This window comes from Helianthus annuus, chromosome 8 (assembly GCF_002127325.2).
Source record: "Helianthus annuus cultivar XRQ/B chromosome 8, HanXRQr2.0-SUNRISE, whole genome shotgun sequence".
Taxonomy (NCBI): Eukaryota; Viridiplantae; Streptophyta; class Magnoliopsida; order Asterales; family Asteraceae; genus Helianthus; species Helianthus annuus.
The window spans coordinates 59,019,464-59,091,552 of record NC_035440.2 but is presented as its reverse complement, the minus strand read 5'-3'; the positions used below and the strand labels follow the sequence as shown (position 1 = coordinate 59,091,552).

Genomic DNA, 72,089 nt, shown 5'->3' with positions numbered 1-72,089 from the left:
GGGGGGGTTAGTTTTTTTTTAGGTTTTAGAGTGGTTTAGCTTTATGGTTTAATTTTTAGCATTTATGTCACACCCCGATTTTCACGTGTCTCACCGGTGGGCCCGGTGGGGGATTACAGTGACGTAGTTGGCAACAATATAGTCAAACCACGCAATATATGAATGCACAGCGGAAGCATAAAGATAATTATATTTCAACCATTGTTTGTAATATCAAATGTATTACGAATAGTCGAAAAGTATCCACAGGGGATCAAATAAAAATATAAGTATTTGTTCAACAGACGTAGGCATCTTAAGCTTGCGAGACTCTTTATGATGCTAAGGAGAAATATCCAGCCAATTACGCATAGTACCTGCATTTAGTCTTTTTGGGAAAATACGTCAGTTTACACTGGTAAATACATTCAACCGACACTTTTGAAAAATGTTTATTAAAATTGATTTGAATGCACAAGGCACAAACTCTTTTATAACTTGGGAGAATTATTTAAATTTATAATCTTGTGAACGGATTACGTGTTCCTTATGCGTTCAGTAGCCCGGATCAAGTCCGGGTTAAAGATCAATAGACACACCATATCGACTATTTATGCGCTGACGAGTGTACGCCTACACTCCGCGCTTAGGTCATGGCCATTTCGTAAAATGATGCCAGGGATATCCGGGACACGGTCATTAACCCCCCAAAGGCTTTTAAGTAACAAGACTGTTTAAACGAGCCGATCAAATTTATTCAATTACCTACTCAATCGGTGGAGAATTTGATGCCCGATCAAGCGGTATACTATATACCGTAACCCAAGCCCGTATAACGGAAAATAAGTTAAAAGTATTTACCTTTGCAAGTATAAATCCTTAATTGAAATAATTTGCAGATAGCTTTACTGGTCTCCTATTCTGGAACGAAGGTTTAATATAACCTATTAGAATCCTAACGGGTCTTTTAATTTAGCCGTAGCTTAGACCGGTCAGTTTCAAGGATAGATACGGTTTAATCGCGTGAAAGGCGAAAACCGAGAATGGAATGTGATTTTGGACCCAAAAAGTTTGAAGACTTGTTTTATATGGGTATAATAACCACACTCTGGATTTTGGGGTCAAAACAATATGGTTTGACCCGTTTCGGCTAGTTTATGTAAACTAGTTACATAAGCCGAACCGTGAGCGCAAAAGGCGCAACGGGTAACCGTAAGAGTCCTACACTGGTTTCCTAAGTCAATATGCTTTAAAGAGGTTGTGGTATCAGTAGGATACCTTCCATAATGCCCGTAACGAGTTTAAGTTCATATTATGCCCCGTAGGGGTATTTCGGTCTTTTTAAAGATTATAAAAGAGGTTTATGAGTTCTACAGGAAATCTGAGTTTCCCGAATAGTTTATAAAGTTCAAAATACTTTATTTATTATTTAAAATCAGTAGCAACTGGAATCGGGTCAAAAGACCTTGTAGAACTCAAGTTATGGCCGAAAAGGGTATATTCGGTATTTACCGAACCGTTGCCATAACCGCAGGTTATGAGCAGGTTAAAAATAATTAAAAATCTTTAAAAATCCCAAAATATTATCTTACATCAGTGTGTAAAAGGTTTGGTGTCGAAATCTGGGTTTAGATAGGCGTTATGCTAATTGCGCTATTAAATTACTAAAGTTTCCGTAATTTGCGCTATTTAGCATAACTCCTATTCTGGACCTCGGATTAACGTGAAATTTTAGAGATATGCTTAGAAATCAGTAACAAATGTTACGGTCCTTTCACATGTCCGAAATTCTCATTTTAAATTAAAAAGGGCGTTACGGTCAACTTTTAAGCATTTAACGGAAATGTGTAAAAGACTCGGACAAACAACGAACCGGTCACAGAGGGTTATACCATCATGTAACCTGGTCCTAAGAGAGTCCTAAGGCATATCTAAATCATACTTTAACGGGTCAGAACTGAAGTCAATGCAAAAGTCAAAGCTTTGCGACTTTCGGCTCCGAACCGGGACAAAACAGTAAATGGTCGGATCAAACAAGCTTAGACTAGTTAATATACTTATTATCATGTTTTATGAGTGTTTAAACAGATTACACATCATCTCCATTACTGATTATGCATTAAATCGCAAAATAGCATTTCTGTTGACTTTTTCTAAGCACGTTTGACTCGACATTCGGACTAGTTAGAATGGGAATCAGAGGGTGCCCTTTTGGGGGTTTAAAGCCCACATGATTACCAACATATAACTATCTTTGATTCGACAAACCACTGGACCATTTGTGATTTATCGCAAAGTCAATCGTTAATTACGACGGATTGACTTTTGAGCTAAACTATGCATAAACTAAGCCACAAAAGGGTAGACATACTTACAGAAGCTTGGTGCACGACTAGGGATGATAGAAGGATGCTTTAGAGCTCCAGAGATGAACTAGAATGCAGGTTTGAGGTGTGTTTCAATTGTGTGCAATGTAGTGCCTTTTATAGTGAATTATGGTGCACAAGATCATTACAACTCACTCTAGGATTGCTCTTGGATTATCAGCAGGTGTCCCTAGGTGCTAGGGGGCATGTAGAGGGCGCCCATGCTTCAATTAATGCTTCAATGATTGTTCACAAGCTCAAACATTGAACCTGTCCAAGTTTACTGCATCTGGGTGTTGTACGCGGCCCGCTTTAGGATTCAAGCAACTCGAACGCGGGCCACATGAATCCTAAAGTCAGTAAACAAATCTTCAACTGGCGCGCGGCCCACATTAGCTCACCCATCTCCTTAACGCGGCCCGCCTGAGGGTTGATTTCCAAGATTTTCAAATCTTTTGTAATGATTAACCTGACCTTTCGGTTTCGAAGGGGTAACTTTGCGATTTGGCCCTCGATTATTTACAATGAAGGGCCTCGTGACTTTTACCCGCATTGTTAAGTCCCCGGTTAGTTTAATTACTATCCGAAAAGCCTTAACTTTTATTGTTGACGCTTTTAACCCCTCGCATACGAATTTGATCATAACTTTCTCGTTTTAAAACGGAACTTCGCGAAATTTATATCGTATATTCTAGTGAGTGTATTTTACTGTTACAAAGCCTCGGGTTCGTCAAAGGGTCACTCAGAGGTATAAATTAAACATGTTGACACAATTAACCCCTGTAGTTTGTAATCTCTCACTTTCTCCCGCGTTTCGCTCCGTACGATCCATGATTTATTCGTCTGAAGGTACGAGCATCATTTAGGGTTACTATTCAGTATATTTACCCTTCGTTGACATTTATAACCCTCGAATTTACATACTTTCAAGGTTTGTCAACATTAGTCCTTTATTTAGTATTTAATACCACGTGTAAACTCATGACACGTGTCAACACATTATTGGACACAAAATTTCGAGGTGTTACATCCTCACCCCCTTAAAATAAATCTCGACCCGAGATTTACTGAAACAAATAGGGGTATTTTTCTTTCATCGTGGATTCAACCTCCCACGTGAATTCGGGACCTCTACGGGCATCCCATTGACCTTCACAATAGGTACATGCTTCCTTTGAAGCTTCTTTACCTGTCGATCTTCAATCGACAAAGGTTTTTCCACAAATTATAAGCTCTCATCTATATGCACATCTGTATGGGGTATCACCAATGATTCATTAGCGAAGCACTTCTTTAGATTGCAGATGTGGAACACATTGTGAATTCCATTGAGCTCCTCCGGTAAGTTTAACTTAAAGGCAACTGACCCGACACGTTCGATAACCTCGAAAGGTCCTATGTATCTCGGGCTTAGTTTACCTTTCTTACCGAAACGCATCACCCCCTTCCAGGGTGATACTTTAAGTAACACTTTTTCACCTACTTCGAAGTGAAAATATTTACGCTTTGGATCTGCGTAACTTTTCTGCCTATCTCGGGCAGCTTTGAGACGGTCTCGAATCTGGACAATCTTGTCCGTCGTTTCGAAGACTATCTCTGGTCCTGATAATTGGACATCTCCAACTTCCGCCCAACAAACAGGCGATCTACACTTTCTACCGTATAATGCCTCGAAGGGCGCAGCCTTAATGCTGGTGTGGTAGCTATTGTTGTAGGAGAATTCGATTAATGGTAGATTCTTATCCCAACTACCACCCAAATCGATAGCACATGCACGTAGCATGTCTTCCAACGTTTGAATAGTATGCTCACTCTGACCGTCTGTCTGAGGATGGTAAGCCGTACTAAAATTTAAACGTGTGCCCAAAGATTGCTGGAAACTTTTCCAGAAATGCGACGTGTATCTAGTATCTCTGTCAGAGATAATAGACACAGGTATGCCATGTAAGGCTACAATCTTATCAACGTATAACTAGGCTAACATGTCGGAGCTATAAGTCTCCTTGATGGGTAAGAAATGTGCTGACTTAGTCAGTCTATCAACTATAACCTATATTGTATTATTTCCTTTCCTCGTCTTGGGTAACTTGGTAATAAAATCCATACCATTCCCACTTCCATTCTGGAAGTTCAGGCTGTTGTAGCAAGCCTGACGGCTTTTGATGCTCAGCTTTGACTTGCGCACAAGTCAAGCATTTGGCTACATAAGCGGCTACAGACTTTTTCAAGCCTATCCACCAATAATTTCCCTTTAGATCCTGATACATCTTATCAGCTCCCGGGTGAACAGAATATTTGGAACTATGGGCTTCCTGGAGGATAACATCTCGTAATCCTCCATAAATTGGAACCCATATTCGTCCATTTAATCGTAAAATTCCGTCCTTGCTAAGTGTTAACTGCTCCTCAGTTACTCCTAGATTTTCTTTAGGATAGTTAGCTTCCAACACAGCTTCTCTCTGTGCAGCTAACAACCTTTCAATCAAATTATTCTTCACTTCAATGCTCTTGGCATTGATTTGGATGGGTTTCACCCTTTCCTTTCTACTTAAGGCATCAGCGACTACATTCGCCTTGCCGGGATGATATCTGATTTCACAATCATAATCATTTAAAGTCTCCATCCAACGGCGCTGCCTCATGTTTAATTCCTTCTGATTAAACAGATGTTGAAGGCTCTTATGATCCGAATAGATCACAAACTTGATACCATACAGATAATGCCTCCACAGTTTTAGTGCGAACACAACGGCACCCAGCTCCAAGTTATGGGTGGTGTAATTCTTCTCATGCACCTTTAACTGTCTTGAAGCATAGGCAATAACCTTGCCTTTCTGCATGAGCACACACGGTCGCAGTAAACTACGAACTCTTCGGTACCTTCAGGCAATGTCAGTACAGGAGCGTTGCTCAACTTTTGCTTCAGAATATCAAAGGACTCTTGCTGCTTAGGGCCCCAAACGAACTTTACTTTCTTCTTGGTCAAGGAAGTTAAGGGCGCAGCAATCCTTGAAAAATTTTCAATGAAACGCCTGTAATATCCTGCTAACCCCAGGAAACTACGAATCTCTGTAGGCGTCTTTGGCTCTTGCCAATTCATGACAGCTTCTACTTTAGCGGGATCCACTTGGATACCACGCTCGCTGACAACATGTCCGAGGAATTGGACTTCTCGAAGCCAGAATTCGCACTTAGAGAATTTGGCATAGAGTTTCTCATGATGCAGGAGTTTGAGAATACAGCGAAGGTGTTTCTCATGGTCAGCTCGGTTCTTCGAGTAGATAAGAATATCGTCGATGAAAACGATGACGAATTTGTCTAAGTACGGCTTGCAGACGCGATTCATGAGATCCATGAACGCAGCCGGTGCATTTGTGAGCCCAAAAGGCATCACTAGGAACTCATAATGGCCATAACGAGTCCTAAATGCTGTTTTATGTACGTCTTCATCTCTGACTTTCAGTTGATGGTAGCCTGACCTCAAGTCAATTTTCGAGAAATAACTTGCCCCTTGTAACTGATCGAACAAATCGTCGATCCTCGGCAAAGGATATCTATTCTTTATCATGACTTTATTAAGCTCACGATAATCGATGCACAGACGCATCGATCCATCCTTCTTCTTGACAAACAGGACTGGTGCTCCCCAGGGAGACAAACTAGGTTTGATGAAACCTTTAGCTAGCAGTTCATCCAGTTGGGTCCTCAACTCCTTCATTTCGGTTGGTGCTAACCTGTAAGGTGCTCTGGCAACAGGTGCCGCTCCAGGGATGATATCGATCCTGAATTCCACTTGCCTATCTGGTGGCAAACCAGGTAGATCTTCAGGGAAAACTTCTGGGTATTCCGAAATGACGGGAATGTCTTCTATCTTCGGTTTTGGCTCTTCAATAATCACTTGTGCCATGTAGATGACACAACCCTTCTTTAGACATTTTGAAGCCTTGAGCATAGTCACTTGCTCAGGCAATCCATACTGGGTATCTCCCCGAATGGTAAGCGAGTCACCAGACGGAGTCTTTATCACCACTTGCTTTCTGTTGCAGACGATTTGGGCCTGGTTGTGAGATAACCAGTCCATACCCAATACTATGTCAAAACCGGCCAATTTAAAGGGAAGTAGAGATAGAGGAAAAGAGTGGTTCTTAATGGATATCACACATCCATCTAACACAGTGGAGACGGTTTCTATGGTGCCATCTGCTAGCTCTATCTCATAATTCACGTTTAAGGTTTTGACAGGCATATTCAGCAATTTGCAAAATTTATGATCTACGAAAGACTTATCAGCGCCCGAATCGAAAAGTACTCTTGCAAAGATATCATTTACGAGAAAAGTACCTGTGATCACGTTATCGTCTAGCACTGCTTCTTTCGCATCCATCCTGAAGACTCTTGCATTGGTCTTCTTGGCCTCTTCAGGCTTCTTGGCGTTTTTAGGGCAGTTGGTTCTAATGTGCCCCTTCTCGTTGCAACTGTAGCAAGTTGCATCCTTTATCTTTTTGCAATCCAAGGTCTTGTGGTCCTTGGACTTGCATAACCCGCAAGCAAATGACTTCGACTGAGTCTGCGAATTCGATTCGAGTCTACACTTTCCAAAGTGATGTCTCTTGCAATTCTTGCACTTGGGCTTCTCACCAGATTGATGCCCTTCCTTCCTTGACTCAGACCCTTTCTTGTTGTCACCGTTTCCACGGTGCTTCTTGCTCGACCTTCGTGAACTATCATCTTCACGCTTTCTCTTCTCAGCCTCTTTGTTCCTCAGCGATCTTTGTCTGACCGCATCCAGAGTGAGGGACAAAGATATGTCGGTTACAGATCTGAAGGTCGCTGGCCGAGAGGCCTTTACGCATGCCTTTATCTCAGGGGCTAACCCACCGATAAAACGAGCTATTCTCTTAGGCTCCGGGGTTACCAGATACGGTACCAACCGGGACATCGTGTTGAAGCTCGTGAGGTAAGCTTGACAGTCAAGGTTCGTCATAACCAACGATAGGAAGTCGGGTTCGATCTTTTCAACCTCATGTTGAGGGCAGAAATTTTCTTTGATGAGAGAAATGAATTCCTCCCACGTCATGCTGTACAAAATAGCCTTCCCCGAGGCCTGAACCAGAGACCTCCACCAAGCCAGGGCTTCGCCCTTGAAGGATTGTGAAACAAACTTCACCACATCTTTCTCTGCACAACCACTGATGTCCACCACGGTGTCCATCTCGTCTAACCAAGTCATGCAATCTACTGCGCCCTTCTCCCCAGTGAAATCTCGGGGTTTACAAGATACAAAATACTTGTAGGTGCAGCCCCTGGCGCGAGATGCATCAGTATACACTTTTTCTGGACGGACACTGTTTTCATTGGATGAGTGATTATCATCGTCCTTTTTAGGCTTAGACGGTGGTTTGCTGTGAGATTTTGAGTGGGTTTTTGGCTTTGAGTGTGGTTTAGATATGGTTCTACTCCGGGATTCAGTCTACTCTTCGTATTGTCGATCCAAGGCTGCCTTAACAGCACCATCATCAAGAGCTTTCAATTCCGCGCCCGTCAAATGAACCTGGGCATTATCATTTTCATCTTCTTTCGAGTGGCTATTCACTTCATTGGGATCAGCCATTGTAACTTGAATCTGCTACAGAAGATAACGAAAAAGTTTTATTTAGGAGTTTATTATGGAATTGTCTTTTATGGCAATTCATTAACCATGGTAAACAGAGACCATATCTGGTTAATTTGTTACCCACTTTTATTTAGGATTTGAATATAACTTATCCTAATTACAAACAATATTGTTAGTGGCATAAAAGCCTAGTCACGAGGACGTTTTATAATATAAGCCGGGATTACAGAGAATCAAGGCATGAAGGTTCGAACCGTAGTCCTTTTACCTTTTCTGACAGGGAGTCATAGACTACAACTGCCTTTTGTCTTATATGACAATAAATATGGCCCGTAGGCACTACACCACCAATGATGTTTTAAAAGTTTGGCCCGTAGGCACTACATCACTAATGGATGTTTAACAAGTTTGGCCCGTAGGCACTACATCACTAATGGATGTTTAATAAGTGATCATCTTTATTGATGATTTAACCCATGATTTATAAATCATTAATTTGGGCTTTGGAATCCTTAAAAGGATTCTTATATAAGAATGACGCGTGCGATTTTAACGAATCACATCTGCCCAGAATGTTAACATGTTTACAGAGGTTAACTGGGAATCTGAATCTTTTAATCAGGTCTTACCATCTTGGCCGGGTCTTATAATGACACCTGGCTAGGTTTCACTCTTAAGATTCTTTATTTAGGCAGATTAAATTAAAAGGAGTGATTTTTGATTTATTTCATATATAATAACAAAAATGAAATTCATAACATAACATTCCATTACTTATAGTAATGATTACACGCTGCCCTAAACGGGACTTTTTAAATAAATAAATACCTACGCAGAGGTTTATAGAAAACAAGTCCACGCAGGGACCAAATACAAAGATAGATGTCCGCGCAGGGACTAAAAGATAAGTCCACGTAGGGACTGAAATACGATAAATGTCCACGCAGGGACTAAATCTAATACTAATAAAAAGATCCCTTTAATGCCACATGGCATCTAATTCTAATAAAACACTCTCAATAATGCCACATGACATTTTCTCAATCAATTCATTAATATTAATGATATTATTAATTAATTAATTAATATCTAATTCTATTTTATAATTAAAAATATTTAAATTATCTATAATTTTAAAACCTTTGATTTTATTACTTCTTAAAATGGATAAGCATAATCCACATAACATTTTCTCCATCAATTCATTAATATTAATGATATTATTAATTAATATCTAATTCTAATTTATGATTAAAATTATATAAACTATCTATAATTTTAAAACCTATGATTTTATTATTTCTTAAAATGCATAAGCATATGGTTTAGTTTACGTTATCTATTTTGTGTAAATCAAGCTTGACAAAAAATAATTGCTATTATCTAAGAAACATGGTGTTACGCTATTAAAATGCTATTTTTTATAGTGTTACGTTATTAAAAATGTTATTTTTGTAATTATATGCATCAATATTTTATATCAACACCACAAAAAACATGTAAAATAATAACACTCGGATTTGAGTTTATATATTAGAAATAATGTAGTGAAGTGATTATTTCAACTAAATATTTTGTGATGAATTTATCTATTAATTCAAACAAAAATTTATTAATTAATAATACTATTAATGAATTGAAAAAGAAAATATTATATCACATTAAGTGGAACTTTTTTTTTATTAGAATTAGATATACCATTACCCATCACAATCCATCTCCATCACCACCATTTTCAGACGTATAGTATCATAAAATAATATAGAAATTTAACTGTTATATAAATATATATTTTATGTATATCTAATTATTATTACTAAAGAAACAAATAAATATAAATTATTTGCTTTAACGCGTCATTTATAGTGAGTAATTTTATATTGTCTTTAACTTGGTATGGATAGTTCGTGTTAAGGTAATATGTGTTTATATCAAAACTTATTTTTAACACGTGCATTATCAAGAATAATTCAAATTTTGTAATTATTCTGTTCTTCGAATACAATCAATCTTATCATTCAACCCGTGAAAGACACGGGACTATAAACTAGTTGCTAATACAACAATACATAAGGAGACTAATGGTCTCGTTTCTTCCTCCCTTTTAGTAGGTTTGCTAGGCCTTAGAGGAATCCACGATTACTCTTACGTTCTTGTTCGAAGTCTTGTTCCACACGGTTTAAACGGTGTAGTATTTCTTCTTGCTCCGGTGGAGAAAAACGTGGCTGCTGCGACGGTTGCTGAACCGGAGGTCTAGGAGGTATTGGATACCCATGAGCTGAGTAATCTGGTCTCCAAGAGGTTCCATGGAGGGCATTGTAATTAGCCGCTACCACGTATGGATCGGCATCATAGTTATAGTTGTAGTGCGTGTGAGTCGGCTGCTCAAACGGGTTGTATGCGGTGGAACCGCCATATGCTGGTATCGGATTATCATATCCGAATGGTGGCGGAGGTGGTGCAACTGGTGCAGAATTCACCTCTGTAGGGTGACCAGAAGGTTCCCCTAATTGTGGTTCTTCTTCAGGCACTGACGGAAAGTGACTAGCACTCGAGTGGCGAGGGGTGCTGAAGTGGAATTCCCCTCCTCGGGTGGACATCCGTGCGCCTGATCTTCTTTGCCTTGGCGGATCTGGTATTACTGGTTGAGCTGGTGGCGGTGGCGGTGGCGTAACTGCCACGAACCGCGAATCCTCAGAAGGATCCTGTTGCTGCTGTTGTTGGTCATGAGGCGAGAAATGATGTGAAGGTGTGAAGTACCAATTACATTGGTCAAACCTTGCCTGATAACTATCGGGACCTTGATAGGGTGTTCCATGAAAGGATGACCCATCAGAAATCTCGATTGGATGGTTGGGAGTACCCCTTGCAGGCTCGACGGGATCTGTATCCTCGTCCATATCCACGACATTATCTTCAGAAAAGTGATCCTCTGGTCCTAAAGGGTTATACCCTATTGGCTCTTGGACATAATCCGTCGGGTTAAACTGTCCTACGAAGAAAGGTGAAGGATCGCCATAAGAACGGTGCGAAGCAGATCGCTGGAGAGGTATAAATGATGGTTGAGGGTTATTGGGGTCATTTTCTGAGTTTGGTCCAAAGGAATGACGGTATGAAGGGGTTGAACTATGTGAGGTAGAATGTCTCGCAGGTTCAAAGAGGTTTCTTCTTCGTCTCTGTGGTTCCTCACTTCTTGTACTGGAAGGAGCTCGCATGCTCGAAGGTCCAGCCTCGTGATCATTGTGAGTAATGATCGTCCCTTTGCCTCTTCCTCCTCTTCCTCGTCTGATTGCTGGTGGCATATTTCCTGCTTTCAAAACTTTAAATAACAATAAACAATAAAAAGACAAACTGGAATAACAATTCGAATTTGTCTTATGTTCTTGTCTAGACTCAAGTATGTGCAATTGTGTCACAGAGATTAAACCCATAAAGATAGTGTTTAATTCACTCAATGTTAGCTCTGATACCAACCTGTCACACCCCGATTTCCACGTGTCTCACCGGTGGGCCCGGTGGGGGATTACAGTGACGTAGTTGGCAACAATATAGTCAAACCACACAATATATGAATGCACAGCGGAAGCATAAAGATAATTATATTTCAACCATTGTTTGTAATATCAAATGTATTACGAATAGTCGAAAAGTATCCACATGGGATCAAATAAAAATATAAGTATTTGTTCAACAGACGTAGGCATCTTAAGCTTGCGAGACTCTTTATGATGCTAAGGAGAAATATCCAGCCAATTACGCATAGTACCTGCATTTAGTCTTTTTGGGAAAATACGTCAGTTTACACTGGTAAATACATTCAACTGACACGTTTGAAAAATGTTTATTAAAGTTGATTTGAATGCACAAGGCACAAACTCTTTTATAACTTGGGAGAATTATTTAAATTTATAATCTTGTGAACGGATTACATGTTCCTTATGCGTTCAGTAGCCCGGATCAAGTCTGGGTTAAAGATCAATAGACATACCATATCGACTATTTATGCGCTGACGAGTGTACGCCTACACTCCGCGCTTAGGTCATGGCCATTTCGTAAAATGATGCCAGGGATATCCGGGACACGGTCATTAACCCCCCAAAGGCTTTTAAGTAACAAGACTGTTTAAACGAGCCGATCAAATTTATTCAATTACCCACTCAATCGGTGGAGAATTTGATGCCCGATCAAGCGGTATACTATATACCGTAACCCAAGCCCGTATAACGGAAAATAAGTTAAAAGTATTTACCTTTGCAAGTATAAATCCTTAATCGAAATAATTTGCAGATAGCTTTTACTGGTCTCCTATTCTAGAACGAAGGTTTAATATAACCTATTAGAATCCTAACGGGTCTTTTAATTTAGCCGTAGCTTAGACCGGTCAGTTTCAAGGATAGATACGGTTTAATCGCGTGAAAGGCAAAAACCGAGAATGGAATGTGATTTTGGACTCAAAAAGTTTGAAGACTTGTTTTATATGGGTATAATAACCACACTCTGGATTTTGGGGTCAAAACAATATGGTTTGACCCGTTTCGGCTAGTTTATGTAAACTAGTTACATAAGCCGAACCGTGAGCGCAAAAGGCGCAACGGGTAACCGTAAGAGTCCTACACTGGTTTCCTAAGTCAATATGCTTTAAAGAGGTTGTGGTATCAGTAGGATACCTTCCATAATGCCCGTAACGAGTTTAAGTTCATATTATGCCCCGTAGGGGTATTTCGGTCTTTTTAAAGATTATAAAAAAGGTTTCTGAGTTCTACAGGAAATCTGAGTTTCCTGAACAGTTTATAAAGTTGAAAATACTTTATTTATTATTTAAAATCAGTAGCAACTGGAATCGGGTCAAAAGACCTTGTAGAACTCAAGTTATGGCCGAAAAGGGTATATTCGGTATTTACCGAACCGTTGCCATAACCGCAGGTTATGAGCAGGTTAAAAATAATTAAAAATCTTTAAAACGGAACTTCACGAAATTTATATCGTATATTCTAGTGAGTGTATTTTACTGTTACAAAGCCTCGGGTTCGTCAAAGGGTCACTCAGAGGTATAAATTAAACATGTTGACACAATTAACCCCTGTAGTTTGTAATCTCTCACTTTCTCCCGCCTTTCGCTCCGTACGATCCATGATTTATTCGTTTGAAGGTACGAGTATCATTTAGGGTTACTATTCAGTATATTTACCCCTCGTTGACATTTATAACCCTCGAATTTACATACTTTCAAGGTTTGTCAACTTTAGTCCTTTATTTAGTATTTAATACCACGTGTAAACTCATGACACGTGTCAACACATTATTGGACACAAAATTTCGAGGTGTTACATCCTCACCCCCTTAAAATAAATCTCGACCCGAGATTTACTGAAACAAATAAGGGTATTTTTCTTTCATCGTGGATTCAACCTCCCACGTGAATTCGGGACCTCTACGGGCATCCCATTTGACCTTGACAATAGGTACATGCTTCCTTCGAAGCTTCTTTACCTATCGATCTTCAATCGACAAAGGTTTTTCCACAAATTTTAAGCTCTCATCTATATGCACATCTGTTTCATCAGCGAAGCACTTCTTTAGATTGCAGATGTGGAACACATTGTGAATTCCATTGAGCTCCTCCGGTAAGTTTAACTTATAGGCAACTGACCCGACACGTTCGATAACCTCGAAAGGTCCTATGTATCTCGGGCTTGGTTTACCTTTCTTACCGAAACCACCTTTTATTGCGAGAACCGCGAGAACCAATGTGAACACATGACATTATTGTAAATATATTGAACTACAACACAAGACACGCGGTGGCATATATTGTAAATATATTGAACTGTAACATAAGACACGTCCCCTGTTTTAGGGTTTCTCCAGTTCAATTCATTCACTCCCAAACCACAATCTGCATCATCAGCAGCGACACATTGAGGGATCACGGCTGTTCACGGTGGTGGACAGGCGGCGCACAAGAGTATACGGTGGTTCTCACGGCAGTAAACAACGGTCGATCCCACAAATTTCACGGGTTCGTTCGTATCTCATCAGCCGTTCACGGATTTCACGGTGGAGTGGCAGTCGGCGTTCACGGGTTCCACGGCGGGGCATAAGTCGGCGGTGGTGACCATGACAACTGTGTGTCTAGGGTTCCGGCGAGGGTACCAGTGTCTCTCATAGTGTCTCTCATCGACCGATCTAGATACAGAATGGGACACTTGAATGTTATCTTGAACAACCGCAACGTCATTGACTTAAATCGACCGATCTAGATACAAAATGGGACACTTGAAGGTGATCTTGAAGTCAGAGACTTGAATCAGAGACTTGAATTGGTGTTCCAGCAAGAATTCAGGTAATCTCTTTTCGTCTGCATCTCTCCATTTTTATGCAGATCGGTTCATCATGTAGTTAGTGGGCGAGCGTGAAGGAGATGGGCAGTGACTGTAGGTTCACCACCGTCAATCCAACATCACGGTCACAACTACACCACCGGACCATCCCGGATGGGTCACTGCGGATTGGACATTTGTAAGTGTTTATTATTGTGTAAATCGGTGTTAATTTTAAGTTTTTTTTTTCTGTCTGTATGTTACTTTTGAATTATTACATTTACTATATTTGAAGTGCTTATGTAAAAGTGAATAAAAATGACGTCAAGAGGAGATGAGATTGCTCTGATTGACATAATTCAGTGTTTCTCATCTTTATAAGTTTTTTGTGACTGATATGCACATGTGCATTGCAGTTTATACGGTTTGAGACTAAAAGGTATTATACATCTATACTTGTAAATTATCTATACTTGTGAATTATACTACTGCATTAAAATCATAAGCAATAAATTATACTGCACTGAATGATATGTAAATGTGCATTATGTTGACAAATACATTATGTCGTTATATATTAAATGATAATGCACATGTGCATTATGTGACAATTACATTATGCACGTGTGCATTATGTAGACATTATTATGTTGACAACTACATTTTGCACATTTGTGCACATGTGCATTATTTTGACAATTAAATTATGTAGACATTTAACGACAATCCCTAACCATCACAAATTAATCATCACATATAAACTTTTAGCCAACCCAACGGTACATAACTATACATATGTTTAAACATCACTAATACCACCTATTTATCATTAATAAACATCCAACAACTAACTTATTGTTTTCTTACGTATATTACTTATCATGCACATGTGCATCCCATTACCACACCCTGTAATAATTACAATTTTTAAACAACTTTTATTTATTATTTACACAGGAACAGTACGCCTAATGGCGCCTAATGGCACCCCATATTGGATACCCAATGTTGACGATGATCCCGAAGAATCTGCATACAGACAAGAATCTGAGCAAACTCTTAGACGTTCAACCAGACCAGAAGTCCGTAAATCAACCAACCCGACTTATTATTCTTGATTGAACTATATACGACGATAAACGTTTTGCACTATATGTTTGTTTTCAAATGTTTGAGTCAGCAAGGATACAATCCTAAAGGGTCGAATTATTGATAGATAATTAATTAAGTTATTAATGCAAATTATGGTAGGCCCCTCTTTTGGAGGTGACGTTACCCTCGACTAAGTAGTCTGAGTCAGCAGGGATACAGGCCTAAATAGCCGAGTTATAGTATTAATAGTAGTTTAACTTCTGACAAAGAGTTTGGACCCCCGCCATCCAATACCTTTGGGTATTGAAGGAGGTCCTACTAAATTTGACCCAGGTCCCTTGCAGGACCTCTAAACGCTGAACAAGGGCAAGACCCTTACCAAACCGTTCCCTTAACCCCCGACCAGGTAGCCAACATACCACCATATAGACCGTGGAGATATGAATGGTGAAAATCTTTTATTTTATATGGACAGTAAAATAATGCCAAGACACCACTGACAAACGATAAGGAAGAATCACCTTCAACATAAGAAACTAGTTATTAAAGTCATTAATACAAAACCAAATAAAAAGTGCAAAAGATTAAAAATAAAAAGTATTATACTAAACACTTGTCTTCACCAAGTGATGTAAGAGACTTAGGCAAACATGGCCTTGATTGTCAAGAACTCTTACGATCAATCTTGGATCCCGAGACGACTCACACACTCTATGATGGACAATGGATGATGGTGGTGGATGATGGTGTTGTGATGGTGGTGGGTGGTGGTGGATGAAGTGTGAGAGAGGTGGTGTGCCAAGGGATGAGTTGCAATGGCTCCAAGCACTCCTATTTATAGGCTGAACAGAAGCCTGGGCACGGCCCCGTGTCCACTGGGCACTGCCCCGTGCCCGTCTGACACTCTCTCTCTTCATTAATTGTAATTCGCAATTACAATAAATGCGCCTGCAGTACTCTCGCCACGCCCCCGTGTTCACTGGGCACGGCCCCGTGGTGGGCAATAGAAGCTTCTACAGGTTTGTCTTTTCTGCTGCTTCTTGGGCACGACCCTGTGCTGGCTGAGCATGGGGCGTGTTCAGTTTCCTGTCTTCTTTGTTTTGCTTGGGAGGATGCTGTCGAGGGGTCGGGCAATCCACTTTTGTTCCTTTTCTTGTATTTATGTCAGATTTTGCTGTCGTTTTGCTTCTTTTGTTAATTTGAGCTCATTTAATCCTGAAAATACAAAAGGAAGACAAAAGCACACTTTTTCCAACATTAGTACTAAAAAACGGTTAGTTTTATGCCACAATTGATGTAATTTATATGTTGCATTTTACACACATCAGATACGAAGCCCTAAAAAACAAGCTTAATTAAATAAGTAATTAAACGTTATATTATTTATAACCCGTATAAATAATAAATCCCGTTTCTCGTGGATATATAATTATTCAAGATAATTATATATTTCGTTCTGTTAATTGTTCGTGGTGACCAGTTAACCAAGTTAAGTGGATTTAATGTTCGTTGCCCAAGGTGTAACTCTTACAGGTCATCGCTCGGTCAGCAGCGTTGACTTATCGAACCCGTACATATAAATCCAACAATCTCCCACTTGGACGGTCTTCGATAAAATCCTCAACGCAGACAGTCAGCGGCACTCGAGCTGCACATGGCTGCCCCCAACAAGGTATGACACTTTAAAGTCATTAACCAAAACACCTTGCCATTAGTAACAACTTACTATTACAAGACAATAGACTTATGGTAATTGTTGTCATTTATCCTTTCTGTAAAAGACATAAATTGAATTAATGAGACATGGATTAAGTTCATTCTCATATGGTGTTCAATTATTATTGTTCTCGATCAAGAGTCAAAGTGGTCCGAACAAACACACAGTAAGTTTGGGTAAGGCCTTACACTTCACCAGTTTGAATCAACGAGGGCGCCACAATGTCTAACTGTTACATATCATGTAAGAGTACAGAATCCCATATCGACTACATACAACTCCCACTGAACTCCAGAACTATTCCCAATTAAAGCCTTTATGACTGGCAGTTACGCGACAGCGGTTGACAGTAATCAAAGAATAATCCTTGGTAAACGGAAATTCTAATATGTATTTCAGGTCAAAGGATACTAAACGAGTATACCAATATCAAATCATCTTATGACTAAGATCCATGAAGATAATTTGATGCGAGTTACATCCAACGTCATTCATAATGAGGTCTGTGAGTTTGGAAGTCAACTCCTTGAGTCCAAAGTCAGAATAGTCTTAATTCAGAATTGTTCCCACGAGTCTGACCGACTACGGATAGTTTAGAATGCAAGATTCACGGATTAAACGTATTAAAATCGAACACAGTTATAAGATTCAAAATTGCATTTAACCAGTAAATCAAAAATAAATTCAAAAGTACAACTGTTAAAAGTTCGTACATCCAAATACTAAATCAAAACATATTGCTAGCTAATCTAAGCCCGATAGCACCCATGTGTTGATCATGCTTGTCCTGAGTCATGGGCTTAGTAAACGGGTCTGCTAGGTTTTGATCTGTATCCACTTTACTTATCACGATGTCTCCACGTTCCACAATTTCCCGTATATAGTGGAACTTTCTTAGAATGTGCTTGGCCCTGTGATGAGATCTAGGCTCTTTGGCTTGAGCAATAGCACCCGTGTTATCACAGAATATCTCGATGGGTTTCTTAATGCTTGGAACCACATCGAGGTCGGTTATGAATTTCTTCATCCAAGCAGCCTCCTTTGCAGCATCTGATGCGGCTATATATTCAGATTCGGTGGTTGAATCCGCCACCACACTCTGCTTGGAGCTCTTCCATGAGATAGCTCATTCATTTAGAGTGAATACAAAACCTGATTGAGTGCGAGAGTCATCTCGGTCAGTTTGAAAACTTGCATCAGTGTAACATCTTACAATGAGCTCTTCTTCTACTCCTCCAAATACTAAGAACATATCTTTAGTTCTTCTCAGATACTTCAGAATGTTCTTAACAGCAGTCCAATGGGCAATGCCAGGAGTTTGCTGATAACGACTAGTCATGCTTAAAGCATGCGAGACGTCAGGTCTAGTACATACATAGCATACATGATAGAACCAATCGCTGAAGCATATGGAGCTGCTTCCATTCGCTTAATTTCAATGTCCGTTGAAGGAGATTGCGATTTGTTCAACACAGTCCCTTTAGTCATAGGAACACCTCCTTTCCTGGAGTTTTCCATCTTAAAGCGTGTTATCATTTTGTCTATGTATGTACTTTGACTTAGCCCAAGAAGTCGCTTAGATCTATCCCTATAGATCTTGATTCCTAGAATATAAGCTGCTTCTCCAAGATCTTTCATTGCAAAACAAGTTCCCAAATAGTGTTTAACTTCGTTAAGCATAGGGACGTTGTTTCCAATAATCAGTATATCATCCACATACAGGACGAGGAATGATATAGTGCTCCCACTAGCCTTTCTGTAAACACAAGGCTCATCTTCATTTTTGACAAAACCAAACTCTTTGATCTTTTGGTCAAAACGAAGATTCCAGCTACGAGACGCCTGTTTGAGTCCATAAATGGACTTATGCTTGCACACCCTATTAGGATATTTTGGATCAACAAAACCGTCTGGCTGAACCATATCGACATCTTCAGAGAGATGCCCATTAAGAAAAGCGGTTTTGACATCCATTTGCCATATCTCGTAGTCATAGTACGCGGCTATGGCAAGCAATATCCTAATCGATTTGATCATAGCAACGGGCGAGAAGGTTTCATCATAGTCAATACCCTGAGTTTGAGTGAAACCCTTCGCAACTAGCCGTGATTTAAAGGTGTGTACATTTCCATGCATATCAGTTTTTCTCTTGAAAACCCATTTGCTACCTACTGCCCGAGATTCGGGGGGTAGCTCAACCAAGTCCCAGACTTGATTATCACGTATAGATTGCATCTCAACGTTCATGGCTTCCAGCCATTTCGCAGATTCAGGATCCGAGATAGCAGATTTGTAGTTAGTAGGTTCGTCATTAGACTCGTCTACTACCAAGACTTCAGCACCTTCGAGATGCGAAAGGTATCTGTCAGGTTCTTTATGAGTCCTGCTACTTCTGCGACGCCTGTGTTTATGTCTGATTCATCAGCAACAATTTCTTGTTGTTCAGATGTTCCGACTTAATCAGCGGTTGTTGTTGGTTCTCGAATTTCTTAAAGATCAACCACTTTATTTCCAGCTCCTCGATTAAGAAGTTCTTCCTCGAGAAAGTGCCCCTTCCTTTTGATGGAAATAATATTTGCATCAGGATGGTAGAAATAATATCCGCTTCTTTTATATTATCCGACGAAAACAACATTTTCGCCTCGAGGATCGAGCTTATCATCAGCATCACTTGTGATGTATGCATCACATCCCCATACTTTTAGGTATTCTAAATCGGGTTTACGCCCATTCCATATCTCATATGGGGTTTTGTTTACCTTTTTAGTCGGAGCCAGATTGACAATACGGGTGGCAGTCATAAGAGCATGACCCCAAAAGGAGTGAGGCAAGTTAGTTTTACAGATCATCGATCGAACCATATTAAGTAGGGTTCGATTTCTCCTCTCGCTCACGCCATTAAGTTGGGGTGTGCCAGGTGGAGTGGGTTCTGAAATTATTCCACACTCTTTGAGATGATTGAGGAACTCTAAGCTGAGGTATTCGCCACCTCGATCTGATCGAAGTATTTGTATCTTTCTAGTAAGTTGGTTTTCTACTTCATTTTGAAACTTACTTTTCAAAAGTTTCATGCTTATGCTTCATAAGATAGACATAAGCATATCGACTATAATCGTCGATGAAAGTAACGAAGTATCTTTCCTGGTTCTGAAAGGGCCACATACATCAGTGTGAATGAGTCCTAGAAGACCACTGGCCCTTTCACCAACACCAGTGAAGGGACGCTTTGTGAGTTTGCCAGCTAAGCAGGATTTGCAATCATTAAAGGAGTCTTGTCTAGTGGATTCAAGAATCCCCTCGGATTGGAGCCATTTTATGCGTGCCTTACTTATATGGCCAAGTCTACAATGCCATAGAAAGGTTTCATTAATACCAGCTTTGTTACGCTTAGAAAGATGATATATGTTATTACATGTTTGAACATCAATCTCATAAATACCATTTCGAGGTTTAGCCTCAAAATAAAAGACATCATTCAAGTAGGCAGAAATAGAAATACCATTAAAAACGTACTTGAAACCTTGTTCAAACAAAAGGGAAACCAAAATAATGTTTCTGGTTATACCAGGTGCAAAAAAACAATTGTTTAAATTAACTACAAGGCCAGAAGGACATGAAAAATGAAATGTGCCGGTTGCAAGAACGGGCACTCTTTTCCCATCACCAACGATGAGTTCCATGTCGCCTTGTTTCAGCTTCCTCCACTTTTCAGGCTCCTGCAAAACATTAGTGATGTGGTAACCACACCCTGTATTAAATACCCATGTGTTGCTGGAGACAGTAAAAAGTTCAATAACATAAATGAGAATACCTGAAGAAGTGCCAATGTTATTGGCCTTGTTCGCCTTCAGCTTGGCTAGATACTGTGGGCAGTTCCTTTTCCAGTGCCCCATTTGGTTGCATTCAAAGCACTGGCGCTCCTGGGGAGGGGGTGGTTTAGCAACCTGCTTGTTGGTGGTGGCAGATTTGGCAGCAACAACAGCCATTTTCTTGCCTTTGCTGTTATCAACCCTTTTCTTGTTGTAGGGCTTCTTAACACCACCAGATTTGACCATCAGGACTTGGTTGGTTTTATGTGGAATGTTCATCTCGGCTGTTTTGAGCATACCATGTAGCTCAGACACAGTCTTCACCCAAGCATTCATATTATAATTCATAATGAACTGGTCATACGAGCTAGGGAGAGAGTTCAAGATGAAGTCCGCTGCCATTTCATCTTGCAGGGGATAACCAAGTTTGTTCATCTGGTCAATGTACCCTTTCATCTTAAGCACATGAGTACTGACACACGATCCTTCTTGCATTTTACAGCTTATGAGCTGCTTCATGGTGTCATATCGCTCCTGTCGGGCTTGTTTCTGAAACATGCCTTTCAGTTGCTGGATCATGTCATAAGCATCTTTATCTTCCATGTTCTTCTGAAGTTCAGGAGACATGGTGGCTTGCATAAGGCAGGCTACCTCAACGGCCTCCTCGTTATGCTTTTCTAGTGCCTTACGAGCAGCAGTAGTGTTACTTTCAGGCTCGGTAGGGACTGGGCCATCTAAGATATATAGCTTTTTCGCCATCTTAAGAACTATTCTCAGATTGCGGTGCCATTCGGAAAGTTGGTGTTATTCAGTTTTTCTTTTTCAAGTATAGACTTGAGAACAAAGGAGTTGTTTTCATTAGAAATCTGTTACATAAGCAAAGAGATTGTAATTAGTATTTTCGATGTATATTTCCTTATTTAATTAATGACCCATTGCAGTAATTAGAACAAGGAATGAGAATCTGGTTATGTCAGTAGTAAAGGCAGCTGTGGCATGCACTCTAGTAAGTGACTAGGCAGACTGACAATGAGTGTCAATTGTGAGAATTGCACAACTCTCGAGTATGAGGCCGCTAAGACAACTCTTGCCTATGCATTGATACGTTTAGCCTCATCTATACCGACCTTTTACTTTGGAGACAGCTGGAGCATGTGGTGAGAGAAGAAAAAGTAATAGTCGTCCTAAAAGAGGTACTTATGGAAGGGCCGGATGTATCAACGAAACCCTTACACCTTGGAAGGATATGCTAGACATCAAGTGTGGTGCCATGGCTCCAAACACTGATGGTTCGCTTTTACGTTCCAAGTGTAGCTTATGATAGGATGGCATAGACAATTGATTTTAATTATGGGTTAATTTAATATTTACCAAATAGGGTCGTAAGAGCAAATTTTAGTACATATTTAGTCGTGACATCTTGATGAACCCTTTCATCTTTCAGGACACTTAATTTTAAATAACCTATTAAAACTAAGTTTGTCGCGACTTGTATAACCATATAAAAGTTAATAGTTTTAAAACTATTAAGTTATGAGTTTTAGAAAGTTAAAACTTGTTAAATTTCAAAAACTCTAATGGTTATTATTTATTTTAAAATAAACTATTTGTTTTATAACAAATATTTACAAGTTGTAAAAATCAATTTAGAACTTGTTATAATTGATTGTGAACATTTTAAAACACCTTTTAAAAGTTTGGTATTAGGTTGATATGTTATATAACAACTTATATGATAAAAGCAACTATAATAGCAAAAATAAATATGTAAATCTTTAGGTCATTTTGTTTGATCTTGCTAGAGCCAAATAGCAAGACCAAACTGGGTCACGGGGTAACAAACAACCACAAGGATGAACCTAGTGCATCTAGTTGTCTTTAGCACCTCCTTGATTCCTGTAATGTCTTCAGTTTTATCTTCGGGTCTTCAACATTATAATATGAAAATATAATAAAATTGAAACCCTAATCTATTACAACTTTGAGCCACAAAGTGGGTCAAAAACCATAAAACAAAAACAAAACAAGAACAAAAATACAAGTACAAGGTTGGCCAGATTTACATATTCAACACAATCATATTAAAGTGAGCAATCTTTTGGTCAAATAAAAATAAATAAAACTTTTGACCAAATAACTTTTTGCCCAAGAAATATTTAGATCTGAAACTTTAAACAAGTTAAAGTTTGAGATCTATAACCGGTTAAAAGGACCGGTTCCGATTTGCATGTTGTAAGCGTGGCTCTGATACCACTGTTGGGATTCAGTGGTGTCAATTTTAACTTTTTATCAAAACGGGTTTGACATATTTTATTAATTAAATATATAATTAATAAAAACACAGCGGAATAAATATATATAATCAACACCAAAAGTGAACCGAACAGGATCATGGTTACAAACATGCAAATACGATACATAAAATAATTAATCTACCGATGAGAAAAATTATACCCTTTTGGTTAATAATAACCGTGTGAGACACCGATATACAATGAACGAGTGCTAGACACGAACACGAACGAACGGATTAAACTTACGGTGATCGCAATACACAAAACATAAACGTGGTGACACTTTATTTCTTCTCTAAGTGGCGGCACCTTTTCTGCTTTAGTGATGATCTCACAAAACAAAAGGGATTCCTTTTGATTTTGGTTTGTGCTTACGGCAGAAGTGTCCACCAAAATTAGATGTTATTGAAAACAATATATATGATAGTATATATTGAGGTTAACTAGAATAACCCTAATTATCTCTTAGACCACTAAGGCCCAACACGTCTAATACAAGCCCAAATGCGATACGAAGCCCGAAAAACAAGTTTAATTAAATAAGTAATTAAACATTATATTATTTATAACCCGTATAAATAATAAATCCCGTTTCTCGTGGATATATAATTATTCAAGAGAATTATATATTTCGTTTCGTTAATTGTTCGTGGTGACCAGTTAACCAAGTTAAGTGGATTTAATGTTCGTTGCCCAAGGTTCTTACGGGTCATAGCTCGGTCAGCAGCGTTGACTTATCGAACCCGTACATATAAATCCAACATATACAACAAAACAACCCAAGAGTGCAGGTTGTTATTTTCTTTTATTTGATTTACAATTCAGTGATTAATTAGGTTAAGTATGTGTATATATAAAAAACATAGTCAAAGTGTATACGTTGTTACCTTATAATGTTCTAGATCATGAGATGATCGGAATAAGAAAAGGTTGCCAGCAGAAAATATCGCTTCTCTGCTGATGTCAACTGTGGCTCAGAGGTGGTCGGAAGGTAACTTAACTGCAGAGTGGAGATAGTAGGCATATGTGACGACGGTTTCGTTAGACTATCTCGGTTTTCTATTATGAGGTTGACGGTAATGGCGGGTTTCAGTGCTTCTAGTGGATGGAAGAAAGGCACCAGAAAGTAGAAAAGCTGGTGCGGGTGTGCTTCGGATGGTTCTGTAGTGTTTTGATATATTAACAGAGGTGGTGGTTAACATAGGTAGGCTGGATTTGACAATAGTGGTCATTGGAGGTGATCGATGATGAATATGTGAAATGGGTTCATGCTTCAGAATTTTATTTGCATGATCGTAGTTAAGTATAAAGTTGTCGAAGAGACATGAATATATATATATACCAAGTGCCTCTGCCAATGGCCTGAGTGGTAAGGGATAGACATGGGTTTTCAAGAGACCCGGTTCAATTCCTGCTTCCCCCGTTAGTTTTCAGCGATACCTGGTGATGATGAGAGACTAGGCGAGTAGGCGGCGATCGCTAGCTCGATCCTTACGGGCTTCTTGCCTAGGTGAGGGTTTTCCCTAGTTCGGGAGACGAGTGTATCTCGATGTGATGAATTTCGCCATTAACCTATTTGGAGGATTCGTTGGCCGTTAAAAAAAATATATATACGAAGTGCCTAGAGTAGAGGCCAAGTTTTTCTGTAAAGGCTCTAAGCCAACAGTAATGTTGACACGTTGTATGCTTATTAGAGAATTCTCTAATAGAATTTTTTTTTGCAAAAATAAGTGGTTTAGAGAAAAAAAGAGTGCCTTTAGGTGATCCAGGATTTTTGTTGCAAATCTAGGTAGGTCGCCATATGAAACAGCAATCTTCTACTCAATTTCTGTCAAAAACCTGCAAAAGCTGCAATCCCCTAGAAGATAGTTGTTTGAAACAGCAATGTTATAAAATATCGCTGTTTCATACTGCATTGTTAAATAAGGTTGTTGTTTGAAAGAGAAATCTTATATAAGGTCGATGTATCATACTGCATTGTTAAATAAGGTTGCTGTTTGAAAGAGAAAGCTTTGTTTTTTGTTTTTTTTTTTTTTTTGTTCATAACGGCTTGAAGTGGGTATTCGAACTTAGTTTGTATAAACAATAATACCCAAAAATTTCAATGAAGCTTTGAAGCCAGCCAACTTAATATTGTTTTGGAGTTAAAACACTACGGAACCATCCGAAGCACACCCGCACCAGCTTTTCTACTTTCTGGTGCCTTTCATCCATCCACTAGAAGCACTAAAACCCGCCATTACCGTCAACCTCATAACAGAAAACCGAGACAGTCTAACGAAACCGTTGTCACATATGCCTATTATCTCCACTCTGCAGTTAAGTTACCTTCCGACCACCTCTGAGCCACAGTTGACATCAGCAGAGAAGCGATATTTTCTGCTGGCAACCTTTTCTTATTCCGATCATCTCATGATCTAGAACATTATAATGTAACAACGTATACACTTTGACTACGTTTTTTTATAGATACACATACTTAACCTAAAAAAAAATGGTAGTTGCGTGGTACCATTAACCACTGGAGTATTCTAACTCCACAGGCTAGCACACCACATAGCTGCCTGGCGGTGAGTCCCCCAGCCGAGTGGACATCAGGTGCTGGTTACGCTAACGACCGGAGTCGAATTTGAGTTCCCACGGTGTTTGTGGGGTGTGGTGGCCACTGGGCTGACACCCAGTGGTTCATACTTAACCTAATTAATCACTGAATTATAAATCAAATAAAAGAAAATAACAACCTGCACTCTTGGGTTGTTTTGTTGTATATGACTCACGCTTTATTATTTTACTAGTCTATAGTCTCATGTGTTACACGGGTTAAATGATAAGATTGGTTGTATTAGAAGAACAAAAAGATCAATGTCAACGGAGGTCCAATGGCCATTGGAAACCCTTTTGGGCAATAGGTAAAGTAACATGCACACTGATATCATTTATTAACATCATGTCTCTTAAAAAGATCGTCATTAATTTAGCAAAAATATTTTAACATTGAATATACAAACTTTCAAATATGTTGCTAAAGTTTTTTTTTTTTTTTTTTTTTTTTTTTTATACAGGTTTATCCTTCATATATACAACTTATATATGGTTTTTTAATTGTTTTAAGGTTTGAAATATGTTCTTTCTCGTGTTGTCGACTCCGTCACAGCGAATAACCCATAAATACCATACACACACCACAAATCCCAACAATTACGAGGCGACAAAACGGACGCACCCGCCGCAACACGCAAGCATTCGCACTAGTATCATTAAATGGTAAATATTTGATGGATGTATTTACCCTTACTAAAGAATAAGGTTTCCCCTTGTATATATATATATATATATATATATATATATATATATATAGGATAATGCTAGATAAAAAACCCTAAAATTCTTAGAAAACTTTGGAAACCCAAATGGGAAGCCATTTTTACCCAACCTCCCGACATTTTTTTTTTTTGAAAAAAATTACACATGTAATATACATGTTTTAGAGTGTTTTGGGCCAAAAAAAACAAAAAAGCGCCAAAGGGATTTTTTTAAAAAAAATAAACAAATTTCAGCTCCTAACACGTGTTAAGCAAAAAAAACAGAATTTCGCTGAAAATTGCTGAAATTTGTTTTTTTTTTTAAAATATCCCTTCGGCGCTTTTTTGATTTTTTTGGCCCAAAAGTCTTAAAAACATGTATATTACATGTGTTATTTTTTTCAAAAAAAAAAAATGTCGGGAGCTTGGGTTTTCTCGGGTTTTTTATATATATAGGGTTTTCTATCTAGCCCTACCCTATATATATATATATATATATATATATATATATATATATATATATATATATATATATATATAGGGGACCGCTAGAATGAGAACCACCTCGAGTTGTAAGAACCGCGAGAACCACACCGTACGGGGCGAGGTGGACCAATTTTTTTTTTCAAAAACGTAGATGTATGTATTATAAACACATTCGTAAAAATTTTTTTTTTAAAAAATGTCGTGCATGTAGTTTTTTACACCACAAGTTTGTGGTTTACGAGTTCCGTAAATTTACGGAACTCGTAAACCACAAACTTGTGGTGTAAAAAACTACACGCACGGCATTTTTTTTAATTTTTTTTACGAATGTGTTTATAATACATGCATCTACGTTTTTGAAAAAAAAAATTGGTCCACCTCGCACAGGATCAAGTAGTTCTCGCAGTTCTTACAACTCGAGGTGGTTCTCATTCTAGCGGCCCCCTATATATATATATATATATATATATATATATATATAGGGTAAGGTTCATGCGAGAACCACCCTTATTGCGAGAACCGCGAGAACCAATGTGAACACAAAATAAAATCTAAAAAAATAAAAAAGCACTCAAAATTTTTTTTTAAATATTTTTTTTAACAAAAATCGCTATATTTAGTTACCAAAAAAAAAAAAAACCTTTTTTTTTCGAGTAACAGTTATCCATGCACATGTGCATATGTATCATTACTTCAACAAATTCCGTAATACGTTATCAGTAATAGACAATTGCACTTTAATTTACAATACCATCTGTAATACACTACTTTTTACATTACCAATATTCAAAATGCACATGTGCATCATTAGGTATAACCATAATATAACATTTTTTGTTACAAAAAGTTTGTGATTTTGAATGGAGAAGTAGGCCCATATACATGTTTTTTGGTTAGTTATATCTAGTGGTTGATGGTTTGGCTATAGTTGTTACCTTATGATTTAGTATGATGATTGGATGGTATAAATGATGTTGATATACATGTAATAAAGTGAAAATATTGCAATAGTATTGTATTATGGATGGTCAGAGGTAATGACATTGTATTATGGATGGTAGGAGGTAATGGTAGCGTATTATGGATGGTATGATATATGAAAGGGAAAATGTATTCAAAGTAGTGTACCAAAACATCTTATTTCATGTTGATACATATAGATGCACATGTGTATTTCTAATTTTGGTAATGTAGAAAGTAGTGTATTAGATATGGTAGTGTAAATGAAAATGTAATTGTCTAATATTTGTAATGAGTTACGAAATTTGTCAAAGAAATGATACATATGCACATGTGCATGGTTGTGTATGGATGGAATGATAGATGAAACAGAAAGTGTATTCAAAGTAGTGTACCAAAACACCTTTTTATCATGCTAATACATATAGATGCACATGTGCATTTCAAATATTGCTAACGTAAAAAGTAGTGTATTACACGTGGTAGTGTAAATAAAAGTGTAATTGACTAATATTTGTAATGAATTACGGAATTTGTCAAATAAATGATACATATGCACATTTGCATGGATAACTGTTACTTGAATTTTTTTTTTGAAATTTTTTTATTTTTTTTATGAATAAAATATAGCGATTTTTTCCCAAAAAAAAAAAAATAGTAAAAAAAAATTTGAGTGTTTTTTAGATTTTTTTAGGAATTACTGTTTGTGTTCATACTGGTTCTCACAATAAAGGGTGGTTCTTAACGGATCTTTGTCCTATATATATATATATACTAGGTTAATGCCCGCATAATACACGGGCTTCAACTAAAACCATATTATTTACTTTAAAATTTAAAACCAGATTATAGCCTTGGTGTTCGCCTTATATAGCCCTCTCTTTCAAATTTCTTTTCTTCAATTCAATATGTAGTTTATACAAGAAAGTTTATTTAATTCCACGAAAATATATATGTTTGTTATACACTACACTAATTAAAATTGATACGAGAATAAAATTTTCCTTTTTCTTATTAAAATATATTTTCTTATTTATTATTTAATATATATATATATATATATATATTAATTTCTAAATATTAAATAAGAGAACTTAATAATAACTAACTAATTATCATTTATAGTTGGGTGTTGCTAAATGCACCCCCATTTCTTTCAATTTTACTGGTTATACTCCCCCTTGAAGTTTTAAATAATTACCAATAAATCTTTTATTTTTTTAATTTTAAAAAAACTGCACCTACTTTAAGTTTTTTGATAATTTAAAAAACAATAATGTTAAAATTATATAGCACCAAAACTTAACCAAAATTTGTACGAATTGAATTCATAAAAATTATTTATAAAAATTATTTATGTATAGTACTACTTTTAAATTTTTGAATTTATCATTTTGTCTAACCAAATTTGTGTTATGTATGTGAAAAAAAAAACAACTTGAAAAAAATAACTAGAGAAACAGAGTTCTACCTCATATTAAATTTTGAACTTGATTGTAACTTTTTACATAGTAAAATGTTGATCATGCATTGTGATAGTTAAAATTTTAATTTGATTGTACAACTTTTTGTTGAACCATAACACACTTTATATATAAATATAAAGGGCACAACAAGAGGCTGAAAAATACAAGATATAAACAGACCAAAAACAGAAGAACGGAACAAAATTACAAGAGATCTAGGGATGAGCAAGGTACTCGTTCGGTACCGAAAGTATCGGTACCGAAAAACGAGAAAAGTGGGTACCGGTAGATTTCTCGCGTGCCAAAGACTCGAGACTATTGCCAAAGCCACTTCGTTGACAAGCTTCTTCCATTTTTATTGCCTGGCGTCGCCTCCAAACACTCCATAATCCCGGTCAGTTTTGACACATCGCTAGGCATTTGGACCTTTATCCACACGAAGATGTTCCACCATATACTTCTCGCAAAGAGACACGCCACAAATATATGGTCTGGATCTTCAGTGCGAATACCACACCCATCGCAAATAACATTCGGGATGTTGACCCCAAGCTTCCTGAGTTCCGTCTTTACAGCCACTTTCCCTTGAAGGGCTCTCCACATAAGATAGTTGCTTTTCAGATTTGCCGAGGAGTTCCATATAAAAAAACTCCATCCATTCTGCTCGGTTTCTGTGTGAATAACATCCAGCCTAACATCTTTCACTTTGAAAATTGCTTCTTTCTCATTCTGGTTGTACAACTTATTACAACAATGATAAACGCGGTAAACCTCATATTATAAATTCAAAATTTAATTTTATAACTTTTTGCAGCACCTTTTATATATACGAACAACATTAAATTCAACATTTAGTATCTCAATTATTGTTATTATATATATTTATATGAATTTTAATTGATGATAATTAGTAGCTTTTATTTAAATAAACTGATTAATGAAAAGTTTTTTAGAGGGGTGAAATTTAACAGCTTCTAAAATTATATTTTTAGAAAGGAGGTGCGATTAGTAAAAATGAGGGTGCATTTAGCCTACCCCTTTATAGTTTTGAATTTTATGGGCATTACACATACTCTACGCTTTTACGTTATGATCTTTCTATCGCTCTCAACTCCCTTTGTTATCCATAACTGTACTCTTCCAAACATTTCTATCTCGATTCCCTACTTTCATGGCTGTGTGAAACGTCCCTCTTTTTCAATTCAAACATACGATTGACGTTCAGTTCAGCATTTAAGAATTTGAAGGATAGTTTCTGCTGCTAAATTGATCCTAATAGTTAGGGTTTAATACATGTTCTAAGTGTATTATCGAAATAAATACCATGCCACATGATGATCCCATAATTGAAATGCATCTCTTTTATCCAGGTTGTTAAACGTGCCTCTTATTACTTGTCTGTACATTGATTATGAGAAGAACAAGAAACAATGATATGAATAGAAGATCTTGAACAAGATATATGCACAACAAAAATACTTTTGCTGGCAAACTACCAGACTGTCGAGGACCTTATTACTGCAGTTTGGAAAACACTAGACTTAACTTCCCTGGGTGCATTCAGAACCTTTTTTTATTGCTTCCACTGTCAATGAATGATAGAAAACAAATGTTAGGAGCTTGGTGAAAGAAATAAGATCAAAAAATTCAAATTGCAACTATTTGAAAGGAAATAACTTACGATCAAGGGAACCAATTCCTAATTGTTAATTGACTGTCAGAGTAGTCCTTTTGGATATTCCTTTTCCGATCCGCCCTACAAAGTCATTCGGCATGTCTGTTACTTTTAGTATCTCCAGACGCTTTGGTTTTATGAGTAGTCTACATGGGATGTTCTTTAACTTATGACAACGTCTGATATCTAATTCTTTGAGGTTCTCCATTGCTTCTTCTTCCACATCCCATTCCTCCAACCCCTTTAGCTTCCATATCTTTAAGACCTCGAGTTGCTTAAATCCTCCTCGAAGACAGACCATTCTTTCTCCCGTGAACGAGTCACCCAAAAGCCTCAACACAATCAAACAAGGTAGTTGTCCTAACGTCTCCATTGGATCTTTCTTTAGCCGAGAGATTGAAAGTGTGAGAGCCTTAACTGTTGGCGGGAATTCATTTGCAGTTGGTAATCTAGAAAGATTACCATACAGATTAAGCTGGGAAAGTTTAGCTAAGGTGGCTAGTGTTTTTAAGACTAGCTCCGAAGCTTGGCGTGATCCATTTAAGGAAACCAACCTCAAAGACTGAAGATCAACTAGCTTCTCAATCCAGTCAAGTAAGACATCTTGTTTTCCTGTGCTTAATTGGTATCTAATACCTAATTCTCTAAGATTAAGCAACGTTATTAAGCCTTCGAGCTTATCTGCTGATATCCTGTCATCCAGAACCAATCCCCAGAGGGTTAGAAGAGTTGAAGAACAGCTAGGTGGCATGGTGAGACGAACATTGGTGAGATTGAGATGGCGGAGGCGTTTAAGCTTCCAAATGGAGTCTGGAAGACTATTGACACAGGTTTGCTTTAGATCTAAGGTTTCTAGATAGGATAGATCTCCCACAGATTCAGGGAGCCACTCCAAGAAAGTCCTTCTCAGTCCTAGGTATCTCAAATGACTCAAGTGACCCACTGCATCGGGCAGACTCCTCTTCCGTGCCCCTTCGAGGTCAAGTACCCTCAATAACACAAAATCAGTTCTCATCGTTTTACCTGAAACCATCCCCACTCTTGTGGTGATTATGCCAGGAACCATGAGTCGTACATCAACCGGACCCATTGCATCTTGAAAGTTCTTCGAATTCTGGCGGATGTAGAAACGACTGATATCTTGGGCTTTTGGCAACAAATAGTCGTGAAAAAACGAAACTAAACGGCATCGCTTCGGGCTGTTGTCCAATCTAAGCTTGGTTATCTGAATCATATTAAGACCCACTAATTTTTCGAAACATTTTTGTGCCAAATCCTCAGGAAACGGGTCTTGGAGTCTTCTCTTCACAAAACCCTTGGCTACCCATAGCCGGAGCAACCGCCGTACTGGAATGACATAATCTTTGGGGAAAAGAGCCAGGTATAACAGGCAAACTTTCGAGCGGATTTTCAGGTTGTTATAGCATAATCTCAGAATGTCATCAGGAAATCGACCATCGTCAATCACCAGTGGCCACCTTTTTATTCTATTATTCGAGAGCAGCCCCGCCATTAGAATGATGTTTCTAGGCAAACCATTGCAAATCCTCAAGATCTTATGTTTCAAACTTTCTGTGATTCGACCAGCTTCCTTTTCCTTTCCAGCCTTGTTCAGAAACATTTTCCAGCTTTGGTCTTCATCTAATCTGTTCATAATATGCGGGTTAAGTTTCATCATCTCTGGAGTTTCTCGAGACGTAAAGATTACTTTACTTCCATTTTTAGCATCTGGGAATGCGTCTTTTAGATCTTGAAGAACTTCATAACTCCCAATACCATCAACTACAATCAGGTACCTCCTACCCTTCACCGTTGCGGTAATTTTTTTCAACCTGGACAAGATGCGCTCTGCTGTATACTCCTCTCCCACAGAAATCCAGTCATGGTAATCAAAGTCGTCCTTGATCTTCTTATAAACCGCACGAGCAAGTGTCGTCTTCCCAGAACCTTGTTCACCAACAATCGGGACGAACATGTCCATTTGACTTGTCAACCGTTTCACCAGGCTTTTGATATCATCTTCCAGCCAGAAAATGCCCAATTCACCTACTATGTCCATCTCCTACACATAAAGCTTATTTCATTTAGTATGGTGAAATTTGGAAGTTTTATGGAAATGAAAACATATACGTAATCAAATACAATAGGGGATCATTATGTCTCTTTCAAAACACAAGAAGCATCCCATGTTTTGTTGTACGAATCAATCCAATGTTTCCTCTGGTTCTTGTGCCACAAAACATATTCGTTTTTAGAGAGTAATTGGGAGTATAGTTTTAACATATTTAAACTTACCGGCACTTCCAATGCTTCCTTAAGTTTCTTTACCACCAAACCCATTGAGGGTCGTTTTTCTCGATCATTAAGTAAACACTGACATGCGATCTTCGATATCTTATCCAAGGAAGCTGGTGGCAATTGCTCCATCATATCAGGATGAATAATCTCATGCAATTTACCATTCTCATTGTAGTTATGAACCAAACGGTCTAGAAACTTTCGTTCATCGTTTACATTCATAAAATATAACCTTCGACACAAGACTTCAAACAATACCATCCCAAATGAATAAACATCAGATTCTTTTGTGAGTACACCAGTATCCTTATACACAGGATCACAATAACCATTTGTGCCACATGGGTGGGTAATGACAAAAGTTTCAGGTTCGTTAGCGCGACCTAGTTTAGAAAGTCCTAGATCAGATATCATAGCTTTCCAGTTGTGATCTAATAGAATATTTGCACTCTTTATATCCCTATGGATAACTCTCTGATTTTCTGCAGCATGGTGGTGTAGATAATCCAAACAGCTGGCCGCGTCGATGCATACATCAATCAGTTGCTTACATGTTAACGGACATACAGTTGTGTCCTTAGTTAAAAGCTTATCAAGGCTTCCATGCTCGGCGTACTCATAAACAAGGATTTTTTCGTTTCCTTCTTGGCAGTAGCCAAGAAGGGAAACCAGGTTTGGATGTTTAAATCGGGAAAGCAAATGAATCTCCGTTAAAAACTCTTTAAACCCTTGACCAGAAATGTTAGCATCTAATCTCTTTACAGCAACACTAGTAAGTTTACCCAAAAGTGAGAGTTCCCCTTTGTAAACTTTGCCAAATCCACCTCTCCCAATAATAAGTGTAGTAGCGAAGTTTTTAGTGGCTATTTCTAAATCCTGAAATGGTATTCGGAGGTGATCTGTCTCTTTGATCAATGCCATTTTTCTTCAATCGTAAGCTTGCTGAAGAACCAGTCTCCTGTTGATCCAATACAAGAAAAATAAATAACATTCTACAAACGAAAATTAACAAAGGTCACTTTCTTCCTCGATGCATCTTTAAGTTATTTAATTTGTTATTATGTTCATCGACGCTAGACTTTGTTTAACTTTATGTAAATTAAGTAAAACTAGTGTATTAACCTGCGCTCCACGGTGGGTAGGCCAATTTTTAACAAAATACATATAGAAACTTAGACGCAATGATAGAACTTTGGTAAAAAGAACCAGAAAAATATACACATAGTTTTAGTTGGATGAACCAACTTTATAAACCCGAAACATGTTTAAGCGTTGTTATTTAGTTATATATATTCTACATGCTCCTAGGACTCGAATATCAAAACATAAATACAAAAACATATCGTAACAGCTATTAGTCTGACATAGAACCTCAAAGCATCAAACATACATAACGAAAGAAAAAAATCAGAATGTGCCGAATTAACGCAAGTGTTCCCATTTCTTGATTTGTTCATATTTTCATCGCAAACTCAAAAGAAAACAATAAGGTCCTCAGAAAAATAAAAGAAAAAAGTTGTTAAAAAAACCATAAAAGCTGGCAAGGCAGAGTACATTTATCCATAATAACAAATAGAGTTAAATGTCATTTTAGTTCATGTGTTTTGGATCATTTTGACAGTTTAGTCCAAAGGTTTGAAACGTTGCTATTTTAGTCCAAATAGTTTCAAATGATGTCATTTTAGTCCACTGGGTTAACTCCATCCCTTTATTCTGTTAACTAGAAAGGCAATTCGACCATATAAAATGATCGGATTACCCTTCTAGCTAACAGAAAAAATGGACGGAGTTAACCCAGTAGACTAAAATGGCAACGCTTGAAACTATTTGGACTAAAATGGCAACGTTTCAAACCTTTGAACTAAACTGTAAAATGACCCAAACCACAGGGACTAAAATGAGATTTAACTCTATCAAAAATCAAACAAATTATTTTAGTAACTGAATGATTCAAATAATTAAAACATACACACTTTAAATGATCCTTTTCAACTTTATAACCCAAAATATACACAATAACTATTTTAATAGTCGACTTTCTTATAAATGGAATTTCGAAATATCTACAAAACGTGTTCGTTTCAATATTGCATTCAACTTTAGTTATTAACTAGATTGTTGCCATAGCCGCACGTTGCGGCGGCGACATCTTAGTTGTTTATAGATGACAACATGTTATGTGATGCATTAACCATATAAAGTGTTTCGATGTATCCGATCTGACTCAGTGTAACCTATAAAAGCATTGCGGCTGTGACAACTCGAAATTTAGAACTTTTCTTGTGTCTCGATGTAACATACTTGTACGCTATGGGAATAGTTAACTCGTTAATAAATGTGAAGTTTTATGTGAAATGTGCCTTGTTTGTGTGTTTGTATGTATATACGTATGTATTATAAGCAAGCCGAGAACCCAACCCGAAAACAAAGAACCCGACTCGAGACCATGAGGTCTCGAGTGAATAGTGGCCGGTGGGCCTTTGGGCCGCAAACCATCAACCGAAACCCATTAAGGGTGCACCACTTGAAGCTAATATATATATATGTGCATTACCCTCCTAACCACACTTGCTACTCTTGAACAACACACACTCATACTCTCACTCTTTCCCTCTCTAAAAACCCTAAGAAACACAAACACACCTTGGTAGCCGGCCAACACTAGGATTCGGATCAAGCTTGGAAATCGACCTTGGAGTTCACCTTTCCTATCTCTTAGCCGGTTAGTAATCCTTGTTATGTTTTGTGCTTGGATTGATTATTATGACATTATGTTGCTTGCTAAGTTTGAACATGAGAAATGATAGTTTATCTATGATAAAGATGTTGATTGATAGAAAATAGTTACCAAATGATGATGAATCGATTAACATGTTTTCGGATATATTGCATGATGGACTATGATATCTTGTTTAAACCACTAGTGTTGATGTTTATGAAATCGGCTTGCAATTGTCATACAATCGGATTAGTATAAAACCGGGCTTGTGGTATTATGCTAAGTGTTTTGATGCTTGTTCATAACTTGGTTGAATAAGTGTTATTGTGCTTGAATATATGAAAAACTTGATGAATGAGTTTGAATACATGAAGAACTTGTTGAATATGATATGAATGTGCTTTGAATGTTTGAATTCTGCCTATTTGATCCGATTTTGGTTAGTGTTAGACAACAAAACATGTTTTAGTGGATAGTACAATATTTGTGTTGCATGATATTCAAATGCTATTGGATAAGTACAAACTGTGCAGAAATCAGCAGATGTTGGGGAGTCGAAACCCTGGTTGCGACTAGAAATCTCCATGTTGCGACATCAGTTGCGAGTCGAGAACATCAGGTTACGACTCGCAACCATGGCATGCCAAGCCGAAACCGTGGTTGCGACACAGGTTGCGACTCGCAACCATCCCTGATCAACACAAACAGCATATCCCGCAACTGTGATTGCGAGTCCGGTTACGACTCGCAACCAAAAGCAGCACAACCCGAGACCGCGCAGTTGCGAGTCTTGTTGCGACTCGCAACCACACTTAATGGGCTTACGTATTTATGGGCCTACGATTAGTGGGCTGGGCTTATGAGCTTTCTGTGCTAACCGTTGATGCATGATTTGGGCTTGAGTAGTTGGGTTGAACTTATGGGCTTTATGTGTTACTGTTAACTGAATATGTTAAACTTTTACACCGTGATTGCTACTTGTATGTGCACTGCTTGGTTTGAATCTGATTATAAGCGGTATCTATGTTAGGACGTGATTGACTACTTGCGAATTGATTGACCCTTCTGTGTTACTACCGAGCAAACCGAGGTGAGTTCACACCCTCTACAAAACGTGGGATTCCCTGGGTTGGGAACGGGGTTAAGAAACGTGGGTTCCTCGTCCTCCTTGGGTAGGACGGTGTTGGTTCAGGAATGTAATTCCTCGTCCTGGTGGACGGATAACTCGTACTAGACTAAAACTCTATCACGAAGTCCCTCCTTTTTGTATCGACTTAATCGCCGGGCCAATGGCGAGCGGGTCATTAGTTAGATAGCGCTATTTAGGTCTGACAAACCTCACACCGTGCCGCAGAGGACGTGCGTGAACTAATGGATCTGGGGCACGTCAATGATGATAGACATTGATGTTTTCAGGGCACATAAACATGACTACAGTCAGCAGTCGATATGGTAACGAGTCTAGTGTACGCATGGGGTAGCCCCCACGGCCGAAATGCCTGATAACTACATGGGGTAGCCCCCACGGCTGGAGTGCCGGTGTAACTGGGAATGAACAAGTCACATTTTTAAACTATGGGGTAACCCCCACGGCATGATGCCAGATAAAGGAAACTGTTTTTGGAAACCACTAAAACGAACACCCAACTGTGAACTCACTCAACTAGTTGTTGACTCGTTACTACATGCTTTGCAGGACCATAGGTATTCAGCTGGAGCTTGCATGGAGGTGGGTCGTTGTGGGACACGGATTGCTGCGTATTATGTTAAACTTGAAACTATTTGAACTTATGTTTTACTTTTGAGACTTATGCTTCCGCTTGCAACTTAAACTTGTTTTGTTAAAACGCCAATCGTATTGGTTAGACTTTTATAACTAATTATATGCTTGTTCAATATGATTGGTGGCTGGATCCTGGTCAGTCACGCCTCCAAGCGGTAGTACTCCGCAGGTGGGATTTTGGGGGTGTGACAGATTGGTATCAGAGCCATTGGTTATAGTGAACTAGGTTTTAATAAAGGAGAAACGTTTTTGTTAAAACCAGACTATAACCGGTTTAGTGCTCAACGGTCCACAACGACACTTCGCTCCACATGCAAGGCTCGACATTCTAGGTAATATGATGTACGTATATCGCCTACTTGTTAGATACATAGTACATTGCTCATGGTATGCTTGACTAGTATAACTACTGTTGTTTGAACACGTGTGTGCTTACCCTGTCCTACTATCATACTTTCGCGAACCTCTCTCACTCGTATTACTCTTATTATGAAGAATCATGTCTGGACGCGTTAACATGACACGAGCCCAGTTGACGGCTTTGATCAACGAACGAGTTGCCGCAGCGCTTGCAGCTGCAAACGCAGGAGGTATATCCTGCAGTCCGAATTTGTTCTAGGATCATTTGGATCCTACTCTGGTGAACCAACCTTTGTGTTAAACTCTGTCATTCTTTCCCCTACCTTAGGTCAATATGCTCAGGCACCGGTGTGCACTTTTAAGACCTTTATGGACTGTTGACCCACTACTTTTAGCGGAACTGAAGGAGCAGTAGGTCTCCTACACTGGTTTGAGAAACTAGAGTCTGTGTTCGAGATGTGTGAATGCCCTGAAGCGCGCAGGGTGAAGTATGCTACTGGTACTCTCGAGGGTTTAGCCCTCACGTGGTGGAATGCTCAAGTGCAAATGCTGGGATTGGTTGCTGCCAACGCCACCCCATGGGAAACTTTCAAGGAAATGGTCAAGGAGGAATACTGCAGTCGCGATGACATCCATAAGCTGGAAGATGAGTTCTACAATCTCAAGATGACGGGGTCAGAGATTGAGGCGTACACTAAGAGATCGCATGAGCTTGCCTTGTTGTGTCCTACTATGGTGGACCCTCCGTATAAGCGAATTGAACTTTATCTCAAGGGCTTGGTGCCAGAGATCCAAAGCCATGTGACTTCAGCAAACTTGACTACTATCCAGCAGGTTGTTCAGTTGGCTCACCGTCTCACTGATCAGGCGGTGGAGCAGAACAAGTTACCAAAGCGTATAGGTGCTGCAACTACTTCTGGTACCTCTAGTGGGGACAAACGGAAATGGGATGGAACTTCAAGCAGGGGTTCAACTTCTGTGCAATCTCAGTCTCAGCAGAGAAAGACTGACGACCACAAGAGCCCCAGTCAGCAATCGTCTGGTGGTCAAAGTCATGGTGGGTACAAGGGGAATCACCCCAAATGCAATCGTTGCAACTTACATCACAGTGGGCCATGCACCAGGGGCAACTGTCATCGGTGCAACAAGCCTGGTCATGTTGCAAAGGATTGCAGGAGCGCATATCCCGCCAATCAGAATCGTCAGCAACCTCAGCAGAACCAGCGACAGCAGCAGGGTAACAACAAAGGATGCTTTCAGTGTGGAGCTGAAGGTCACTTCAAGAAAGATTGTCCCCAACTGAACCAGAACAACAACAACAACAATCAGGGGAATGGTAACAATGGGAACAACAACAACAACAATGGTGCCAGGGGGCGAGTGTTCGTGATTGGTCAAGGTGAAGCAAGGAATGATCCCAACGTGGTGACGGGTAAGTTCCTTCTCGACGACTTTTATGTTACAGTCTTATTTGATTCGGGTGCCGATACTAGCTATGTGTCACTAGAAGTTAGTAAAATGCTTAAGCGTATTCCCACACCCCTGAGCGACAAGCACACTGTAGAGCTAGCAAATGGTAAGAGCTTGGAAGCCTCGCACGTAGTCAAAGGTTGCCAACTCATTCTCGCTAACCAAACCTTCTCTATTGACCTTATTCCTATCGTCTTGGGTAGTTTCGACGTTGTCATTGGGATGGATTGGTTATCCCAACACCGAGCATAGATTCTTTGCAACGAGAAGATCGTTCGTATTCCTGGTTTAGGTAGTGAACCACTTATGATTCGTGGCGACAAGAGAAGTGCTGTTGAGAACATCATCTCTCTTCTTAAGGCCCAGAAGTGCTTACGCAAGGGCCACACTGCGATTTTGGCTCTAGTTACTGATACCACAGAGAAAGAGAAGAAGCTAGAAGATTTTCCAGTTGTACGAGACTATCCTGAGGTATTCCCTGAGGAATTACCTGGTCTTCCGCCCCATCGCCAAGTCGAGTTTCAGATTGAACTAGCTCCTGGAGCTGCGCCTGTAGCCCGTGCACCTTATCGTTTAGCCCCATCAGAGTTGGAAGAACTCTCTACGCAACTACAAGAACTCTTGGATAAGGGTTTTATTCGTCCTAGCTCATCGCCTTGGGGAGCTCCAGTACTATTTGTAAAGAAGAAGGACGGTACCTTCAGAATGTGTATCGACTATCGTGAACTCAACAAGGTGACTGTGAAGAATCGTTACCCTCTACCGCGCATTGACGACTTGTTCGACCAGTTGCAGGGGTCGAGCTACTATTCAAAGATCGATCTGAGATCGGGATATCACCAGCTGAGAGTTCGGGAAGGGGATGTCTCTAAGACAGCCTTTAGAACTCGATATGGGCACTATGAGTTTTTGGTCATGCCGTTTGGGCTGACGAACGCACCCGCAGTCTTCATGGATTTGATGAATCGAGTGTGCAAGCCTTACCTGGACAAGTTTGTTATAGTCTTCATCGACGACATCCTGATCTATTCTAAGAGTCAGGAGGAGCACGAACAGCATCTACGACTTATTCTGAAAAACTCCTTCGGAAGGAACAGCTTTACGCAAAGTTCTCGAAATGCGACTTCTGGCTTCGTGAAGTCCATTTCCTGGGGCATGTAGTGAACAAGGATGGGATTCACGTTGATCCATCCAAAGTGGATTCTATTAAGAACTGGCCTGCGCCCCGCACACCAAAGGAAATTCGCCAATTCTTGGGATTGGCAGGTTACTACAGGAGATTCATTAAGGATTTTTCTAAGATTGCGCAGCCTCTCACCTTGTTAACGCAGAAAGGCGTTGTCTATCATTGGGGAAATGCACAAGAGTTAGCTTTTCAACATATAAAGGATAGACTTTGTAGTGCACCTATCCTTTCACTGCCAGAGGGCACAGAAGATTTTGTGGTTTATTGTGATGCATCAATTCAAGGTCTTGGTTGTGTATTGATGCAACGAGATAAAGTCATAGCTTACGCCTCACGACAACTCAAGGTTCATGAGAAGAACTACACTACACATGATTTGGAACTGGGAGCTGTTGTTTTCGCACTTAAACTATGGCGGCATTACCTGTACGGAACCAAGTGCGCCATCTACACCGACCACAGAAGTCTAGAGCACATATTCAAGCAGAAGGAACTGAATATGCGGCAACGACGATGGGTCGAGCTGCTGAACGACTACGAGTGCTCCATCAGGTATCACCCGGGCAAGGCCAATGTTGTGGCCGACGCCCTGAGTCGAAAGGACACTACGCCTAAGCGCGTAAGAGCTCTACAACTCACGATCCATTCTAGTCTACCTTCGCAAATACGAGCTGCTCAGATAGAAGCACTGAAACCAGAAAACGTAAGAGCCGAAGCCCTACGCGGGTCAAGACAACGCTTAGAGCAGAAGGAAGACGGTGCTTACTACGTAACGGGACGCATTTGGGTCCCACTCTATGGCGACTTACGAGAACTTGTAATGGATGAAGCACACAAATCTCGCTACTCGGTACACCCTGGTTCGGACAAGATGTACCACGATATTAAAGCTACGTATTGGTGGCCTAGCATGAAGGCCCACATAGCAACTTACGTCAGCAAGTGTTTGACTTGTGCGCGAGTCAAGACGGAATATCAGAAACCCTCAGGCCTACTCCAACAACCAGAAATACCTCAATGGAAATGGGAGCAGATTTCCATGGATTTTGTTACTGGCCTACCTAGATCTCAACGCGGAAACGATACTATTTGGGTGATAGTGGATCGACTCACGAAATCCGCACACTTCTTGGCAATTAAGGAAACAGATAAATTCTCCACTTTAGCGGAAATATACCTCAAGGAAGTTGTTTCGAGGCACGGGGTGCCCACCTCTATCATCTCCGATCGAGATGCACGCTTTACTTCGGAACTGTGGCAAGCAATGCACAAATCTTTTGGCTCACGTTTAGATATGAGCACAGCGTATCACCCACAGACGGACGGGCAGTCCGAGCGCACTATTCAGACCTTAGAAGACATGCTTCGTGCATGTGTAATCGACTTTGGCAACAGCTGGGAAAAGCATCTGCCACTTGTGGAGTTCTCGTATAATAACAGCTACCACACCAGCATTAAAGCTGCTCCGTTTGAGGCATTGTACGGACGTAAATGCCGGTCACCTCTTTGTTGGGCAGAGGTGGGGGATAGTCAGATCACTGGTCCTGAACATGTGGTAGACACTACTGAGCGGATTGCTCAAATACGACAACGCATGGCGGCCGCTCGTGACCGTCAGAAGGCCTACGCCGATAAGGGCAGGAAACCACTTGAGCTCCAGGTTGGGGAGCGGGTATTACTCAAAGTTTCACCCTGGAAGGGTGTGGTTCGTTTTGGTAAACGAGGCAAACTCAACCCACGATACGTTGGACCTTTCGAAATCATTGAGAAAATAGGCAAGGTGGCCTACAGACTGAACTTACCAGCAGAACTCGGTGCAGTTGACAACGTTTTCCATGTGTCGAATCTGAAGAAGTGTCTGTCAGATGAGACCCACGTAGTTCCTCTGAAGGAACTTACGATCGACGAACAGTTGAAATTCGTCGAGGAACCAGTCGAAATCACGGACCAGGATGTTAAGGTCCTCAAAAGCACTAGAATACCTCTCGTTCGAGTTCGTTGGAACTCACGTCGCGGCCCAGAGTTCACCTGGGAGCGCGAAGATCGGATGAAACAAAAGTATCCCCAACTGTTTGAGAACAGTGCAACCGCTACTGAGGCTGAAGCTACGGAATTTCGGGACGAAATTCCAGATCAACGGGGGGTGGATGTGACACCCAGGATAACCAGGAAAACCTTGCAACTTAACTAGCTTCCTCAGTGAGTGCCATCAAATTTCGGGACGAAATTTCTTTCAACTTGGGGATGATGTGACAACTCGAAATTTAGAACTTTTCTTGTGTCTCGATGTAACATACTTGTACGCTATGGGAATAGTTAACTCGTTAATAAATGTGAAGTTTTATGTGAAATGTGCCTTGTTTGTGTGTTTGTATGTATATACGTATGTATTATAAGCAAGCCGAGAACCCAACCCGAAAACAAAGAACCCGACTCGAGACCATGAGGTCTCGAGTGAATAGTGGCCGGTGGGCCTTTGGGCCGCAAACCATCAACCGAAACCCATTAAGGGTGCACCACTTGAAGCTAATATATATATATGTGCATTACCCTCCTAACCACACTTGCTACTCTTGAACAACACACACTCATACTCTCACTCTTTCCCTCTCTAAAAACCCTAAGAAACACAAACACACCTTGGTAGCCGGCCAACACTAGGATTCGGATCAAGCTTGGAAATCGACCTTGGAGTTCACTTTTCCTATCTCTTAGCCGGTTAGTAATCCTTGTTATGTTTTGTGCTTGGATTGATTATTATGACATTATGTTGCTTGCTAAGTTTGAACATGAGAAATGATAGTTTATCTATGATAAAGATGTTGATTGATAGAAAATAGTTACCAAATGATGATGAATCGATTAACATGTTTTCGGATATATTGCATGATGGACTATGATATCTTGTTTAAACCACTAGTGTTGATGTTTATGAAATCGGCTTGCAATTGTCATACAATCGGATTAGTATAAAACCGGGCTTGTGGTATTATGCTAAGTGTTTTGATGCTTGTTCATAACTTGGTTGAATAAGTGTTATTGTGCTTGAATATATGAAAAACTTGATGAATGAGTTTGAATACATGAAGAACTTGTTGAATATGATATGAATGTGCTTTGAATGTTTGAATTCTGCCTATTTGATCCGATTTTGGTTAGTGTTAGACAACAAAACATGTTTTAGTGGATAGTACAATATTTGTGTTGCATGATATTCAAATGCTATTGGATAAGTACAAACTGTGCAGAAATCAGCAGATGTTGGGGAGTCGAAACCCTGGTTGCGACTAGAAATCTCCATGTTGCGACATCAGTTGCGAGTCGAGAACATCAGGTTACGACTCGCAACCATGGCATGCCAAGCCGAAACCGTGGTTGCGACACAGGTTGCGACTCGCAACCATCCCTGATCAACACAAACAGCATATCCCGCAACTGTGATTGCGAGTCCGGTTACGACTCGCAACCAAAAGCAGCACAACCCGAGACCGCGCAGTTGCGAGTCTTGTTGCGACTCGCAACCACACTTAATGGGCTTACGTATTTATGGGCCTACGATTAGTGGGCTGGGCTTATGAGCTTTCTGTGCTAACCGTTGATGCATGATTTGGGCTTGAGTAGTTGGGTTGAACTTATGGGCTTTATGTGTTACTGTTAACTGAATATGTTAAACTTTTACACCGTGATTGCTACTTGTATGTGCACTGCTTGGTTTGAATCTGATTATAAGCGGTATCTATGTTAGGACGTGATTGACTACTTGCGAATTGATTGACCCTTCTGTGTTACTACCGAGCAAACCGAGGTGAGTTCACACCCTCTACAAAACGTGGGATTCCCTGAGTTGGGAACGGGGTTAAGGAACGTGGGTTCCTCGTCCTCCTTGGGTAGGACGGTGTTGGTTCAGGAATGTAATTCCTCGTCCTGGTGGACGGATAACTCGTACTAGACTAAAACTCTATCACGAAGTCCCTCCTTTTTGTATCGACTTAATCGCCGGGCCAATGGCGAGCGGGTCATTAGTTAGATAGCGCTATTTAGGTCTGACAAACCTCACACCGTGCCGCAGAGGACGGGCGTGAACTAATGGATCTGGGGCACGTCAATGATGATAGACATTGATGTTTTCAGGGCACATAAACATGACTACAGTCAGCAGTCGATATGGTAACGAGTCTAGTGTACGCATGGGGTAGCCCCCACGGCCGAAATGCCTGATAACTACATGGGGTAGCCCCCACGGCTGGAGTGCCGGTGTAACTGGGAATGAACAAGTCACATTTTTAAACTATGGGGTAACCCCCACGGCATGATGCCAGATAAAGAAAACTGTTTTTGGAAACCACTAAAACGAACACCCAACTGTGAACTCACTCAACTAGTTGTTGACTCGTTACTACATGCTTTGCAGGACCATAGGTATTCAGCTGGAGCTTGCATGGAGGTGGGTCGTTGTGGGACACAGATTGCTGCGTATTATGTTAAACTTGAAACTATTTGAACTTATGTTTTACTTTTGAGACTTATGCTTCCGCTTGCAACTTAAACTTGTTTTGTTAAAACGCCAATCGTATTGGTTAGACTTTTATAACTAATTATATGTTTGTTCAATATGATTGGTGGCTGGATCCTGGTCAGTCACGCCTCCAAGCGGTAGTACTCCGCAGGTGGGATTTTGGGGGTGTGACAGCGGCTATGGTGTACAATGATGACATTAATGTCTGGTGTCTGCACGTAACGTTACGTGTTTTTGACTTTGTCACCCTTGTTACGTTTGTGACATTAACGTAATTAGACATAGATAAAAAGAGTACGTTTCGTTCGTTGCGGTGTAGAGTCGTGAAAGTAATTTAGATAGCAATGTAAAGTCTTAAAAGTAATTTAGGCATTAACGTGATGAGACTTAAATAAAAAAAGAGTTAAATGCTTGGTTGGTCCTTGTAGTTTACAAAAATTGCAGACTTGGTCCCAGTGGTTTACTAATTACACGTGTGGTACCAAAACTTGTCAAAAATGAACTCGTTTGGTCCCCTGTCTTAACATCAGTTAGATTTCTCAGTTAACACACCCCTTGTGCATGTCACATGAGGGTAATCTTATGTGAATTTACTTATCGAAGAAGATGATGAATTTATATATTTTTTTATCTTCAAGGGTAAATAAGTAAATTCACATAAGATTACCCTCATGTGACATGCACATGAGATGTGTTAACTGAGAAATCTAACTGATGCTAGGACAGAGGACCAAACGAGTTCATTTTTTACAAGTTTTGGTACCACGCGTGTAATTAGTAAACCACTGGGACCAAGTCTGCAATGTTTGCAAACCACAGGGACATTGCGGTGTCAAGTTGAAGGTGATATAACTTACTTAAAGAATAAGGGGTGTAGGTTTCAATTTAGAAAATGTAGAGACCAACCTTTGTTTTTTTATGATATATTGAATAAATAAATTTAAAATTATGTGTAATTAATTAGCTTTAGCAAGTCACCCTATGAGTATCATTTCGAGAAAAAGATTATAGTTAAATTCAAATTAGTTTTAGCAAGTCAAATTAGTTTTAGCAAGTTAAATGTTTGAAAAAATAAAGGGGCCACAGATTAAAATAGTAACCTATTCTTTATGATGTGACATGCAAACCTTCAAAGCATATTGCCATTTTGTTTTTTTTATCATGCAAAAGATTAGGTATATATATAAACAAAGGCGGTGGCTGTAGCCACCCACCTTTTGTTTTAATATTATATAAATAGGAAAAAACCATTTATAAAACTAATACTATTTAGTAGCTTAATTTAACATACCACCACCAAACGTTTACTAAGGTGGTGTTTGTTTTTTGGCCAGAAGCACTTCTGGCCACTTATGTCTGCGCCAGGCAGAGGCGGGCAGACGTTTGGATGTTGCAGCTTGTTTGTTTTCTCGCAGACCTTTCATTAAAAAAGGTCTGCGAGACCTCTTCACCACGTAGACAATGACTCATGTCTTCTTGGAACCTCTTCACCACACAGACCTCTTCTTCCCTGCCACCACCTCCACCACCACATCCCGGCCACCACCGCCACCACCTCCACCTCCGACACCCCTGCTCCGCCACCACCTCCACTCCGCCACCACCTCCACCGATGGTAAACAAAACCCCCAAATCCCCGAATCAATCTGTTATCAAAACCCCGAAATCGATCTGTTATCAAAACACCATCATCGTCATCATCTGCGGGAAAAGGCTGGCCAGAGAAGGAGATGGCGGTGGTGGTGACAGATTGTAGAGAGAGAGAGAGTTTGTAGAGAGAGAGAGAGTTCAAGGCTAGGGTTTGCGGTGTTGGTGAAGGCAGAGAGAGAGATCGAGGGAGGAGAGAGAGAGACGGTGAAGGGCGGTGGTGTAGTGGTGACGACGGTGGTTGTGTAAGGCGGTGGTGAGGAAGGCAGAGAGAGAGAGAGAGGAGATCTGTGTGTGTGTTTGTGTGTGTAGGGTGTGTGAAGATCTTTTTATATAAAAAAAAACAAACCCTCTTCTCCTTGCAGACTGCAGACATTTGGTCCACCTCTTCTCCTGTAGATGCCTGCAGATGTGGTCCGCAGACTGCATACATTTTCCCGCAGAAAAAACAAACAGCACCTAAATTTACTATATATTGTTTTGTTACTTTTTATTTGGTTCTAGATATAATAAATATATCATATAGAAAAAAAATGAAAACAAAAAAAAAAGTTTAACAATTCAAGTGTTTAATCATTGCCAACACTTTTCAGCATAGTTTAAACTTTTTAGATAGAATGACATGGCATCCTCTGATTAGTTGATTTTGAAGTTTGCCACTTTCAAGTGTTTAACCACTCCCTACACCCTCCTTTAGTTTGGGAGTATAGAGGAAAACAAGTTGAAAGTTGGGAGTAGTGTGGTACAATTCATAAGTTATAAGTGTTATCGGCTAAATGGTGAAAGTTGTGGTTATTTAAATCCAATATCCCAAATATTTATAAGGAGTAAAAATTTGTTGTTCAGAAAAAAAAAAATCTATTTAACTTTCATTAAATGTTCTAACTTTTCAACGAAAAAAAATCTATTTAACTCGAGTAAACTGCCATTTTGGTCCATGAGATTTGGTTATTTTTACCACTTTAGTCTAAAATTCAAATCTTTTGAATCTGGGTCCATATGGTTTCAATTTTATTGTCATTTTGTTCCAAAAGTAAAACCAGCTCAGGTTCTCAAATAAAATCATGGTATTTTATCATTTTTCTTAGGGACAAAAATACAAAATGGTTATTATAAGTTTTATTATAACAGAATATTTATTAAAATAATAAAATTAAATAATGTTCTTGACCTTATTTGTAAGCAGATTTCACCCAAACATCATCTTCTCTAAACCTAAACCCTAATGTAATGTAGAGATTGTAAACCGCCACCACGTTTGAGTACAGCAGCTGTCGACTTGCTTCTTTTGAATACAAGATTATTGTTTCAATCTGCACTATGAACACCATCACCCAGATCTTTTTCTTTTCTTCTTTTTTGACCGAGAAGATAAAGTATCCAGCACCGGTTAGAATGAGAATGAGAATGTGGATGAGAATGATGCTAATGAATATTATCATGATGGCGACAGTTATTAGGGTTGATAATGGTATTTGTTGAGTTTGAGTTTGTTACTAAAAGTCTACAACAGAAGATAAAGTGGTGTTGGTGCCAATGTCAGATCTGAAAGAAGGTGATGAAGAAGAAAATGAAGGGAAATCAGCAATAGGAAAAGAAGAAGACACCAACTTGCCTAACTTTTCTTGAAGAGAAAATGCACAAATGCCTCCAGCTGGTGTGTTGTTTTTTAATGGGTGCTAAGTGCACAACATGCTTCGATCACCAATGTCTTCTTGCATCCCATCCATGATTTCAAGATTATCAAGATTCAAGTTTCAAGATTTGGATTTGACCCCACAAAGATCTAAGCTTTTTCAAATCTGGGTTTTTCTTGGTACCTTTCTTGATCTTGATGTATTGTGTTGCTGGTGTTTGTGAGTGAGAGTGTGTGTCAGAGAGAGAGAGAGAAAATGGGTCGATGAGTAAGATCAAAGAACATTATTTAATTTTATTATTTTAATTAATAATTTGTTATAATAAAACTTATAATAATCATTTTGCCTCTGAGAAAAAGAACAAAATAGCAAAATTTTATTTGAAAATCTGAACTGATTTTATTTTTGGACCAAAATGGTAATAAAACTGAAACCACAGAGACCCAGCTTCAAAAGTTTTGAATTTTGGACTAAAGTGGTAAAAGTGACCAAACCTCAGAGACACAGCTTCAAAAGTTTTTTCTAAATGTAAAAAAAATTAAATAATAAATCAATCAAGTTAATCAAATGAAACATATGAATCTTGATGCTATATTGTGATGTTTTTTGTTTAACTTAATTTGATCAATTATGAAACTTGCGTGAGTCCTTGCATCAACTACTTAAAGGTAGCTCTAATGTTTCTAAATTGAGTAAACAAAATTAAAGATATATGTGATCAGTTGGCAGCTATTGTATATACATGATAAGAAGACACAAAATGTTATAAACGAACACGATACGATAACTTATCGTGTTCTTTATTTTCAAACACGGACACGATTTATTTTTTTAAAAGATATACACGAAAAATACTTGTCAAGACCTGTTTACCGGAGCACTATAATAATTACATGTTTAGAAACTTGGTATACACAAAAATACATGTTAAGACTTGTTCAACAAGTATTTATATAATGAAATCAATTAAAAAAGCAAAATAAAAGAGCAGTAAAAATGTCATTACAAGCATATTGGATATACCGGTACTTAACACACTATCCCATATCCTATGATTTAGTTAATAAAAAATCTTAATATGTATTAACATGTACTTAATATGTAAACAAGTATTTTACCTGTTTAGACACGAAAATTAACAAGTTCTATCGTCTCTCCCTACTTAATACACGAAACATGTTAAGGTCATAGGTTAAAGGGATACACGAAGTATGTCTGTATCTAAAATTGCCAGTGTCTTATTCCAAAATGCTACATTTTATGAAACGGAGCCCATAGAGATTTCATTGCGCCACCTAAGTGTCGTATCAGCGCCACATCAGGGGCTTCAATCATTTAATTTTTTTTTATTTTGTTTTGTACTATTTAAACTAATTAAAAAAATTAAAATACCATTTAAACAAATTAAGAAAAATACAAACCCCAATGTTGTTGCTCCTCCAAGGTTCGCCCCTTAAGAACTATGTAATAAAAAATTATAAAAAAATAATTAAATCAATAAGATACTTTGATCAATATTGAAGAAAGTGGATGGTTGGAGGGGAAGAAGAAATTAAATGATCTAAAGAAGAAATCAAAAGAAGGTCAATACTAAATAATTGGATAGATGTTGGGTACTGAGAGATTGATGCATACCTGATCGGAGAAGAGGAGGATTCCAGTGAAGAAGATGATGGATCAATAATTGATGAGAGGATTGAAGTAAATAAAGATGTGTCGGCTTCTATTTAGCCAAAAAAGCTAGACGATAAAAATGAAATAAAAGAAATATGACACTATCTTTACTTTTCAATCAATAGTGAAATCAAAAGGAGGGCCACTTCATTCTTTATTTTATTTTTGCGGAACAATCATCATGGACAGCTCACACACATCTTAATTTATACCCGAGTTAAATGACATTTCAGTTTTTTGGTTTGTGACATTTTGACAGTTTAGTTCAAAGGTTTCATTTTTTGTCTTTTGGTTTAAAAAGGTTTTATCATTGTCATTTTAGTTCACTGGGTTAACTTCATCCATTATTTCTGTTAACGAGAAGGGCAATTTGGTCATTTTATATGGCCACATTGTTCTTCTAGTTAACAGAATTACATATAAAATGACCAAATTGCTCTTCTCGTTAACAGAAAAATGGATGAAATTAACCTAGTGGACTAAAATGCCAACGGTAAAACCTTCTTGGACCCACATGCGAAAAATGAAACATTTGAACTAAACTAGCAAAATGACTCAAAACACATGGACTAAAATGACATTTAACTAAAAAAAAAAAAATTAAACAACTAAAAAACCAAAAGAAAAAAAAACTACTCATCATCATCATCGTTCTAGTTATTTACCATGCGATCCAACCATAGATGTTCAACCAAATGCTCATTCGATATCTTTTCTCAACTACTCGAGTTTTTTTGGTAATACAAGTGTTTTTCATAATCATGGCACGAGAGAGTTTACATCAAACACGCCCCACTCCGAATATATGCTATCAACAAGATAATACATGTACTTGTAATGTAGGGATGACAATGGACCGGGTATGGCTAATCTCATACCCAAACCCGGTTGTAAAATCTTATCCCATACCCGGACCATTACCCGTCGGGTATTTGACGGGTATTTACCTGTCGGGTATCGAGCATACCCGCAGGTATCCGGTATACCCGTTACGATTTTCATGAATACATATTTTTTATTTTCCTTTATAATTTTAGGTTTTAAAAATTCATGATAAATAACATACATATTATCAACACCATAATAACATTTGATATATTTAAAAACGTAAATATATTATAATATTAATCTCAAAAAATAATTTTGTATTTCATAGCATAAAAATATAAATAATGCCATCAATATATATATATATTTAAAATAAGAAGTTTATTTTTCAAATAATAAAGCTATAAGAATATGAGACATTACAAAACTATATTTAAAGGAAAACATATATATAAAGCTTAAAAGTTTTCGGTTATATATTTCGGGTAAACGGGTACATATTTTCAGGTAATCGGGTCGGGTATCATCTAGTCCCATACCCGTCCCATACTTGCGAAATATTTTTTTCTATACCCATACCCGACCCAATACCCGTCAGGTATAGGATATTTTTGCCATCACTAGTAATGCACACCATTTGTATAAAAAGATGCATCTGGTGCAACCTCGTCTATGACATCATCGATAAGATTCGATGATTATAAAATAGCTAGATCATTGTTTGCAGCGACCATACTCATAGATTTCGAGACGCGACTGTTTGTAGCATTAGGGTTGGACCATCGTGATCACCTTAGGTGTGTTGGCCTTTCCAAGAAGTTGGACATATCGCCCAATCCCAATGCGTGCAATCAAGGCTACCCAGCATCACAGGAAAACTGTGCAAACCTTTATGAGCCACGTATGAAAGCGGAATGTCACTGAAAGTCAGACTCCTTAGATATCGTCGTCCATATAGATCGACAATAATAATAATAATATATAATAATAATAATAACATTTTTAACGCGTAAATAAATAACATTAATATAACTTAAAAATAATTAACAAAAATACTAAAAATATACATTCACAAAAATGGTCAAGACTATCCCGACACATGAGTTCAGTCATTCTTAAATACTCGTCTCATGCATTGATCGACATACCTTATGCTAGTTGACGAATGGAGGTCATATATTCTTGCAATGTAAAGAATCCAAATTTATGCCTTGCATCCTTTCTTTGTTTAAAAATATATATCCGCGTTCTAAATCGTCACTAATATGCAAAAAAAAAAATGGCTGCTCATACGAAAGCGGCATCGAAATTGCTCATCGTCGTACAACGGATTGTCAGAAAAATAATCAATCACCAAACGCCGATGAGCACCTATCCAATCACGTTCGAGATGTGGTTGTCTAGTACATGGTTGTGACGATTCGGCTTCATCTCTTAAAAGTTGAACTGCCTCCTGGGCCGCAGTTAAAAGCAAGTCATTCAACGTTCCTGAGTTGGCTGGAGAGTCTCATGAAGACTCAGAATTTGATGACATTTTCAAAAAAAAAAAAAAAAAATTAGAGATTTTTGAGAGTATATTGTGGAGAGTGTATGGAAGGAATGAAATATATGTGTGTTTAAATATTTTTTTTAAAAAGAATTGATTTTTTTTTAAATTTAACCGTTGTAGAACGGTCAAACTTCATGGGCCTTATAAAAAATTCTTGTTGAAGCTCGTTATTGGGGTGCCGTGGGTTCAATAGCGTCCCCTAATAGCTCTCAGGAAATGGATATGGATGAGGGACACTATTGATTAAAAATGGCTTACATGAATGGGGTGTCAGCCCATACCACTTAGCCTAAGCAAGAAGACATTTAAATTGTGTATAATATTTAGAGGCTTCATTGATGTGTGCAAAATGTAACATATAAATTACATCAAATGAGCCATAAAACTAACCTTTTTTTAGTACTAGTGTTGGAAAAAGTGTGTTTTTGTCTTCCTTTTGAATTTATAGGACCATATGAGCTTAAACGAACAAAAAAAACAAATATACAGCCAAAACCAACATAAATAAAAAGAAAAGGAATAAACGTGACATGCCCGACCCCTCGTCAGCATCCAAAAAAAAAAAACAAGACAACAGAAGACTGACCACGAGGACGTGCCCATCTGGACACGGGGGCGTGGTCAGGAGCCTGCAGAAAAGAGAAACCTGTAGAAGCTTCTACGCCCACCACGGGGGCGTGCCAAGCTCAACACAGGCCATGGTCAAGACAAAGATACGTAGAATTTTGCAAAATCTTGATAGTACAGATACGATGCTGACCACGGGGCCGTGCTCGCTGAACACGGGGCCGTGTGGGACCCTCTGCTGACACTTGCATTTAATGAAGGAAAAGAAAAGGCTCGCCACGGGGGCGTGCCCGCTAGACACGGGGTCGTGGCCAGAGCTCTGTACAGGCTATAAATAGGGGTGCTTGGCTCACTTCAAAGGCATCCCTTAACAAACCACTACTCTCCCACTTTGCCACCACTCCACCACCACTACAACACCAACACCCACCACCATCATCCATCATCCATCTTTAGAGTGTGTAGTAGTCTCGGGATCCAAGATTGATCGTAAGGGTTCTTGCCAATCAAAGGCCATGTTTGGTTAAGCCTCTTACATCACTTGGTGAAGACAAGTCTTTTATGTGTTACTTTTGATTTTTAATATTTCGGCACTTTTTATTTGGTTTTGTATTAATGACTTCAATAACTAGTTTCTTATGTTGAAGGTGAATTTTTCTTTATCATTTGTCCGTGGTTGTCTTGGCGTTACTTTAGTGTCTATATAAAGTAAAAGATTGCATCATTCATGTCTCTACGGTCTATATAGAGGCATGTCGACTACCTGGTCGGGGGGGTTAAGGGAATGTTTTAGTAAGGTTCTTGCCTTGTTCAGTGTATAGATCCTGCAAGGACCTGGTTCAAGCTTACTAGGACCTCCTTTAATACCCACTGGTATTGGATGGCGGGGGGTGCGAATAGCTTGAACCCCTCATATGTAAACTACAATAATACATTAAACCGGCTACTTGGGATTGTGTCCCTGCTGACTCAAACCACTTAGCCGAGGGTAACGTCACCTTCAAAAGAGGGGCCTACCACTTTTCGCATTAATAACTTAATTAATTATTATCTTTCAATATTCCGATCCTTTGGGATTGTATCCCTACTGACTCAAACCACTGGGTTGAGGGTAACGTCACCTTCAAAAGAGAGGCCTACTACTATAACTAAGATAATCTCTTAAAAAGTCCGAAAGTGCGAAAATCATCAAAGGATACATTAAAGGCGAGTCGGATCCAAGTGATTCATCTTGTCTATCTGTTTTTATTTTATTTTTATTTCTGCATTTTTAGTTTTTATTTTCATGTTTCAAATCTTTTCTCAAAAAAAGAAAAAGATTAGATTGGTTAGACGTTGAGGATAAACCGGTATTAAAAGCTCTTGTGTCATTGGACGACCTCGGTATCTTACCAACGCTATACTACGCTCACGATGGGTGCACTTGCCCAAGTGTGTGTTCAGTGTTAGTAGAATATCGTGTTTATAAATTTAAAACTTGACTAATGCGTAAAATGGGCTCAAAATATTAATAAAAATATATTGCACTCGACACGCACCAAGTTTTTGGCACCGTTGCCGGGGACACAAGGATTTTAAGAAGATTGGAATCAACGGCCTAATTATTTTTACCTAATTTTCTATTTTTTAGGATTTTTCTTAATTTTTCAGTTTCTGCAGACTTCAACATGGGGCTATGCCTGGTCGGACACGGGTCCGTGCTCATCAACATGGGGCCGTGGCGGTGCACCACGGGGCCGTGCTGAACTCCCCAGTAACTGGGATCCAGAAAATAACCACTATAACAACGACCACGGGGCCGTGATCAGTGACCACGGGGCTGTGATCAGCGACCACGGGGCCGTGTTAAGACATCTGACCCACATTCTTTTTTGTTTTTATCGCAGGACTTGGATGTCACACCCCAACCGATGGTGGAAACATCGGGGCGCGGTACTGAGCGAAACAGATTGTCCAGGAGTTTCCATAACAACTACTATTACCAATTATTTAAGCATCACGTCCCATACCATGACATAACAAGTAGCATAGTTATTACAGACAATTCAAAGACAAATAGTTTTGTTCCGACGACTCAGATTCAAAATAAATAAATTGTTTTTGTTTGTTTCTAGACTCCATCCTACCTGATTCCACAAAGCAGGTAGAGCACCGCATCCTAAGCATTCAAACACCTGCCACATACATTAAAATAAAGGTCAATACACATAGTGTAAAGGTGAGCATACAAGTTTGATCGATATAATAGAGTTCGAAATCATTTACGCATAACCAGCATGTACATGTATAAAGTGAAGGCTAGTAGGTTATTGGCAGAGAAATATGCAGAGACGTGACTGCGAGTTGTAGAATGCGCAACACATTTCCCCACTGGGACACGTGAAGTAAAGCCCTTAGCAACCCCTGTCCACGACAGGTGCTGAGTCCAAACTATAGTACTATCGTTGCTAAGGTGTCAGGCAACAATCACTGTGTTAACATAACATACAAGCATTCATCGAATAATACGTAGCATGCAATAGCGGTGAGCGTATAAATAGTGTTTGCGTTGTGTGTCGATTGTGATTTGAATATAGATAACGTATGTAACACCCAAAAGTGCGTAAAGCAAAAAGGGATCGAGTATACTCACAGATTGTGTTTAACAAGTAAACACTCTCTTGGATAGAAGGGAGCGCAGAGAGAGATTAGCCTGAACAGTTAACGATAGCATAACCGGTGAGCGGCGCGTTAAACGGTGCAAGAGTGATAAGTGCCGGATGGTAATCCGATCGGATGGCAATCCGATCGGATGGCCAGTCGATCGGATGTCAATCCGTTCGGATGGTCATCCGATCGAATGGCCATTCGATTGGATTGACATCTTGTTTGGTAAAGATGTGTTTGTGTATGATGGCTTGCCTTTTGAAGTTTTCATTGTAGCATTTTAAAATCAGAGAAGTATCTCTACCCTTCAGGTCGATCGATCGAACGGCGGTTCGATTGCGTGACGATCCGTTCGGCGAGGTATTTCTCAGAGAACAAGTTCACACCATTATTGTCACTCGATCGGATGGTCTACCGATCGGGTGGCAATCAATTAGAACTGACTATGCATTGAACATGTTGAAAATTGTTTATGTGTTGAAGTCCCAAACGTCACATGGTCGGATGGTCGTTCGATCAGACGACAATCCGTTCGACGTTCAAATCTTTGAAAAGTGGAAACAAAAGTTCAAGTGTGGAACCATGTGCAAGCCGATCGGATGGCTGTTCGATCGGATGGCAATCCGATCGGACGGCAATCCGTCCTAACGGCCTGATCATCTTTGATGCTTGATTGTTTTGACAGTTTTGCAGTTTTGATCGAGACGGTTTAACAACGTGCTAAACAACAGAATCCCCATCATGACCAAAGTGATCCGATCGAACAAGAATCACCCAAGTCCGGTCAGTTCACAGGTTCGTGACGGTGGTTCATGTTTAACCCGAGATCGGTTGTCTCTTAGATAGAATTCAGATCTTGAACCAACACATCACTAAGAATTAGTAGGAGATCAGAACTAGCTCCGATTCTATCGGTTTTGAGTGCATTGAGTGTAAAAGAGTTGAAAGAAAGTTGGAAAACCATCTTTCAATCCTTTTAGCCATGAATATGCGTAGATCTATGCGAAAACATTGTTTAATCATGTGGAAATCCTTCAGATCTGAGTTGTTCTTGGTGGAATGAAGCCAATACTTGAAGTTCATAAGAACTCCATGATGACATCATCCTAGAACACCTCAAATCCATTGATTTCACAGTTAAAAGTTGAGATTCAAAAGAGAGAATGATGAAGAAGTGTGCGTAGATCATAGAAGTACAAGATTTAGGTTGAAAACTTACAAGAATCGCGAGAAATCGAGAGAAAGGAGTGCTTGAGCGGGCTGGTCGAGTGGGAGTGCTGTCACATCACAAATGATGTGACAGGTGGGTATTTATAGGGTTTCCAAAAGAGGAAAGTGCATAAGGGTCGAGCGGGTCACCGATCGGATGACACTCCGATTGGATGGCAACCCGATCGGATGGCCATCCGACCGAGTGGTCACTCGATCGAGTGGCTCCGACGATTGAGTTTTGGCGTTTCATTTTCGTGCGTTGGGTTTTGCGATGCGTTTCGAGTGAGCGATGCGATAGATTAATAATAAACACCCAAATACTATATCTAACATACAATCATCATAATCACCACAACATAAACATATATAAACATGCACAAGTAACACATACGTAGCACACACACGTAAAACAATATCCAGAACGCATAATTCGGGTTGCGAATGCGATTGCGATGCGATTAGCGAATAAGCGATAAAACATGCGATAAATATCGATTAAACCTCGATTATTCACATATACTCCATATAATACAACTAAAGCAAATAAAATAAAATTTCGCTTACAAGTCAAAGAAGTCAAAACAATAGTTAAGCAAGGAGTGACAGATCGCAATTAGCAATCTTTTCTTCCTTTGACTTCAATCTTGACTTTGACTTTGACTTTCGAAACACGGGGTGTTACAGCCTCCCCTACTTAAGGGAATTTTGTCCCGAAATTAAGCCAAAGCCGTAACAAAAAACTGCGGGTACTTCGCCTGCATGTCGCTTTAGAGTTCCCAAGTGAACTCTGCGCCTCGTTTGCCTTCCTAGCGAACTTTCACGATGGGAATGCGTGAGCGCCTGAGGTGCTTGCTTTGTCGGTCCATGATCTCGACAGTCTTCTCCACGAAGTGTAATGTTTCGTCCACTTGAAGGTCCTACATTGGAACCTGTAAATCATGCTCAGCCAGACACTTTCTGAGGTTCGAAACGTGGAAAGTCGGGTGGACGTTGCTAAGTTCCTCCGGTAGTTCGAGTCTGTAGGCCACTTTTCCGATCCTTTCCAGAATCTTAAAGGGTCCAACATATCGAGGCGTGAGTTTCCCTTTATTGCCGAATCTGACCACACCCTTCCAAGGTGATACTTTTAGGAGTACGTGATCGCCAACGCCAAATTCAAGGGGCTTGCTTCGTCTATCGGCGTAACTTTTCTGACGACTCCGAGCTTTCAGCAGATTGTCTCGAATTTGGAGGATTTTGTCAGTCGTTTCTTGCAATAGCTCAGGACCGGTTATCTACGAGTCTTCAATCTCGTGCCACACAATAGGTGATCAACATTTTCTTCCGTATAAGGCCTCAAATGGTGCCATTTGAATGCTGGAATGATAACTGTTATTGTACGGGAATTCGACTAGAGGTAAGTATGCGTCCCAATTACCACCGAAATCTATGATACACGAGCGGAGCATGTCTTTAAGGGTACGAATCGTTATCTCAGTCTGACCGTCGGTCTGGGGATGGAAAGCGGTACTTAGATTAAGCGTAGTACCGAGACCAGATTGAAACGTTTCCCATGTCGACAAATGATCTCATCTGTATAGATTCAGGCTAATTTTTCTACCTTATAATCTTCTCATATCGGCAGAAAATGAGCGGATTTAGTCAAACGGTCAACGACAACCCAGATGTTGTCGTGACTTGATGGCGTGTGCGGGAGTTTCGTTATAAAGTCCATAGCTATACTCTCCCATTTCCACATAGGAATCTCGGGTTGGACGAGTAAGCCAGAGGGTCTTTGATGCCCGACCTTGACTTTCGAGCAAGTCAGGCACTTTGAAACGTAGAGAGCGATATCTTTCTTCATGCCCGACCACCAGTACTTGTAGCGAAGGTCCTGGTACATTTTATCGGCACCGGGATGAATAGAATATCGAGACTTGTGGGCTTTGTCCATCAGAATCTGGCGTAAATCAGTCCGCTTAGGGATCCAAATTCGGTCCAGATAATGGAATATCCCATTCGACTTATTCACTAGCTGGGCTACATCGTTGAGAATCCTTTCCTTTTTCAAAGTGCGTTTGGTAAAACAAGCATGTTAGGCTTCGCGGATGAGGGTTTCGAGATGATGCTGGGCTTGGATATTACGAGCGCTATGCAAATAGCTTCGTCGGCAATGACATTTGCTTTGCCAGGATGATAACGTATCTCGCAGTCATAATTGTTGAGAAGTTCTACCCATCGGCGTTGGCGCATATTCAGTTCCTTTTGACTGAGGATGTGTTGTAGGCTCTTATGATCTGTGAAGATCGTACACTTGGTTCCATAAAGGTAGTATCGCCAAATCTTCAGCGCAAAAACAACTGCTCCTAGCTCGAGATCGTGGGTTGTGTAGTTCTTCTCGTGGATCTTGAGCTGACGAGACGCGTAAGCGATAACCTTGTCTCGCTGCATGAGAACACAACCAAGACTAAGATTCGAGGCATCGCAGTAGACAACGAAATCGTCATTTCCGTCGGGTAAAGCGAGGAAGCGAGCATTGCAAAGCATTTGCGTGAGGGTTTGGAAAGTCTCTTGTTGGGTTCCCCAAACAAAAGGCTTGTCTTTATGCATGAGAGAAGTAAGAGGCACGACGTTTTTAGAGAATCCTTCAATAAATCGGCGATAATAGCCTGCTAGTCCGAGAAAAGAACGGACTTCAGACGGGTTCTTAGGTGTAATCCAACTCTTAACATGTCACACTCCAACCAATGGTGGAAACATCGGAGTGGGACTAGTTCGAGATTGTAAGAGACTTCATAACACTATTGGTGACAATATTTAATTCAACCGATTTCATTTCATAAACAAATGGTCAAAACATTACAAGAAATTCAAATAACAACATAGTTCAAACATAACATGGCAAAATTGATACAACACTTTAAACCTAAACATGTAAGTGACTATCTAGGCATCTTTGCTAGTCCATTTTCATAGTATCATCAATCCTCAACCTGTAACATGTTTAAAATACAATTCAATGCAAAAGCAAAGGCGAGTATACAAGTTTATGAATAAGTATAAGTATAAAAGTTTAAAAACGAATCCACATGGCAACTTAGTTTATACAAGATCAACCTAACATGGCATGCAATATTTCTAGTCAACCCTCTATTTTACGCAAAATGATATAATTCAACATGACCACTAGTTTACGGGCGGTGCGTTACTCCTATAGTGCTATACATGTCAAATGGAGGCTCGTGAAAGCTAATGACTAAAACATATCACATAAGTATGGTCCACGTATAAGCATCACGTATCATAACATAGTATTCATGTATAAGGATTGTTTTCGTGCATTACATAAAGAATAAGTTTAAGTGTAGTTTAATAGCTAAACATGTTACACCCCAAAAGTGGTAAACATAAAAGGGGGTTGCGAGTATACTCACGGTTTTGAAAGTCTTCTACTTGAATCCGCGAGTGAGTTGTTGTTAATTAGGAGGTTGGAACACCAAGTCCTTCTACACGAAGAAACAAAGTGTATGAGTTTGGGAATTCGGAAGATTCAGGGATTTAGGAAGTTAAAACACAAGAATATATGTATTCGAAAGTAATCATCTTTTAACACCAAGTACTTGTTCTTGACACTATGAAACCTCAAGGGTTAATGTTTTCATGAGTAATATACTTATTAGAATTGTGACAAGTCTTATGCTTTAGATGATGTTATTCTAATATCTTGACGAATGAACACGAGTGCACCATCAAGAGTTCGAATAGTATATATATATATATGTATGTATAAGTATTATATGTATTATTTAGTCCATTAGTCAAGCATGAGGTAGAAGATTATTCTTCATTTAGGCACCTCTAGTATCATGGAAGTCATGTAGGAGGTAGGAAGAACAAGCTTCCATTTAGGTACCTCTTATGGTTCACCACTACACTTGATGTAAAAACATACAAGGAGGGTCATGAACTAATATCAATACAAGAATAAGAAACAACTACACTATGAGAAATCATCAAGTAATGTGGGGATTCTGTGTTGGACAACCAAAGTTAGTCCATAATCACACCTTCATCAAGCTTGAAGCTTGAACATCACTTGTGGGTTAAAAACCCTAAACAAAACAGAAAGTATATGAGGATTAACCTCTGATTTTGTATGTCTCAGCCCCGTTTTTAAGCTTAACTAACCATAGAAGTGGTCATAAGCATAAGGACGTGGGTTTGAGTGAGTTAGACTCAAGTTTAAACAAGTATAAACAAAGTTTGATTCAAAACAAAACGAACAGTGAACTTTGGAGCCTATTTGCTGGAGTTCGAGGAACTTATTCACTGTGAAAAACCCATGGAATCGAAGCTAAGGTCAATCCAAGCACATAGGAAAAAGAATGAGCTAAAACAGACAAGAAACAAGTGAGTTATGCTCACTTTAGTGAAGAGGTACGAATCTGCTCGAACTTCTTCTTTCAGCTGCGGTTTTGTTGATTTGAGAGTGATTAGAGTGTTGCAAAAGTGGTAGGAAGGCTGAGATTAAGTTGTATTTATAGGGGGAAGGATTAGGGTTAAGTTAGATTGGCATTAAATATGATTAGTTGGGTGTTAAACAGACAATAATAAAAAAAAAAACAATTAAACTCAGCCCCTATGGCTGCGATCAAATGGCTGTAACAGCCTTTATAATTTCCTTTCTTTGTTGTTGTTGCAACTTTAGGTTAGGTATGGTAATTTTTTTATGTTAGTTGGTGGATGGATTAATTAAAACAAGCAACCAAAACAGCCGATAAGGCTTGCGATCGGAACAACTTTTATATATATACATAGGGGATTAATTATGAGAAAACTAGTTTAAATGAGAAAAACAAAAAACTAACCAAAAAAGCCTAAAACCATACCAATTTTTTTTATAAAAAATCGCTAGTTTTTATACATGGAAAAAAATTTTCAAAAAAAAAAAATATTTTTTTTATTACACATGTGCACTATTACGGATATAGTGCACATGTGTAGTACACATATAATCACATATAATGCACATGTGCAGTACAACAATTTTTTTTTTAAAATTTTTTTTTATATATAAAAAGTAGCGATTTTTTTTTATAAAAAAATGTAAAAAAAAAAGAAAAAATTTGGTATGTTTTTTGGCTTTTTTTCGGTTTTTTTAGTTAGTTTTCTAGTTTTCTCATTTAGATGTAGTTTTCTCATGATCCTCTCCCTATATATATATATATATATATATATATATATATATATATATATATATATATATATATATATATATATATATATGGGCTAGCATACAAAACGCCTTATCGTACTTCACGTACGCGACAGGCATAACCATCAGATCAGGGCTTAATAATGCATGGATCAATTGGTTGTGTGGTAATCACGCATGGGGGGACAAAATCACGCATGGGAGCCCTATAATCACGCATGGGATACAAATCACGCACGTTAAAGTTGATCAAAACAAAATCACGCAAGTTATATATGTTGTCGTGTACGTTAATGTACGTTAAGGCGTTTTGTACATTATACTTTCTCTCTCTCTCTCTCTCTCTATATATATATATATATATATATATATATATATATATATATATATATATATATATATAGGGTAGGGTTCTAGCGTGAACCTAATCCCATGCGTGAACTGCGTGAACTAATCTGGACCATTGATTTCCTTTTTAGTTGTTAAGGGTATGATTGTAATTATATAAAAATTAGATTTAAATCATTATTTTAGTAATTGAATTAAGTTACATCTTTCCTATTTTAAAATCATTATCCATAATATCTTTTATTTCATTTTCATTTTCAGATTTTACCACCAGAATTCGGATTATGATTTTTAAGATCCGCGTAACCTTCATATTTCAACGGTATACACATGTGTACCTGGATATGAATTGAACAGTACACATGTGTACTCAGCATGGTACATATGTGTAAGTAGCTATATAATACATACATATAAACAAAACCTGTACAACTCTTTTATATTAAGTAAATAACAATTTCCATAATGTTTGCCAAACAAAAAAAAACATACAATTACAAGTTTCATTTTCGTGAAAACAATAAACGCAACATAATCGGAAAAATAAAAAAGACATAGTCTTTTACAACTATTCACCGCGTTGTATGCTGAATCATCCTTATCGACCAAGCAAATGAACATACGTGAATCATCTTTATCTACCTTATACGTGAATCATCCTTATCGACCTTCCATCTCCACTTTCCTCGTTTACGACGTCTCCTATAATAACACAAAAAACTCAGCAATTAGTACTTTGCATAAGTCACAAGTGTACATCAACAACTTCACAAATTCAATACACAAAACAAATATGAGATATCACAAAACAGACGCTATACACATGTGTACATTGCATTAAAAACATAGTAAAACCAGAAATACACATGTGTACAGCGCCTTAAAAACAGGGCAAAATCAGAATACACATGTGTACATCGCATTTAAACAGATCAAAATCAGAATACATATGTGTACATCGCATTAAAAAATAGAGCAACATCAAAAATTGAACATCAGATCCGGCGATAAACATCAGAGCAACATCAAAACAGAGCGAAACAGCAACTAATTTCGTCAAAACAGAGCAAAACATCATAGCAACATCAAAATAGATCAAAACTCAGCAACTAATTTCGTCTGCAATTCGATCATCCCTCGTGTCTGCCCTCAAATGCAGCCTTTTTGTCCCAGTAAAAAATGTAAAATCTTCTGTCAACTGACCTACCTTCACGAACAGATGAAACCTAGAACACGTCGACAAAAAAACAATCTTGTCATGTGCAGTCAAATAGAAAATACAATACACCTAACCATCATATTTAATACATCAATAAAGACACTCAAAGGAGGGTTTCAACCAGCAAGATACAGAACAAAACATCAACGCAAATGTGAAGTTGAAAGAGGTTTAATTACCATTCATCAAGCTGTTGTGGGATGTATACTGAATCCCAATATGATATAGAGAGAAATGATATACTAAATAAAAGTTTGGAGATTGCGAAAGATCCACCAGTGATACTACACATACGTGAAGGACGGGATCAAATCGGTGGTGGTTTGGGTGTGTGGGAGTGCGGCCGGATATCGGGGTGATGAAGGTGGCCGGCGTTGCTCCGGCTGCCGGAGCCGGAGAAGAGAACGAGGAGAGAGCAGGGTGTCAGCTGGTTAATTTTGGGGATCATCACCTCTGATATAATGCCAGTCATAAGGTCTGATGAAAGTTTTAGTGTAAGTAAAGCTTGAAATTGTGAAAGAACCATAACCATCTTCATGCGAACAACAGCAAACAAGAAAAGTGGTAAAATAAATAATAAAAAAGGTAATATTGATTGGAATATTGAAAACCCAGAATCGAATAATCAGCCATATGAATTGTGGAGGTGATTGTTGACGTGTAGAATAAATTGGGAATGGGTTTGATTTGATTAGATTTTAAATAATGGAAACAATTTAGGTTTCCTATTTGAATTCTTTTGATGGTGTAATTACCATCATACCCTTGTGTATTTAATTAAATGGTAAAAATAAACCAAATAATTACCATCATGCCACTCAATTAAAATCTCAAGATCATAAAAATCAAGGGCCCAGATTAGTTCACGCAGTTCACGCAGGAGAAATTGTTCACGTTTGAACCTAATCCTATATATATATATATATATATATATATATATATATATATATATATATATATATATATATATATATTGATTTCGTAGCAACAAATCAACATCATCAACGTGAAAGTTGATGCTTACCTTATTATTATTATTATTATTATTATTTAACCACGTATTTAATAGTTTATAAGCACGTATAAGTTATGAGTACCAGTATGTCGGGTATCGGTTGCGCGTATGCATTCGAGGTTGGTAACGTATAATCCATGTATTGCAACACGTATAATCATGTATAAAAATAGAATTTCATTACAATCGAAGTCTCAGATTTACAATGGCTTGAAACGAAATACGATTACAAAAGGAAACAAGCTTCCAAAAATAGAAATACAAGACCCGTTTTCTAATTAAGGAAAGTACGAAAGGGCAGAGCGTTACAGTCTCCCCTCCTTTAAGGAATTTCGTCCTGAAATTTAGGTAGATGCAACGTTGAACATGTATGGATACTTGGTCTTCATATCACTCTCGAGTTCCCAAGTAAATTCAGCGCCACGTTTTCCTTCCCATCGAACCTTGACGATAGGAATTCGACTGCGCCTCAGTTGCTTGTCTTCTCGGTCCATGATTTCGACCGGTTTTTCCACAAAGTGAAGTGTTTCGTTGACTTGCAAGTCTTCGAGAGGAACTTGTAGTCCTTCGTTAGCTAGACACTTTTTCAAGTTGGATACGTGGAAGACAGGGTGTACATTGTTGAGTTCTTCAGGCAGGTCCAGTCTATACGCAACCTTGCCAATCCTTTCGAGAATCTTGAAAGGACCAACGTAGCGAGGTGCGAGTTTCCCTTTCTTGCCAAATCGAACCATGCCCTTCTAAGGGGATACCTTGAGAAGTACGAAGTCACCTGTCTCGAATTCCAAGGGCTTGCATGCTTGTCAGCGTAACTCTTTTGTCGGCTCCTGGCTTTCAATAAGTTGTCTCGAACCTGTAATATCTTGTCCGTCGTCTCTTGCATGAGCTCAGGACCAGTGATTTGAACTTCACCAATCTCGTGCCAATAAATTGGCGAACGACACTTGCTACCATACAATGCTTCGAAGGGTTCCATTTGAATACTCGCGTGATAACTGTTGTTGTACGAGAATTCGATCAACGGCAAGTGTGAATCCCAGTTGCCACCAAAATCGATTACGCAATAACGAAGCATATCCTCTAAAGTTTGGATAGTACGCTCGGTTTGACCGTCTGACTGAGGATGAAAAGCAGTGCTAAGGTTAAGAACAGTACCCATAGCAGATTGAAAAGTTTGCCAAAGGCGAGACGTAAAACGAGCATCACGATCGGAAATGATGTCAATGGGGATACCATGATGATAGATGATCTCATTAGTGTAGATTCTAGCCAATTTCTCGACTTTGAAATCTTCACGAATGGGAAGAAAGTGAGCTGATTTGGTCAATCGATCAACGACCACCCAAATACTGTCATGACCAGAAGAAGTACGAGGAAGCTTAGTGATAAAATCCATGGCAATGCTCTCCCATATCCAGACAGGAATTTCTGGTTGTTCGAGTAAGCCAGAGGGACGTTGACAGCTTTCACCTTCGAACAAGTGAGACATTTCGAGACGAAAGTGGCTATATCCTTCTTCATTCCAGGCCACCAATAGGATGCACGCATATCATGGTACATCTTGTCGGCACCAGGGTGAATAGAATATTTCGTGTGATGTGCCTCCTTCGTCAGGAACTCTTGAAGGTTATCACGATTGGGAATCCAGATTCGATCGAGATAGTATTGAATACCATCGGATTTGGTTACGAGGCTTTCTTTAGCACCACATCGCATCTCGTCGTAGAGGTTACCTTTGTTAACATATGAATATTGAGCGTTACGTATGCGGCTCTGAAGATCATGGACGAGTTGGAAACAACGGATACTCTTGACATGAGTTTTACGACTAAGAGCGTTGGCTACTACATTCGCTTTACCTGGATGGTATTTGATTTCGCAATCGTAGTCGTTTAACAGTTCCACCCAACGACGTTGACGCATGTTCAGTTCCTTTTGGTCGAAGATATGTTGAAGGCTCTTATGGTCGGTGAAGACTACACACTTAGTACCATAAAGGTAGTGTTGCCAAATCTTCAACGCAAAAACAACTGCGCCAAGTTCAAGGTCATGAGTAATACAATTTTTCTCATGTATTTCAAGTTATCTCAACGCATAAGCGATGACCTTGTCTCGTTGCATAAGCACACAACCAAGTCCAAGGTTTGAAGCATCGCAATATACGACGAAGTCGTCGTTACCATCAGGAAGCGCGAGAATAGGAGCATTACAAAGCATCTCCTTGAGCGTTTGAAAAGATTCCTCATGTTCGGGACCCCAAACAAAAGATTTCTCTTTTTGAGTCAAAGAAGTCAAAGGAACAGCAATCTTCGAGAAGTTAGAGATAAAACGACGATAATAACCAGCAAGAACAAGAAACGAACGTATTTCAGACGGAGATTTTAGTGCGATCCAGTTCTTCACAGCTTCGATTTTAGCGGGGTCAACGTGAATACCAAGTTCGTTGACAATATGACCAAGGAATTGAACCTCTTTTAACCAAAATTCTTACTTGGAGAATTTGGCGTATAGACGTTCAACACAAAGAAGTTGAAGGATAAGACGCAAGTGTTGCTCATGCTCTCCTTGTGTCTTGGAATACATAAGAATATCGTCGATGAAGACGATCACGAAACGGTCCAAGTACGCTTTGCACAGGCGGTTCATCAAATCCATGAAAACAGCAGGTGCGTTGGTCAAACCAAAGGGCATGAACACGAACTCGTAATGAACATAACGTGTACGAAAGGCGGTTTTAGGTATATCTTCTTCGAGGACTCGAAGTTGATGATACCCAGAACGAATATCGATCTTTGAAAAGCAGGTCGCGCCTTGCAATTGATCAAAGAGATCATCGATGCGCGGAAGAGGGTATCGGTTCTTGACAGTAAGCTTGTTGTCACGGCCCCCGATCCGGTTTAACCCGTTTCAGGAGCCGCGGGACAGAAATCCCGTGATATTTATTTAATTGAGTTTAGCAGCGGAATTTTAACATCAGGATCGTTTTAAAGCTAAAAACTTTTCCCGATTATTTCATTTCACAATTCGGGACAAAACCCCGATAACTTACAATAATAAGATTTTTCTGATAATCTTTATTTCAAAACATATTTCTTTATTTTATATTGAGCCACTATCGTAAGCTTGAAATGCTCCTCGGCACTTTTCCTGAATTACAGTAGATCACCTGAAACATGTTTGAAAAAGGTTTTGTCAGCGGGGAAATACTGAGTGAATCATTCATTTTACTGAAAATGACACATTTATTATAATACACAGTGTTAAGATCTTTTACGCATGTTTCTGATATCAACCAACTACCCACAGTATTTGTCACTCGACCGGATCTGTGACAGTGGTCATATCACCATTGGCTGCCCCAATGAATGACGTAAATCAATTAAAATTAGGTTCGCCCACCTAAAATGATTTAAACCGTAGTAATGTGCACAATACCCCACATACTGGCTGTAATTTGGTTATTACATCAACTTAATCACTGTAATTATAATTCTTAAAATAATTTGGAGTATTGTAAAACATTTGATAAAAAGAGAGAATGACTCACCTTGCAGATTTAATACGGACAGAATATGATTTAGTCTGGTTAACCTAATTTCAATAATAATGCACACAAAACTGGGTTAGTGATAAATACAGCAGTCACGATAACTCACGAAATCAAATTCTCACAATGAACGACAAAGTGCAATACTTAAACATTCATCGATTTAACGACGAACGACAAAGTATAACCCAATGTGGGCGGCACTTAAACATTCTTTGGATATATTGATCTCGGAAAATGAATCATAATAGCGATCGAGTAATTACCCTGTTTTGCGGCAGCGATTCGAGTGCAGTGTGTGTTTAATTTGTACTATAATAACTGTAAGACGACGTACAGAAGGCTTTTGGCCAACGTTTTAACTCCCAATTTCAAGTCCCGAAGTCGGCTATTTATAGCCAGAAAATAGCCCCGCTTACGGACCGTATGCTTCAACCCTTACGGTCCGTAAGGGAAGCACATATGCTTACGGTCCGTAAGGCATTTTCCTTTACGGTCCATAAAGGGTGCAGTCTATTTACTTAGACTAGCTGGAAACGGGACTAGCTTGCATGAATCATCAAAAATTCGAATTTCAATTGGGACAACGGATTTTATTGATAATTATCAATTAGGGTTTACCCCCCCTGAGTTTTCGGGGCCCTGATCCTAATTCTGATTATTCTGAAAATTTTAGGGTTAGTGCGGAATTACTTGGGTGTCTCAATTAGGGTTTCCTTATTGACTAATTATCATTCTAATTATTAATTTTTAATGAGAGTTGTTACATCCTCCCCACCTTAGGAAAAATCTCGTCCTCGAGATTTAGTAAAATAGATGAGGGTATTTCCGCTTCATTTCTGACTCCAGTTCCCAAGTATATTCTGGTCCTCTTTTTGAATTCCGTTTGACTTTCACCTGTACTAGTCGCTTATGTTTGAGAAACTTGATTTTCTTATCTTCTATTTGTAAAGGTTTCTATATGAATTTTAGCTTTTCATTTACCTCCACATCTTGAAGAGGTACTACCAGGGATTCGTCTGATAGACATTTCTTAAGATTGGATACATTAAATACATCATGTACTCCAGCTAGTTCTTCTGGTAGTTGTAAGCGATAAGCAACTGGTCCGATTCGTTGAATTACTGGGAATGGTCCAACATATCTTGGACTCAGTTTTCCTTTCTTACCAAATCGTACTACTCCTTTCCAAGGAGATACTTTCAAAAGTACTTTGTCTCCTATCTGGAATTCGAGTGGCTTGCGGCGATTGTCTGCATAGCTTTTCTGGCGATCTCGAGCCGTCTTTAATCTTTCCTTGATTTGTGTTATCTTGTCAGTGGTTTCTTGCACGATTTCTGGACCTGATAATTGACTTTCTCCTATTTCTGCCCAACATACGGGAGTTCTGCACTTGCGTCCATACAGTGCTTCGAATGGAGCGGCATTAATGCTTGAATGATAACTATTATTATAGGAGAATTCGATTAATGGTAAATGGTTATCCCAATTACCACCAAAGTCAATTACACATGCGCGGAGCATGTCTTCTAGGGTTTGGATCGTCCTTTCACTTTGTCCGTTTGTTTGTGGATGATATGCAGTACTTAGATTGAGTCGGGTTCCCATTGATTCTTGGAAACTTGTCCAGAAACGGGAAGTGAAACGACTATCTCTATCCGATACAATGGAGAGTGGAACTCCATGTAAGGATAATATTTCATCTACGTACAACTTGGCTAATCTTTCCATGCTAAAGCTTTCCTTTATTGGTAGAAAATGAGAGGATTTGGTTAATCGGTCTACGATAACCCAAATGGCATTATTACCTTTTCTGGTTTTGGGTAACTTAGTAACAAAATCCATTGTTATGAGTTCCCATTTCCATACAGGCATTTCTAATTGTTGTAGCAGACCTGAAGGTTTCTGATGTTCGGCTTTAACTTGTGAACAAGTTAGACACTTAGATACATATTCGGCTATATCCTTCTTCATTCCTATCCACTAGAAATTCTTTCTTAAATCTTGGTACATCTTATTGTTTCCTGGATGTATAGTATACCTAGATTTATGAGCTTCGTCTAAAATCTTTGATCTTAAATTTCCCTGTTTTGGTACCCAACTTCTGCTTTTGTGGAATTTCCAAATTCCATCATTTCCTTGTTCCAATTCTTTTAGGTAACCTTTCATTCCTTCGGCATCATCCTTGATTGCCGTTTCCTGAATTTCTTTCAATTGTTCCATTAAATCTACTTGTAGATTTATTCTAAGAGCACGGACTCGCCTTTGCTTCTCATGATACTTACGACTTAAGGCGTCTGCGACTACGTTTGCCTTTCCTTCGTGATATTGAATATCACAGTCGTAATCACTCAGGATTTCCATCCATCTTCTTTGCCTCATGTTTAACTCTTTTTGCCCAAATATATACCTTAAACTCTTATGATCTGTATAAATAGTAAACTTACTTCCATACAGATAATGTCTCCATATCTTAAGGGCAAAAATTATAGCTCCTAATTCTAAATCATGAGTCGTATAGTTTTCTTCGTGCTTTTTCAATTGTCTGGAAGCATACGCAATTACCTTCTTGCGTTGCATTAACACACATCCATATCCTAATTTTGAAGCATCACAATATACTTCAAAATCTTCTGTTCCTTCGGGTAAGGCTAAGATTGGAGCATTGGTTAATTTCTATTTTAAGATTCTGAAGGCTTCTTCTTGTTTAGGTCCCCACTCAAACTTAGTGGCTTTACAGGTTAGCTTAGTTAATGGTATAGCTATCTTGGAAAAATCCTTAATAAACCGTCTATAATATCCAGCTAATCCTATAAAACTTCTAATTTCCATTGCAGTTTGCGGAACCTTCCAATTGATAATTGCTTCTATCTTAGCAGGATCTACGTGAATACCTTCGTGATTCACCATGTGTCCTAAGAATTGTACTTCTTGTAGCCAAAATTCACACTTCGAGAATTTAGCGTACAACTTTTCTTTTCTTAACAAAGTTAAGAGTGCATGCAAGTGCTGACAATGTTCGACCTGACTTTTTGAATAAATAAGTATATCGTCTATGAAAACAATTACAAATTTATCCAAATATGGTTTACAGATCCTGTTCATCATGTCCATAAATGCTGTAGGTGCATTGGTTAATCCAAAGGGCATGACTGTAAACTCATAATGTCCATACCTAGTTCTAAAAGCAGTTTTAGGTATGTCTTCTTCTTGAACCTTTAATTGATGATATCTGGAGCGCAAATCTATCTTAGAAAAATATTTAGCGCCTTGTAATTGATCAAAAAGATCATCAATCCTAGGTAATGGGTATCGATTCTTAATTGTAACCTTATTCAATTCTCTATAATCGATACACATTCTCATCGACCCATCTTTCTTTTTCACAAACAACACTGGTGCACCCCAAGGGGATGAACTAGGTTGTATCAATCCTTTGCTTAGTAATTCATCTAATTGCTTTTTCAATTCTAGCATTTCGGTAGGAGCTAATCGACAGGGTGCCTTGGCTATCGGTGTAGTTCCTGGAATTAGATGAATCCTAAATTCTACCTCCCTATCTGGTGGTAACCCAGGTAAATCTTCCGGAAATA

At 38.8% G+C, this 72,089-nt stretch overlaps 2 protein-coding genes across 3 annotated transcripts; both read right to left on the bottom strand.

Moving 5' to 3' along the window:
• Nucleotides 1-21,025: 21,025 nt before the first annotated feature.
• LOC110944622 lies at nt 21,026-21,657 on the bottom strand. Its single transcript, XM_022186276.1, has 2 exons — nt 21,084-21,657; nt 21,026-21,033 (listed from the first exon to the last, which is right to left on the bottom strand). Exons 1-2 carry the CDS (start codon nt 21,655-21,657, stop codon nt 21,026-21,028), a joined length of 582 nt encoding a protein of 193 aa, XP_022041968.1.
• Nucleotides 21,658-30,741: 9,084 nt separating this feature from the next.
• Nucleotides 30,742-50,441, bottom strand: LOC110865234 (probable disease resistance protein RF9). 2 transcript variants are annotated; one of them, XM_022114469.2, is made up of 5 exons: nt 50,333-50,441; nt 50,119-50,157; nt 33,377-34,337; nt 31,088-33,143; nt 30,750-30,991 (listed from the first exon to the last, which is right to left on the bottom strand). In XM_022114469.2, the coding sequence occupies exons 3-4, from the start codon at nt 34,298-34,300 to the stop codon at nt 31,113-31,115; spliced, it is 2,955 nt and encodes a 984-aa protein (XP_021970161.1). In that variant the 5' UTR covers nt 34,301-34,337; nt 50,119-50,157; nt 50,333-50,441; the 3' UTR covers nt 30,750-30,991; nt 31,088-31,112. The 2 variants fall into 2 exon arrangements, with proteins under 2 accessions (XP_021970160.1, XP_021970161.1); XM_022114468.2 differs by lacking the exon at nt 50,119-50,157 and having other exon boundaries at nt 30,742-30,991; nt 50,333-50,421.
• Between the last annotated feature and the right edge of the window lie 21,648 nt (nt 50,442-72,089).

Excerpts from the sequence above, each read along its gene's own strand:
- LOC110865234 (XM_022114469.2), bottom strand. The coding sequence starts at position 34,300 with ATGGCATTGATCAAAGAGACAGATCACCTCCGAATACCATTTCAGGAT. Across the intron at positions 33,144-33,376 it reads AGGAAGCATTGGAAGTGCCG|GAGATGGACATAGTAGGTGA; the intron begins GTAAGTTTAAAT and ends CTTTATGTGTAG.
- LOC110944622 (XM_022186276.1), bottom strand. The coding sequence starts at position 21,657 with ATGGCGAAAAAGCTATATATCTTAGATGGCCCAGTCCCTACCGAGCCT.